The 72089-nt window shown below is 42.0% G+C and overlaps 1 long non-coding RNA gene across 1 annotated transcript; it reads left to right on the forward strand.

Annotated features, from left to right (window-relative positions):
• The first annotated feature begins 12419 nt into the window (after positions 1-12419).
• On the forward strand, positions 12420-26088 carry LOC310758320. The gene is made up of 2 exons (XR_014545710.1): positions 12420-12719; positions 25922-26088. It is a non-coding gene; the product is annotated as an uncharacterized lncRNA (long non-coding RNA).
• Positions 26089-72089: the final 46001 nt, after the last annotated feature.

The raw sequence follows: 72089 nt of genomic DNA on the forward strand, positions 1-72089 counted from the left end.
TTTATATATATGATAACCATTTTCAAATATTTAAAGGGCTATAATAATAATAATAATAATAATAATAATAATAATAATAATACTTATACTCCGCCCATCTGGCCAGGCCTCCCTAGTCACTCTGGGTGGCTTCCAACAGGATATTAAAAACACGATAAAAGATCAAACATTAAACACTTCCCTAAACAGGACTACCTTCAGATGTCTTCTAATATCAGATAGTTGTTTATTTCCTTGACATCTGGTGGGAGGGCGTTCCACAGGGTGGGTGCCACTGCTGAGAAGGTCCTCTGCCTGGAAGAGGGAACAAGCTTGTTTTCTCCTGCTCTGGAGGGCAGAATTTCAACAAATGCCTTCAAGTTACAAGAAAGGAGAATCTGTTTACATCAGGAAAAACTTTCTGACAGTAAGAGTTGTTCGACAGTGGAACAAACTCCCTCGGGAGGTTGTGGACTCTCCTTCCTTGGAGGTTTTCAAGCAGAGGTTGGCTAGCCATCTGCAGGGGATGGTTTAGCAGTCTACCGTTCTATGATCAACAAAATTTATCTTTTATGCTGGTGTCTGCAATCCTAATCACAAATATCTGGAAGTAGGCCCTTTGAATTTAGTGGGACATCTGAGGAGACAAGGTTAGGATTATGCTGTCTGTTTTTTATGTTTATGCATTATGTTGTTGTGCCATTGTGTTTGTTGTAAACCACAGGGGTCATTATTTTGCAGTGAAAAGGCAGCAGATAATACAGATAATAAATGAGCAAATTGTGATAATTATCTGTAGAAATGTCAGTAGCCATTACTATTAAGGCTGAGCCTTGTGGGTGGATGCAGTTCACTTTAAATGCTAAATCTTGTGAGAATTTAGCTCTTTTGTTTTAAGGGCAAGACAGGAATAGTAAGTAATGACCCAGCTAAAAGAATGAAGCCATCATTTCTCAGATAGAAAACAAGCCGGAGGTTGATTGGAACAAGCTAGGGGTATCAAAATACCATGTTGCCAAAAATGCCATCATAATCTCGGAATGGATAAACATAAGGACCACCTCATTCTCTGCTTCTGCCAAGCACTTCACTAAAGAAAAAGAGAGAAGACAAATGCCAGGAAGCTCTTCCTTAACTGCCTCCATGAGAAGGAAATCACAGACCTGGCTTTACCTCCCATGGTGTCTTAAAATCAGCCCCTCAAAACCTGAGGTATCTCTCAGGCATTAGAGAAAGCATTTTTTTAAAGGACTGCAGATGTAATAACAGACAACAAACAAGCACTTGATAAAATAGCAGTTTTGGAAACATGTTGAAGCTGCAGAAAACTCCCGAAAAAATCAAAAAAATTAAAAAGCACACACAGAGACACGAGTATAGAGAAAAAGAAGGCAATGGGCGATCTCCACTCATCTTGATGCAGAAATATGGGCTTGTTAATTACGAGCTTTCTTAGAGTTTGTCCACAACTGAGCCTAATGTGTATCTGAAACTGTTTGCATTCCTATTTAAGTTTGCCCACATGACATCACCCTCAAACAGCTCCTATCCTGCTGGCATTCCCCTGTAAATTTGGGTTTCCTCACTGAAGGGATAATCCAATAAGTTTTGGAAAATGTGACTCCAAACTGCTCCACTCAAAACAGTAGCAGTATTGCCTCATTTTTTTCCTGGGCGTGGATCAGGCATCCATTTTTGCTACTACCTGTTCTGCACACCATAGATCACCCTAATGTCAGTTCTGTTCTGGCAGCAGTGGTGCTTATTTCCAGCAACCTCCACAGCTGCTTGGGTTTTTAAAAAACAGATTTGTGCAAAACAGACACCCCCCCCCCAAGATTTCTCCTTGCTTCTTTCCACCACTATTGATTTCATTGTATATTACTGTATTGATTTCTTCCACAACCATCTTTCTGTTGGGGAGTGGAAAGTGCCTTTTGCTTAGGTGTGGTGTTTGCATTAAATTGGGAATTCCTGGTTAGGTGCAGTTGCGCAATTCCTGGGCAGACACTTTTATCTTTTTTTAAAAAGGCGTGTGCACTGCTCAGCTGATTCCAGTGCACACGCTCCATTTGTGCAAAAATTAACACATACGAATCAACAAATTGAAAGCCAAAAGGGAACACCTACTGTTATGAACAAGAACAAGTGAATTTGGTCTTCAACTGCAAGTATCCATGTCTGTGGACCGATGAGGTCAAATCTGAATGGAGAAAACATGGATTCCACATGAGTTCCAGCTCAAATGTGGACAGGCCCTTAGTGAGAGTCTTGGCAAGAGCCTTATGCTGTCCCAGCATGCTAATTCATTTGTCTTCTTATACAGTGGTACCTCGTGTTAAGTACTTAATTTGTCCTGAAACTGTACTTAACCCGAACCACCACTTTAGCTTATGGGGCCTCCCGCTGCCGCCGCGCCTCTGGAGCACGATTTCTGTTCTCATCCTGAAGCAAAGTTCTTAACCTGAGGTACTATTTCTGGGTTAGTGGAGTCTGTAACCTGAAGCGTATGTAACCTGAAGTGTATGTAACCCGAGGTACCACTGTATTGCCTCCTGGGAACGAAAGCTTCCAAAACTGGGCATCGCTGAAAAGCACTCGGCTCACACCACTTGGAACAAGTGTGAGGGTTTAGATACTGGGGGGGGGGGGGAGGGAGGGACGGCAACCACATAAACAGTTTGCAAGAAATTATCTGGAAAATTGACTTATACAGAACCCGCAGCTCCGTCCTCCCAAAAGCTCTGCTTTATGGGTTGACCTAGTTATATCGTTCAGAGCAATTGACAAGAGTTTTATTGAGGGTAAGGTTAAACAATTTCAGATTCTCTGAACCTTGAGGTTATTTGGGGATGGGGCAATAAAGACAGTAAAGACTGTAATACCATGCAGATAGTCCCTTTCTGGTCTATGAGGTGTCCCATTTTCCTAGAAGGCTGGCGGACTTCTTAAAAACAACCCGCCTGTTTGGTGCACATAGCAGAATCCATCAGACAGCCGGGGTATGAAACTGCATGTAAATTGGCTTTCGGAGCTCGAATGGAAGGCTCCAGACATTCAAGTGTGGAAAATCTGTCATCATGTCTCTCTGCCATTTTACCTGCCGTAACTTTCTCTCCGCATTACAGGAAATGATAGCAATCTTACTGTAATACTTCATTAAAGTCCAGCTGGAATGACATGCAGCAGAGCCCTGTAAAATGATGGCTACACTTACTCAAGCAGTACCCCAGCACAAGGACATAAAATATCGCAGAGAGCCTTCAGAAAAAAAAACCAAAATCCCTCCCTGCACTTCCATTTCTATAAATATGTCTTTTGAAAGCACTAAGGAAAAAAAAAAAGGGGGGGGGGGGAGGATACATTTTCAAAACCAATCCCAAGCAGACGGCAGGAAAAGCAAAAAAAGGAAAAAAGGCAACATAGGAATGACACAGTGCGGCTTCAGACTGTCAGAGCATCAGCTAGAGTTATGTATAGGGCTAGGAGATGCCTGAACCAAAATAAGTCTGGGTAAATAAAAACATAAGTCATTTTTATGATGCTGAGTCATGAAAGCAATAAAAACCCTGTTTAAATTCACAAGGGGTGATTGATAGAACAGCTTCCCCCCTTTCAAACATGTAAGCAATTAAACAAAACTTGATTAACTCTTGTATTGCCTACATTAGATGTTGCTTGGTATACGGATGCTATAAGAGATTGGCTTTATATTGTAATGTCTACTGCCGTTATAGTAACTGTTGATTCAGGACCTAATACGCTCAGATATTTGCTACAATTCTGTATATCCATGTTCTTCATCTTTATATTTCGCATTGAAGTTTTAAACTATTATTTAACTATTATTCTTGCATAGATACTGTATTGGTTTTATTGTATGCTGCTTTGCGATTTTAAAAAGAAAAATGGTTGTAAGGTATTTTCAATAAATAAAACAAAAGATATCCTGAGCTCTTACCATGTTTCCTTCCATCACTGCTTAGTACCCTCCTCTTAGAGTGCTTTCAAAATTTGTCTTCTAACCTAGGCCCATTTGGCACCACAAGTCAAGGAAAACTCATATTGCCTATGAAATTGTTTTCTGCTTATGGGAAGTCAAAACAGGATTCTCCATAGTGTGCAGATATATGTCACTGTATCTTTAAGATGAGGAGACTCTGAATAGCAGGTCTATCCCATTAGTTAGTAAAAAGGTTAAGTTGAGTTGATGTTATTATAGTACATATACGTGTGCTTGCTTATTCATACAATATCTCCTCTAAATTACTATATTGAATTTGGAAACTTCACATTAAAGACAACATGCACAGTGCATTGGCTTTCTTCGTATAAATGATCTCTGACTTACTGGAGTTATCACAATTTTGATGCTTCCTATAAAGTTAATGCTGGCTGAGCAAGAAATAATCCTGATCAGATGATTGAATCTAACCCCACTGGGGGCACTATATTTATTATCTCTTTCTCCCCATGCTCAGAGGACATGCTTTGCATGTAGAAGATCCCAAGTTCAGTCTTGGATATCACCGCTTTTAAAGATCTGAAACTGCAAGTCTGTGAAAGACCGCTGATTCTGGACAGCTGTCACCTAGTCAGAGTAGCTAACACTGGGCTATTCAGAGCAATGTGCTAAACTCAGCCTAAGGCAGTTTCATATGCTCATATGACACAGTGCTTCTAAAGAGAAGCAATTCACTTAAAAAAAAAATATTCGTTGTATACAATAAAGAAGTACAGGAAGGGCTGGCCCTACCATTAGGGAGAATGAGGCAGCTGATTTTGGGTACCATGGAAGGGCAGCAAATTGTTAAGTTTTTAAATTTATTATTATTGCTGCTGCTTCTTTTTTACTTCCAGTATTTTCTAACCCTGGTACTAAAATAAAGTAGACATGGTGCACTTTGACTGGCTATGCACATGTCTCTTGCTGCTGCACCATAGCTTTGGGAGGGACCATAACTTGGTGGTAGAACATGTGCTTTATAGGCAGAAGGTCTCAGGTCCCATTCCTGGCACTTCTAGCTAAAAGGTTAAGGAGTGAAGTAAGGGGAAAGAGCTTTTAATTGAGAGCTTGGAGAGTCCACTCCCAGCCACAGTAGGTAACACTGGATTGGATAAGACTCACCTGGCATCAGCCTGCTTCCTATCTAAGGCTCATTTCTTCAACTGATGACCCAGATATTCAAAACATCCTAATGGATCCATGGGTGTGAATTCTGGCTTTCTCTTTAAAAGACATACATGCAGCAACTGGTGAAGGATTGGGGTCCCAGCTGCATATATTTCCAGCTACATTTTGTGTCTTCGTGACTATTCATTACTTTGGCATCTTTGCCTGAGCTAAAAAGATTGCATGTGAACCAGACCCAATACCTTCTCATTTTGCTTTGTGAACGAGCTGTAGTGGGGATTTGCTTTTCTCTTTCTCTTTGTTCTTGTTGTGCTTTGCATTCCAAGGCCCGTGCCCTGTACTTCCCCATTGATTAATAAACACACCAACACGATTATTTAAAATTGCGAGCTAAAATATGCCCCAGCTTTATTAGTTACAGATGTGAGTGGTTTGGCTTAGGCATTGGGTGAAACCAGACTATATCTTGACTTCCACCCATCTGCATGGAGTCAAACTAAGGGTAAACCACCAGAAGGGGGAGCCCTATGACTTACATCAAATAGGGGCACCCCGAGAGGTCCCTATTGGGGTTGTGGCATCAGACAGAATCCATACACCTGGATCTCTTTAACAGGATACCCTTATTGAGGAGGGGCAGGTGGAGGTTATAACCTCCCCTCCCTTAAACAAAGGCTAACCCAATGCCTAACCACTGTGAAAGTGAGAGAAGGAAGCCCCTGGCCGTGTGGCCATGATTGGTGTGGAGGGGGGCATCAATCTCCTGCCCCCAAGCCGGGACACTATGAGGGCCCAGATGGCTAGCTGCAATGCTGCCCACCCCAAAAGATGAGCGGACTTGTTATACAATTTTTATTTTTCATTTTTCAAAAGACCCAAAACTTTATACCTTAAAACAGAGGTGACTAACCTTTCTTGACCCAAGCACTGTCCTCACCCTTGTTTAGCCCTCCAGGTATTGCATGCCACCAGTAAGTGTGGCCAGCCAACACACTCTCTTTCTCTCTCACACACAGGGCACACACCCCACCTCCTCAGCCAGTCAATGCAAATCATGAGGCAGGTAGGTTACTACCCTCCCCAGGGTTCCATGGATGTTTGATCTGATAAGCTGGGGGTGTGAGCAAGTTGCATCACAAGTGGTTCTCTGGGTGAGATAGAGCCGCTGTGCTAGCTTTCTGACAGGTAAGTCACTGTTGCTTACTAGGTAGAAAAGCAAGACTGGGTGAGCTGGTAGGGAGGTTGGCATGGGGTAAATACAGCAATGGAGCAATTCCAACACTCTTGCCAGTGTTTGCACCACACCAACCTCCCTGCTGCTTCTGTCCAAGCAAGCAACAATATCTCACCTGCCAGGGTTCTATCACCAACAGCTTTGCCCCACCTAATGAGGCACTTCTGATCTGAGTGCTGGACTTGGTGAGGAGTTTACATTTTGCTGCTCACCCTGAAAGTGGGTCCACATAATTATTATTCTCTTTTTGCCAACCTTTCAAAACTGGGTGGGGTTTGTTGGCATCCTTCGGGGGTGGAGATGCCAGACAGCGTTATCAGTTCCTCTGGAGATACAGACAGGAGGATTACGCCCATGGCCTTAGAATCAGCAGCAGACCATTGTGCTGTCGACGGAGCAGAGGCAGCATCTTGAACCGTGTGCCACACTGCAGCCCTCCTCAACAAAGCTTCACAGTAGACAGTCCAGGTCTGATAATTTTCCCCATGCAGCTTAGGACATTGGGTGCTTCCCAATGCATCCTGTAAAGGATCCATTTTCCTGCTCTTTGCTTCAGCCAGGAAAACACCTCGGTTCTGGGCCCATAACCTTTTTGTCAGCATCCTTCGGGGGTCGAGATGCCAGCTGGCTAGCCCCCAGCTGGATCATGCCCTTCCAGCCGTAACGATCCCCCGATCTCTGGTGCAACGTAAATCAGCGACTCAGGCTTCAAAAGCCTGAGCATGCTATATTAGCAGAACGTACTGCACAAACAGAACAGGCGTGAGGCTTGTGGAAACATACTAACAGCTAAAGATTTATTAAGCATAAATCAGGACAAAGAAAACATGTCGTCTCCCTTTCTTCTCCTCAGAGAGACAGAGAAAGGCAAAAGCTATACACAAACAGAAGTTCCCAGCATACAGTGCTGGAATGTAAACAGACATGTGACACGTAACAATCCCATGTCTGCTCCTTAAGGTGGAATGGTTGGCCAGTAAAATGTGCTTGTGGAACCAGATCATGCTCCAAGACCAGGAGTTAGTCATCCCTGTTTTAAAGATAACACATATAATGCAGATGGCTGTCTGGAAACCCAGCAAAAATGGAGAAACCCAAGTCTTCCAAAACATTTAAAAAAAAATCATTGAGAGCTGATATAGAATTTTTATAACACACAGTGCCTATCTACATTCATTTTCCAATAATTTAATCCCAGCCTCAGTACATAAAGCAAATAATTGCCCATTTTCTTCCCAACATCCTTTTAAATATATGAAAACAGTCTTCTCGTGTGCTTTTTTAAAGGCTAAATGCATTCAACCCCACCAGTCCTCCCCTTGTAAACCTTTTCTAGACCCTTTATCCTCCTGAATCCTTTTCATTTTAACAGCATTTTTCTTGATGCATGGTACCCAGAGGTAAACACAGGATTCAGATGAGGCTTTCCCTCTATTGCTGAGAAGAGTGGCATGAAAGCATGTATAGAATTTTTGTATTAAAGCACTTTGAGTTACACCATGCCAGGAGGTAGCTCAGGGTAAGTGCTTTAAATGGCTTTTGAGTGCTTAAAAAAAACCCCAGTAAGTGTGAATGCTTACTGGTGTTAAAGCGCTATAAACCTTTTGCAGTGCTTTAACTGCCCTAGGGTGATTGTATCCCTTGTCTCTGTATAAAAATGCTTTTGTGAGCTGACTGATTGCTGCTGGCAATTTTATATGCTCTCGATAAATGCATGAGGGCCTTTTTGCTGATTGGTTTTAGTCTTTTGTATATTAGCCTTTTTCGCCACTGTTGCTCTCTGTGCTGCACTTGTGTGCTCACCTTTCTCTGTCAACCCTGAAGAAGCACTAAGTACCCGTACCTCTGGACCACCGATGTGCAAAAATTTTATACTTCATGCATGCACACTTATGGCGAGAAAGAATAAAAAGGAAGTGGGTATGGGTGAATGAGGGAAACAGTGCCAGTACCTATCTATTTTTGTAATGTGTTAGGCATCACACAGACCCAGTGCCCTGAAGGAAGAACACTGCTCTGAAATAGAAAGGTGTGGGATGCATCAAAGTAGAAATCACTCTTGCAGGAGAGGTGCATAGAGATGACATTAAGTTCACAAACAGCAAAGTAACTGAGGAAGGACAGTACCTCAAACTTCTTTATAATGCTGGGAAAGCACCTTCAGTTTGAGCTTCCTGGTATGCAGTTGACTCCTCCTTTCTGTAAAATCCCATCAGAATTGACTTTTGCAGTTCACCTCCTTTCCCAATTCTTTGTCATTATTTTTATTTTATCTTGAATTGATCCACTTTCCTCCCGTTACAATCCAGAGCCCCTCTGCTCCTTTCCCCCCAGTTTTGGTACTGATGCTAGGCCAGTTCAGACAACTAACATACCAAGCAGTAAGGGCTTACTATAGATTCACATGATTGCAGTTGGTCATGAAAATGTGCTACATTTTATCCCACTCCTCGCCTTTCATTATAAAGTACACTGAAGGCTGGGAGTCTTATCAAATAGGACCCACTTAGTAAATTGGTTATCTGTATTAATAATCCATGGCATGTGACATTGAATGGGGAAACTATTTCCCCAAGCTATAAAGCCACATGGCTTGAATGATCTTTTAAAGAACAACTTGCTTTCTTCACTTCAGTTGTGTCACAGGCAGTACACTTGGGGGGTGAATGAAATAACTGGGACACACCAAAAGTGTATAAACCTACCCTGATAGCTTTCTCCATCCAGTTTCTCCTGCTGCTCTGGGAGGGCTTCCTCACAAGTCTTAGGTGGATGTGATCAACATTCCTTCCTCTGTAATTAAGCAATTAAATGTCTTCAGCAATGGTGCTGTCTGCCTGCTGCTGCAGCCTTACACCTGCCTCTACATTTTGTTTTCTAACTTTCTTCAGAAATGGCTGGTTGGCTTAGTTTTCATTAGAAGAGAAGAGAAGAGTCGAATCGAGTCTGGGGCCCCTGCTAGCATATGCACCACCAGTGGCTCTGTATACATTATACCTTTAAAGCACATTTTAAGTACAGTGGTACCTCGGGTTAAGTACTTAATTCGTTCCGGAGGTCTGTTCTTAACCTGAAACTGTTCTTAACCTGAAGCACCACTTTAGCTAATGGGGCCTCCTGCTGCCACCGCGCCGCCGGAGCCTGATTTCTGTTCTTATCCTGAAGCAAAGTTCTTAACCTGAATCACTGTTTCTGGGTTAGCAGAGTGTAACCTGAAGCGTATGTAACCTGAATAATAATAAAAAAAAAATAAAAAAATAAAAATTTATTATTTATACCCCGCCCATCTGGCTGGGCCTCCCCAGCCACTCTGGGCGGCTTCCATATAAACCAAAAATACACTAAAATATCACACGTTAAAAACTTCCCTGAACAGGGCTGCCTTAAGATGTCTTCTGAATGTCAGGTAGTTGTTTATCGCTTTGACATCTTGTGGGAGGGCGTTCCACAGGGCGGGAGCCACTACCGAGAAGGCCCTCTGCCTGGTTCCCTGTAGCTTTGCTTCTCGCAATGAGGGAACCGCCAGAAGGCCCTCGGCGCTGGACCTCAGCGTCCGGGCAGAACGATGAGGGTGGAGACGCTCCTTCAGGTATACTGGACCGAGGCCGTTTAGGGCTTTAAAGGTCAGCACCAACACTTTGAATTGTGCTCGGAAACGTACTGGGAGCCAATGTAGGTCTTTCAAGACTGGTGTTATATGGTCTCGGCGGCCGCCCCCAGTCACCAGTCTAGCTGCCGCATTCTGGATTAGTTGTAGTTTCTGAGTCACCTTCAAAGGTAGCCCCACGTAGAGCGCATTGCAGTAGTCCAAGCGGGAGATAACCAGAGAATGCACCACTCTGGCGAGACAGTCCGCAGTCAGATAGGGTCTCAGCCTACGTACCAGATGGAGCTGGTAAACAGCTGCCCTGGACACAGATTTGACCTGTGCCTCCATGGACAGCTGTAAGTCCAAAATGACTCCCAGGCTGCGCACCTGGTCCTTCAGGGGCACAGTTACCCCATTCAGGACCAGGGAATCCTCCACACCTGCCCGCCTCCTGTCCCCCCAAAACAGTACTTCTGTCTTGTCAGGATTCAACCTCAATCTGTTAGCTGCCATCCATCCTCCAACCGCCTCCAGACACTCACACAGGACCTTCACCGCCTTCACTGGTTCTGATTTAAAAGAGAGGTAGAGCTGGGTATCATCTGCATACTGATGAACACCCAGCCCAAACCTCCTGATGATCTCTCCCAGCGGCTGCATGTAAATGTTGAAAAGCATGGGGGAGAGGACAGAAACCTGAGGCACCCCACAAGTGAGAGCCCAGGGGTCTGAACACTCATCCCCCACCACCACTTTCTGAACACGGCCCAGGAGGAAGCGTATGTAACCCGAGGTACAACTGTACATTCTTTTCCTCAAAGAATTCTGGGCACTGTAGTTTGTTAAGGGCTTCTGGGAATTGTAGCTTTGTGATGGGTAAGTGTGTACACAGCCCGGGTATCCTTAAAATGCACACACATTACAAACACATTAAAAGAAACCGCATTCCACAGGAGTTTCCCCTTTAATATTAATCAGTATAGCTCTCCTTTCAAATTCTCTGCAGAAGGAAAATCAGGACAAACTCATAGTAAGAAGACAGCATTGCTCATGAGGCAAAGTACACAGAGCAAAATTGCTAAACTAATGTGTAACTCCAGTGAGATTCCCTAAGATACACACTGCACTGAAGTGTGAAAAATTCACCACAACTGGGAACGGAGCCTTGAGCAATTGATAAACAATGAATGAATGAATGAACTAAGCGAGACACTGTAAATAGAAAAGGCATCTGGAGAAATAGATGCTTTTGGAATTACAAGGAGAAAGAGCACAGGGCAAAGAATTCAAAGAGAAATGTCTTTGATCAGCAACTTTGCCACATAAATGGAAAATTCTTGTTTTTGTTAATATACCAGAATTGCATTTAATCAGCACCTCCAAGGAAGATTTTCTTGTAGGATCAGATACGTCTTGTCTTTCCTTTTCGTGGAGAAAATAGCACATAAAGAACTGATTAGATTTATGACTCCATGTAGTCTTATACTTGAATAACAATGATCTAACCACATATTGATGTAATCAGTAGAACACATTGTTGTGTGGACACCTCTAGCCTTGATGTCTTCCTGATTTCTTGGTTCAGATTGTGATCTCCAAGTTCTAGCCTCAAGTATCCTAGCCTCAAGTGTAGTGGTTAAGAGTGGTAGACTCGTAATCTGGTGAACCGGGTTCGCGTCTCCGCTTCTCCACATGCAGCTGCTGGGTGACCTTGGGCTAATCACACTTCTCTGAAGTCTCTCAGCCTCACTCACCTCACAGAGTGTTTGTTGTGGGGGAGGAAGGGAAAGGAGAATGGTAGCCGCTTTGAGACTCCTTTGGGTAGTGATAAAGCGGGATATCAAATCCAAACTACTCCTCCTCCTCCTCCTCCTCCTCCTCCTCCTCCTCCTTCTTGTATTATCAGTCAAGAACCAGACTCATCAAGTCAATGTGGAGCTTAATAACCCTACTAAAATTCTAAATAGGTTCCATCAACAATGGAAGCTAGAAGGATTCCTTACAATTTCAAGGTTATGAGCTGCATAATTGGAAAAGGTCTTAGGGCTCATACACACTTATCTTTCACCCCCCCCCACTTTCTAGGCACAGGTTAGTGCTTTAAAACTACAAAACACTGTGTCTGAGCACTTCTTTATTGGCCCTGGTGCTTTTCCCATGAAAAATCGCTCTTTAACACTGAATCAGAACAAATGGCAATTCAGGTTTTCTGCAGATTCCCATTTGCTCATAGCTGCAAGAGCTTAACTGGGTGATGCCCCAAATACTACTTCTTTCACACAGGTGACTTTTTAATAACTAAGCACATAGCTGTCTTGCTGATTATCTCACATCTAATGCCCTGGCCTTTTGTAATTGGGGAATGCTAAGCATAGCTATTCTGAAGACCTCCAAATGTCTGAAATGCCTGCTAGAGACAACAGCAGGTATTCTAAGCATTGTTTGTATTCTGTCATTCCCCACAGCCTCAGAGGAGTATGGAATTAGAATCATAGAATCATAGAGTTGGAAGAGACCACAAGGGCCATCGAGTCCAACCCCCTACCAAGCAGGAAACACCATCAGAGCACTCCTGACATATGGTTGTCAAGCCTCTGCTTAAAGACCTCCAAAGAAGGAGACTCCACCACACTCCTTGGCAGCAAATTCCACTGTCGAACAGCTCTTACTGTCAGGAAGTTCTTCCTAATGTTTAGGTGGAATCTTCTTTCTTGTAGTTTGGATCCATTGCTCCGTGTCCGCTTCTCTGGAGCAGCAGAAAACAACCTTTCTCCCTCCTCTATGTGACATCCTTTTATATATTTGAACATGGCTATCATATCACCCCTTAACCTCCTCTTCTCCAGGCTAAACATGCCCAGCTCCCTTAGCCGTTCCTCATAAGGCATCGTTTCCAGGCCTTTGACCATTTTGGTTGCCCTCCTCTGGACACGTTCCAGTTTGTCAGTGTCCTTCTTGAACTGTGGTGCCCAGAACTGGACACAGTACTCTAGGTGAGGTCTGACCAGAGCAGAATACAGTGGCACTATTACTTCCCTTGATCTAGATGCTATACTCCTATTGATGCAGCCCAGAATTGCATTGGCTTTTTTAGCTGCCGCGTCACACTGTTGGCTCATGTCAAGTTTGTGGTCAACCAAGACTCCTAGATCCTTTTCACATGTACTGCTCTCAAGCCAGGTGTCACACATCTTGTATTTGTGCCTCTCATTTTTTTTGCCCAAGTGCAATACTTTACATTTCTCCCTGTTAAAATTCATCTTGTTTCTTTTTGCCCAGTTCTCTAATCTGTCAAGGTCGTTTTGAAGTGTGATCCTGTCCTCTGGGGTGTTAGCCACCCCTCCCAGTTTGGTGTCATCTGCAAATTTGATCAGGATGCCCTTGAGTCCATCATCCAAGTCGTTGATAAAGATATTGAATAAGACCGGGCCCAAGACAGAACCCTGTGGCACCCCACTAGTCACTCTTCTCCAGGATGAAGAGGAACCATTGATGAGCACCCTTTGGGTTCGGTCAGTCAGCCAATTACAAATCCACTGAGTGGTAGCATAGTCAAGACAGCATTTTACCAGCTTCTTTACAAGAATATCATGGGGCACCTTGTCAAATGCCTTGCTGAAATCAAGGTAGGCTACATCCACTGCGTTCCCTTCATTTACCAGGCTTGTAATTCTGTCAAAAAATGAGATCAGGTTAGTCTGACATGACTTATTTTTCAGAAATCCATGCTGACTATTGGTGATCACAGCATTCCTTTCTAGTTGCTCACAGACTGTTTGCTTAATGATCTGCTCCAGAATCTTCCCTGGTATTGATGTCAGACTGACTGGGCGGTAATTATTTGGGTCCTCTCTTTTCCCCTTTTTGAAAATAGGGACAACATTTGCCCTCCTCCAGTCTGCCGGGACTTCGCCTGTTCTCCAGCGAATTAGATACTGAATTCAGAATTAATCAGAATATTGGTTGTAATTTTAAAAAGGAACCGTTTTAGACTTAATGACTTTGATGATAGTTTTAAAAGATGGATAATTGGCTATTTTTTTTCAGGAGACTACACCACTAGACAGGAGAGTTGGTATAGAAAAGATACCTAGGCTCCATATAATCTCCCCAAACAATAAAACATGTACAAGTGAATAAACAAATAATGAGATATGAAAAGAGACTTTGGGCTGCTTTTAATTCCACAACTTTATTTGTTTACATACATTAATAACCCAGCTTTATAATGCATTTTCATTTATATGGTGTTGATGGTTGACTAATGGCTAGTTTTAGTGCTTAATCAGCTCCCCTTGTACATCCACAAGACAATAATATGGTACAGAAATGTGGCTTATACACGATGCAAATATCTACTAATGCTTTTACTTCCAGATGTTCTCATAATTAGCCACAGCACTTACTGCTCATGTCTGTAATATTTTAGTAGCCTGTGAACACTTTATAAGCTATAAACAAAGCCTTAATAAAAAGCTGACTTTACTGATTATAAGAATATATTGAGTTCTGACATATATGAAGTCCATGATTAAGTACAGCTATTTAGTTTTGCACAGAGGCCAAAACCCAATACTCAGATATTCCAAGAAGTACCACTTTTATTTGACTCATTCCCACCTGGTAATTCTTTAGTTTACAGAGACCGGCCGAAGCCTGTAGTAGCCCAAGTCTGTGTGACGCTAATGAGACGTTTTTCAGGGGAATTTCATTGCTTTTTTTAGCAGTTCTCTATAGCCTTGTAGCTTTTGAAAGTACAATATGTTAGCCATTCAGGTTTCTGCATAATTTCTTGCTCTTACCTTTTAACTTCAGTGCCAACCACAGCTAAAAAGAATAGCTCTGCTGAACATCTCAGGATGTTCAATAATAATAATAATAATAATAATAATAATAATAATAATAATAATAATAATTTATACCCCGCCCATCACTAGTGAGTGATCCCTTCCATGGAACTGATTCCAAAGCATCAGCATTTAGTTTTATATTCCCTTCAAACCAAATTTGATAGGCTGAGTTCCAGGGATGGAAAATGGTGTTGTTTGGCTGTTAATTGGCTTTTTCATCCATTTTGTAGTCTTCATGATTTAGTAGAAGGTAAAGAAGTGATAATTATTTGTCCCTGGGGAGATGAAATGCCTTCTCTCTGTCTCTATAGCACATTCCTTGGTGGATTGTTGGTCAAGTGTCATAGGCAACTGTTGTATATTCCCTGAGACACACTTAGTGACAAGCAGTGCAACTCCCCTTCCCATTTCTCCCTTTTGATTATACAAAAACAAAATGACACACTGTTATGTGGCCAGACTTTGGAGCACCTGGAAATACTGTACTTGTAAGGACCTTGTAAGAACAAGCCATTTCTGAAGAAAGTTAGAACAGAAAGTGTAGAGGCAGGTGTAAGACTTCAGCAGCAGGCAGACAGCACCATTGCCGAAGACATTTAATTGCTTAATTACAGAGGAAGGAATGTTGATCACATCCACCTAAGACTTGTGAGGAAGCCCTCCCAGAGCAGCAGGAGAAACTGGATGGAGAAAGCTATCGGGGTAGGTTTAAGCACTTTTCGTGTGTCCAGTTATTTCATTCACTCCCCAAGTGTACTGCCTGTGACACAACTGAAGTGAAGAAAAGCAAGTTGTTCTTTAAAAGATCATTCTAGCCAGAATCAGAATCCTGTGGCAGTCCAATAGCTCTTCTAGCTCAGTACTGTGACTGGCAGCAGTTTTCCAGGATCTCTGCTTGGAAATATAGGCAGTCCTCTTCTCTCCACTCCTTCTCATGGGCCAGCTAGGCATACAACTAAGAATAAACAAGGCTGATAGGACCTGATGAGCTATTAATACTTGTCACCTACATCTTTCTGTAAGCATCCAGGAGCTTTCCATTTGGTGAGTGCGTTGCATTGTTGCCTCCCGATTCCTACCCAGCTGTGTGCCCCACATGATACAAGTCAAGAATGCATTCTTTCTGGCTGTAAAACAAATACACCAAAAACAGCTCAGCTGTGAACACAAAGGTTGATCCATCTTTTGATTTGAAATGTGCTGGAGAAATGGATGATAAGAAGATGCCTGCTCCATTTTTACAGACAGAAACAGGTGGGCCAGGACGAATTCTTTTCTTTGCACGTCTACTTTGCTGCCAGCATTCCCCCACTTCCTTGAAAGACACAAATGTTAGGTTGCTTAGTACCTCCTGAAGCCTCAGCCTAGGACCTCAACAGATGATAAAATCAATGCAAAAGGTCACCATGAAGCTCCTTTGCAGAATCCCTCTTTGCTACTTCTGTACTGTTATTGAATCCCCATCTTCAAGGAAATCTGCCCTCACACAGATTTCCTACCTACTCACCTATTGTACTTATAGTCCACCATTCACCAAAGGGGCCCAGGGTGGGTTACAAAAACATCACAATTAAAATAAGTATGTTGTACAATTAAAACAGTCAAACCACAAAACTGCTTTAAAACATCAGTGTCAAGACACACATATTCTAGCAGGCTTTTAATGTGATTTATTATTATTTATTACTTTTTTAATTTTTTATTTGGTTTTTCTCATTAAAATTTTACAGAGATATACCAAACATAAATAAACAAGATTCCAAGGAATCTCCTGGACTTCCATCCTTCCCTTTGTGGGTCCTATTATTAATCATTTCCCACATCTTTTATGATAATCCAAATTCTTCACCTCTTCCATTACGTCTAGAATTCAACCTTAAACTACAAGTGATATTCCATACCTACTAATGATTTAGCTGTTTACAATGATCTTTAAGATAAGTTATAAATTTTCCCCATTCCTTATTAAAATTTTGGTCTTCCTGATTTCTGACTCTTCCAGTCATTTTAGCTATTTCAGCATAGTCCATTAACTTTATCTGCCATTCTTCTCTGGTAGGAACTTTCTCTTCTTTTCATCTCTGGGTCAGTAACATCCATGCAGCTGTGGTCGCATACATGGTCTTTTCTGCTCCTTTGGGATCTCGGCACCTAGAATTCCTAAAAGGAAGGCTTCAGGCTTTTTAACAAAGATTATTTTAAACATTTTTTCCCAAACTCATTATATATCATTTCCCAAAATCCTTTTACTACCTTACGATTCCACCACATATGATAAAAGGTGCCTTCTTTTTCCTTACATTTCCAGCATACATTTGAGCATGTTTTATACATTTTTGCTAATTGACTAGGAGTTAAATAACATCGGTACATCATTTTCGTATAATTTTCGTTCAACGTATAACATGCTGTGAACTTTAAATCCCAATTCCATAACTTCTCCCAAGCTGTATATTAAAGCCAAAGTCTCTCACTGAGTGTATCATTACTGATTTGACCTGTTCGTCTTTGTATACCATTCTAGTATTAATTTATACGTTTTGGAAATAAATTTTGTTTTATTCTCTAGCAGCTCTTTTTCAAATTTAGAGATTTCAGTACAAAAACCATTCTTTTTGTCCACCTTAAATATATCATTTGGCTTTTAATGTGATTTAAATCAGTGACTTGTATTTATTAATGTTTGTTTGTTGTTATATTTTTTCTTAGATGAAGGCTTTATAGATTATCAGGTATTGGACGGGTGGCTGTGATTTGCACCAAGCCACACCACAAATCAAATGGAGAGCCTGGACAGGCCTGTGAGTCAGAGGTTCCCACCACTGGGCTAGAAAGTCTGAATGTATAATCCTCAAATTCAAATTCCTTCTCCGCCGTGAAGCCCACTGTCATGGAAGGCCTAAAGAAGCCACTAGACGGGAAGCTAGTAAAGAACTTCATTGTTTCTCTTTCTTAAACAAGAACAGAATAGGTACAATTAAGTCCAGTGCCACCTAGTGACTAAACCATTCAATTACATTGTCTGCCTTGGACATGTCACTCTCAGCCTAACATATCTCCAGGACATTGTGGTGGGAATGAGAGAGCCTGGTACATGCTCCTTACTGGAAGATCGGTGTAGAAACATGACAGATAAAATAATGTTTAGCAACAGATGGGCAAACAGAAGGAGAAATGTCAAAAGGTTTAAATTCTCTGCAACAGAAGCCCTTGTTTATAAAGAGGCCTAGACCTGCCAAAACAGATCAGGACCAAATGCCATTTGCTTTAGGCTATGCGCTTACATTCTTGAGCTCCTTTTTAAAAATGTGAAAATGCCATATTTTTTTTGGATAAATAGTACCCATTGTATATTGGGGAAAATAGTCATAGGTCAAGAAATCGAAGCCAGTGAGCACTGGAGAGGAAATAATGGCTACTGGAAGGAAACTTTAATTACATTGGGCACCATTTTTTGGATGGGAAATATCCGTCAGACACCCACCATCCATCATTTCTACTCATCCACCTTCCCGACTAGAAGATTTGAAATGCATGGCCAACGTGCCAAAAGACAAAGCTCTGAATATCCCTGGTGCATTTAGAAAATGAGGAAAGTGCTCTATCATATATCTTTAATGGGCTGCTGGAAACATTTCAAATGGTTAAGTCCTGTTTATAATGCACCATTGCTCAACACTTCCAAGAACTTTGGAGTTTGGAATAAAGTCAGACTGCTACTTTGGGGCAGGAAATGGAAAGAGGGGGCAAATCATTCATGCTTAATCCATGAATTCATTTGGCAACATAGATAGAAAACTGATCTGCACCAAGAGAAGATATAGGTTTAAAACCCGCCTCAGCCATGAAGCTGTCTGGGTGAACCTGGACCAATCATTGTAAGGATAAAATGAGGTATTCCATCAATGCCACCTTCAGTTTTTCTTCTGTAGAAGGGATAAATAAATACAGGTAATAAATCCCTCTTTCAAAATCTTTCCCAGTGACCATTTTAAAAATGAAAACTCTGAAAGTAGAATTGGTGGGAGTATCTCATGAGCATATGTAGTGACACTTTTTAAAAAGTATTTAATTATTCCTGTGCAAAATTAATATGATGCTGTCATTAATATATCTGAATGAAGCACTTCTTTGTGAGGAAATTGGTTAAGGGCAATTTCAGTTTCCCCTCAGGAAAGATTCTAATAGACATTAACTCAAATTTCAGGCACTTTGCAGTGATAAATACAAGAAACATCTGTACAGAGTTCCCAGTATTATAAGCATAGAATACTGATTACTGTAGAAGTATGTTGGTCTATCCCTCCATCAGACTCAGAGGGGAAAAAAACACATCCCTTGCAGGGATTTAAAATTCTGCTAATGTGAGATGGAAAAACCCAAATTTGATCAAATGACTGGAAATGCAGGCAGAGTCACTCTGACTGACAAAACAAATGTGTAGTTGGCTTCGTTTAAATTCAGCTCCAATGAATATTTAATGGCCTCCCATAATGATGCCTTTAATAGTTTTAATATCGCTGTTCTGGGTGGATAGATTTTTGTCATTCTGTCAAAGGGTCAACCAGAAATCAGAATAAAAAAAGATGAAAGCCACAGACTGTCACAAATAGCACATTTCGGAGTTCTGTTATTTCACGAATGACCTTGAAAACCTGCTAGGTACCACATCCACTTTTGCAAGAAGCAAAGAACGACAATGGGAATTTGAAAAAGGGAAAAAAAGTTATGTTTTAATCCCCAGTATGTTGCTTCTGAATTTATTTGTAATGTGGCAGAAACAGTGGATAAATGTAGCTTATTCAATTTACAAAAGGGATTAGAAAATGCCATTCTTTCTCTCTTACATGGAAGTTCCATTAACAGTAAGACTAAAGGAGGAGACTTCAGATGAACCCACTCAGGTATTAAAAGAACAGGTGATTGTAAGGCCAACCTGGTTGCCGAATTCTGCACCAGCTGAAGTCTCTGAAGCATCTTCAGAGGCAGCCCTACATATAATGCAGTAATATAACCTTGAGGTTACCAGAGCATAGACAGCAGAAATTAGGCTATCCCTGTCCAGATAGTGGGTCACCAGCTGAAGCTGATGGTCTTGCCACTGAGGCCACCTGAGCCTCAAGCGACAGCAAAGGATCCTGGACCTGCTCCTTCAGAGGGAGTGTAACACCATAAAGAACACCCATGGAACCACCCACTAACAGGGCCTCAGTTTTATCTGGATTGAGCTCTTATCCAGTCCATTACCGAGGCAAGGCAACAGTCCAGCATACCCACTGCCACATTTGCAGATGTAAAAGAGAATCAGAGCTGTAGAGGTAATACTGAGTGAGATGAGCCAGTGCTCTGGAGCAGCTTCATATCATCCTAACAGGCTATCGAAAGTAAGTTGTTGGAATCCCATTGTGCCTTAACTTCCAGAATGTCAGCAAAAGCTTTGTTGGTAGACAATTTCACCTTTTTTATTTTTTTAAAAAAGACTGCAATCGAAAGGTTAAAAAGCGAAGCAAAATGTAACCTTCCCTACACCCCTCCTTAGCCTCATATAAAGCAATTTAGTACTTCACTAAAGAAGTCCTGACATTTCTAACAAATATTGAATCATGCTAGTGGGAACTGGGGTAAATCAATTGAAAGGATCAAAATTCGACAAGAGTTTATCACAACTGCAGAAGCTGTGTTTTCCCCAACTTTTTGAGTACTAGGCACTTCTGTGGTTACTGAAAGGTTATTCAGCAAGGTGGTGACCTTGTGTGCACCCAATAACATTTTCTCTTGAAGACACTCAGTTATGAGTTCTGCTTCACCTTCAGGGTCCATCTGATTATAGTATCTGGAGCTTGAAAGAAATTCTCTCTCCCACTGTCTCTTTCTGTCTGCTAACACTGAAGGCTGTAATTTTCTTCCTTAAAAAAAAGTTTTGTGTGCACTTGTTCTGCAGACATTTGAGTGGTAAATCCTTGTTGCTTTGGTTTGTGATGTTCTGTGGTCTTGATTCCTTGGATCCATCCTTATGTGTGTTGGAGCCTGTCTTGGGTTTTATGATTTTTTCTCTTTCTAACCTCATGACAAAGTAGAGTCGGGAGGACTAATGGACCACATAATTCAACCACATCTCATGGCAATGTCATCTATCCACTAACCTGTCAGATCAACCCACATAATCCAGAGCATGAAATGTCACTGCAGAACACACTTCCATGGCAACCAACCCAAGTCACACAGTGCATGGGAAGGCAATCTGCCCGGGGGGGGGGGGGAATCCCTTCCCTAACTCCAAATTATTGCAATGTCTGCCTTTGAGCATAAGTAACGTTCATCTGTCAATGGCAACCCAGGGGAAATTCAGTTGAGTACATCACACTATGGCAGTTCCTGAAGCCCAGAAGAAGGAAGGAAAAATCCCAAGATCACAAGAGTGGGATTCATTCATTATTCTGGTAAGAGTGTTTACTCCACAATTGAGGAACTGGAAAGAAAAGAGACACTGTTCTTCAAATGCATACCCAACTTTTCTTGAGTTTATCAGTGTTTTCTAGAGGGACTGTTTCAGAATGTTATAGCTCTATTTTTTAGACGTATTGCACATATTGCATGGGTCTGCTTTGGGCTTTATATCATGGACGTTACCACACCCTCCAACATTCTTTAGATAAAAATAGGTACATTGCTCCCTCCCACCCCCATCTGACCCTCATCGACACCCCTGCTCCATTTTTTGGTTGTTTCCCGCAAAGCATTTCCTATCAGAAGAAGGGACCACTACAGCAATGGGACACAGCATACACGTCCTTCACCGCCCTGAGAAAACAATGCCTATTTTATTTATTTTATTCTGTGGTAGATTTACAAAAAGAAAAACACATGTCAAGAAATAAAATTTGGAAAGCAGAAAGAGTAGACATGGATGCACAAAACATATATATATATATATGTGTGTGTGTGTGTGTGTGTAAAGACCCTTTGTGTTCTGCTCTGCTCCACCTTTCTTCCTGTCCAGGGCAGCCCTGCCCTCTGCTTGCCCCTCAGAGCTGGCACGTCACGCGGGGCTAGGCCTCGGCGGTGACAGCCTCTCCTCCTCCTCACCTGCTCTCCTGCAACCATTACCAGCTGCCCCAGGGAGGAGACCAGCAGCAGTGGCCATGGTACAAACAAACAAACAAACAAACAAACAAACAAACAAACTGCCTCCCTTGCTCTCCTAGCAGACAACCACGATTATAACTTCCCACAAGACAGACAACTGAGAGTTTGGCACACATTATGGTTTTTAGTGTGCATATTTGGCCAGTGTGGTGTAGCGGTTAGGAGTGGTAGACTCGTAATCTGGTGAACTGGGTTTGCATCTCCGCTCCTCCACATGCAGCTGCTGGGTGACCTTGGGCTAGTCACACTTCTCTGAAGTCTCTTAGCCCCACTCACCTCACAGAGTGTTTGTCGTGGGGGAGGAAGGGAAAAGGAGATTGTTAGCCGCTTTGAGACTCCTTAGGGTAGTGATAAAGCAGGATATCAAATCCAAACTCCTCCTCTTCTTCTTTTGTGCAGCAACACCAGTGTAGGAAAGCATCTTGTATGCCGCAGCTCTGCAGCAGACCGTGTGCTATCCAGCACTCTCTTCCTCAGCTAGAACCTTCACAGCTCAGTCTACAGGCAGAGAGGCAGATCTGACTTGCAGCTGGAGGCCAGGGATAAGAGCATAAGAAGAGCCTGCTGGATCAGGCCAGTGGGACGTCTAGTCCAGCATCCTATTCTCACAGTGGCCAACCAGATGCCTTTGGGAAACCTGCAAGCAGGACCCAAACACAAAAGCCCTCTCCCCTCCTGTGCTTTCCAGAAACTGGTAAAGTGCTCTGGATAGCTTGACAACTCAGCCCAATTGCACTGTCAGCCTTTGGCAAAATATCCATATCGGAATTGCATTGCTGCCAAAGAGGATGTCAATCTTCAAGTTTGCCTGAAGGAATCTATTCTGAGGGACAAAAGGAATAACCCCTTCGGAGGGCAATAATTGCTAACAAGATACCATTTAACTACATGGTGAGATCAGAAACCTGGATGTTATGTGATATATTATGATGCTATCATAGTTAGGATGCCTTCCTATCTCTGTTTGTGATGACCAGGGAGATACTGTTGCTAATGGCAACCTACTCAAATATTTTATACTGAGACTCCAAAACTCTCAGCTTCAGAAGCAGAAGAACAACATTTTACTTTGAGCAATACTGCTGCCCTCCAGCAGTCAAATGTAAGGGAACAGTATCTCAAAAAGATAAAATTCATTTGATTTTGAATTTTTCAAATACAGTGGTACATCGGGTTACAGACGCTTAAGGTTACAAACGCTTCAGGTTACAGACTCCACTAATGCAGAAATAGTACCTCGGGTTAAGAACTTTGCTTCAGGATGAGAACAGAAATCGCATGGTGGCAGCGCAGCAGCAGTAGGAGGCCCCATTAGCTAAAGTGGTACCTCAGGTTAACAACAGTTTCAGGTTATGAATGGACCTCCAGAAAGAATTAAGTTCTTAACCCGAGGTACTACTGTATTATCGAACTGATTGAGCAGAACCATAGCTATCTGTAACTTCAGAGTGTGCCTCTGCTGTGATACTTCAGAGATGCAGCTAGTTACCACTTATGTTTATGGAATATAATAATAACTGAGTATTCAAATCTCATAGATGCCTCTTGGCCATTTATATTGATGTTGCTTTTATTTTTCATTTTCCTATCATGAGCTTAATCTTGCCTCTTTTATTTAATTCTTAAAAGTTTTTCTCAAAGCTACAGATAGGATCCACAGCTGCCCTTCCACAAATTGAAGGCCTTCTTCTGTTTGCTAAGATCCAGCAGAAGCTCCTGCAGGAGGAGGGGAAGGATGTAATTTCTATCAATTTGTGGCCTGCACTACCTTTATATTCAGCCCATGACCTCCTATACACACCTGAGAAGAAGTCCTGTTAATGGATATTTGATGTTCCTTCTAACTCTCTGATTATATGATTATGTTGCGAACCACCCTGTGATCTTTGGATGAAGGGTGGTATACAGATTTTGATGACGATGATAATGATGTTATGGAGTGGGCTCATATCCCATGGCATTCGGTCCTTTTAAAAGCCTGTTGTGAGAACATGATGCTTCCCTATCTCTATGGGAAGCATCACCAAGGGAGGAAAGACGGAAGGAAAATAGGGGGAAATCCCTTCCTGATCCCAAATAGGGAAATCAGTTAGACCCTGAAGCCCTGGTTTAGATGGAGTTGGACAGAAGAATGCAACAGCATCTCATGCTCCTCTCTGTATTGCAATAGCAACAGAAACGTTTGTCTCATCCACATAATGTAGAGTGTTTCACATCCAAATGTACATCACAGTGCACCCAGATGCAAATCTATATCCTGTCTGTCTGATGCAAGAAAACTTGTGTTCAGGTGCTGCTTTCTTGTGAATAGCTTCCTTGTTAGATTCAGACAACCACGTTGGCAAACCCACTTCCCTATTGCTCCATATTGGGGAGCTCCTCAAGGGTGTGAGTCTCAGTGACAGAGGAAAGCTATGTCACACTAACAGTGTAGAATCACATTCAGTTGTAGGTGTTATTCAGGTGTTACCTTACGCTTGCTCATGTGTAGATATGTATAGTGGTACCTCGGGTTACAGACGCGTCAGGTTACAGATGCTTCAGGTTACAGATGCCACTAACCCAGAAATAGTACCTCGGGTTAAGAACTTTGCTTCAGGATGAGAACAGAAATCGTGTGGTGGCCCCATTGGCTAAAGTGGTACCTCAGGTGGAGAACAGTTTCAGGTTAAGAACGGACCTCCAGAACGAATTAAGTTCTTAACCCGAGCTACCACTGTATCTGCTGTCACAAAACAAATGGACTAGATAGGGAAATTCAGTCAATCCCTTCAGATGTTTATTGGGACTGAGCTGCAGTCCACCTAAAATGCTGATGTCTCAAAGTAAGCATCCAAGGAAGACCCATAAGCTAACAAAATATCTCTAGTTCTCATTTCTGTTTGAATACAAATGTAAGCAACCTCCTTTTATTCTCTTTTGTTATGTGCATTGGTCCTCTAGCTCTCCGACAAAGGCTCTGAGGTTTAATTTGCTCAAAATAAATTCCAAACAACATATTAATATACTATGTGGTATACTCATAAATGATTCTAAAAAAGTAAAGCACAGTCGGAAAACAAATGAGGAAAATGAAGGTCCCGGGCAGAGAACAAAGTGACTATAGTACTTTACATTTATTGATTCTGTTCATTTCGTAGTTCATTTCCAGTGTGTAGTAATTCTAAACCATGCTGGGGATTAGCACAAGTTTATGAAGCCTCAAGTGTCTGAACTGCTGGGCCATTCTCTTGGCTTCCCTCTTATTATTGACTGCACAAACAAGCAAACACTAAATCCCAATGCAATTTTCATACCTTTCAAAAGTTGGGTGAAAGGAGACTACATCAGTTCTTTGAATAATAAAGGTAAAGGTAAAGGTACCCCTGCCCGTATGGGCCAGTCGTGTCTGACTCTAGGGTTGTGTGCCCATCTCACTTAAGAGGCCGGGGCCAGCGCTGTCCGCAGACACTTCCGGGTCACGTGGCCAGCGTGACAAGCTGCATCTGGCGAGCCAGCGCAGCACACGGAACGCCGTTTACCTTCCCGCTGGTAAGCGGTCCCTATTTATCTACTTGCACCCAGGGGTGCTTTCGAACTGCTAGGTTGGCAGGCGCTGGGACTGAGCAACGGGAGCACACCCCGCTGCGGGGATTCGAACCGCTGACCTGACGATTGGCAAGTCCTAGGCGCTGAGGTTTTACCCACAGCGCTACCCGCGTCCCTTCTTTGAATAATAGAAGGATGTTAATAGGTGGGGGAAAATATTTGCCAGCCCTGAATTTATCAATCAGATCAGCAATAAGAAACCTTGGGCCTGTGGTCCTAAATAGGCCATTTTGGATGAGCCACACCCACCTAATGTCATATGATGTCAGATTGGCTGGTGTTACACACACACACACACACACACACACACACACACACACACATATTGGCCTTCCAGCCAAAAGTGGTTCTCCACCCCAGAGTTTGATCCTGAATGTTATGATCCAGATAGAGTTGGATAGAACAGTGTTTTTCAACCACTGTTCCGCGGCACACTAGTGTGCCGCGAGATGTTGCCTGGTGTGCCGTGGGAAAAATTGAAAAATTCGAAAGATTTAAAAATAAAGTATTTTATAATTTTTCATATTTCTGTTTACTTACTATTTCATAATAAAGTAATTATAAAATACTTTCTTTGTGTTTATTTGATTCCTATTCAAGAGAATTACTTTATATATAGTCAATATAGGCACAGAGTTAATTTTTTTAACATTTTCTAATGGTGGTGTGCCTCGTGATTTTTTTCATGAAACAAGTGTGCCTTTGCCCAAAAAAGGTTGAAAAACACTGGGATAGAAGAATACAGAGGCATCTCAAGATAGTAGTTTGGAATGAATGTATGTTCCTTTGGGCTCTGCAGTGTCAATTGAAATCTATGTCCCAGCCACATGGAGAAGAGTGGCTTGCCTCAAAATGCACATCGCAATGCGTCCGGAGGCAAATCCACATCCTTTTGGTGTGCATGGTTGCAAGGAACCTCAGATGCGGCCTGTCACTGTCTAAACTTAGATGGTAAGTAAGCTTTGGAACAAGGATCCGCCTTTGGTTTATAATACTCAGTGAAGCTCTATCTACACTTGTAGAACTACACAAGAATAATTATAAAAACAATTTTGGATCATATAATCAGCATCCTTAATGGGGTGGACTGAGACAATAATAATTTCCAAGTAAAACTAACTCAGATTAACGCATGTGAATTAATGTGCTGTAACTCATTAGAATTATTGAGGCGTTCCTCCAGGCCTATTTAAAAAGAATGGCTCATGTAATGTGAAAGGAAGACCTGCTTTCCTCTGTTTTTAAACAATACCCATCCCATTTGCCCCAAATGGCACTTCCCCCAAACAATGTGATGATTGGCGGCTAACAGATTGAGGTGGAATCCTGACAAGACAGAAGTACTGTTTTGTGGGGACAGGGGGTGAGTGGGTGTGGCGGACTCCCTGGTCCTGAATGGGGTAACTGTGCGCCTGAAGAACCAGGTGCGCAGCCTGGGAGTCATTCTGGACTCACAGCTGTCCATGGAGGCGCAGGTCAATTCTGTGTCCAGAGCAGCTGTCTACCAGCTCCACCTGGTACGCAAGCTGAGACCCTACCTGCCTGCAGACTCTTGCCAGAGTGGTGCATGCTCTAGTTATCTCCCGCTTGGACTACTACAATGCGCTCTACGTGGGGCTACCTTTAAAGGTGACTCGGGAACTACAACTAATCCAGAATGCAGCAGCTAGACTGGTGACTGGGAGTGGCTGCCGAGACCATATAACACCGGTCCTTAAAGACCTACGTTGGCTCCCAGTACGTTTCTGAGCACAATTCAAAGTGTTGGTGCTGACCTTTAAAGTCCTAAACAGCCTCGGCCCAATATACCTGAAGGAGCATTTCCTCCGCCATCGTTCAGCCCAGACAATGAGGTCCAGTGCTGAGGGTCTTCTGGTAGTTCCCTCCCTGCGGGAAGTGAAGTTACAGGGAACCAGGCAGAGAGCCTTCTCGGTAGTGGTGCCCACTCTGTGGAACGCCCTACCATCATGTCAAGGAAAGAAACAACTATCTGACTTTTTCAAGACATCTGAAGTTTTATTCTGTTTTTAGTGTTGTGTTGGGAGCCACCCAGAGTGGATGGGGTATTATTATTATTATTATTATTTAATAATAATAATAATAATAATAATAATAATAATTCAGAGAAAGAGGGAAACACCCTCATTTCAATGACTTAAAAGCTGTGCTTGGTAACGTGCTGGTTTTACTGCATTCCTCTCCCTTAAACAATCCCACCTACCCTGTACTTCAATTAAAGGCCCAGGACATTGAAATGAAATGTGTCCTTTAGTTATAGAAGAAGGAAAAAAAATCTGTTGGCTTCATGATTTTGAATCCTTAGTGGAGGCATCAAACATTGTAATATTTTTGTGCTAGGCAGAAAGGTTATTAAAGTGAAATTAGTAATGCCAATGAATAAGTACAGAAGGAGGATCCCTTTGAAGAGATTCTTGAAAGCATTTAATGTGTGAATATCTTAGGAAGCCTTGCATTTGTGAGAGCTGAAAGAAAATTCAATTACATTCATGTTCTGGAATTTAAATGCTGAATAATGGCATGCATTAATTTTGAATCTGACAAGTAAGAAGGACTTATATGCAAAGCATAGATTTTCATGGGACATTAACATGCAAATAATATGTATATATATATATATAAATTGTTTAAATCTTGTTTTCAAATATGGTAATAAAAGTATGTTGCAATGCTTGGTGAACTCAGACTCAACTCAAGCAAGGAAACTTATGTTTAGAGGCCATTGATAAGAATAAAAAAATGTCTACTGGTAATTTTGGCCAGCTGTTGACCTGTTTTATGAGCTTTTATATTATGGCCATTATAGATGGGATTGAGGTTGCCACATTGGAACATGGAAATCCTAGCAGTGCCTTTCAATTTTCATAGGCAGTAGGGAAACATGCAGCCATGTTGTCTTCCACAGATCTCTCAAAGATCAACCTCACCTCCCTTCTCATCTGATCTACAGTAAACCAGAAGGTATAAGAACGTTGGTTGAAAGAAGGCAGAGGGCTTTCTCTGCTGCCATGCCCAGAATTTAGAACTTGCTGCTCGGGGAGTTCCATTTTTCCACTTCCCCTTTGACATTCCATCGCAGTGTCAACACCAAAGACCAGGACCCTTTTTAGCCAGAACTCGCTGGAACTCAGTTCCGACACCTCTCAGGTGGGTGCCATTGCCATTCTAAGAGAACGAGGGAGGTGTTCACTGTGAGTTCTAGCACCTCTTTTTCTAGAAAAATAGCACTGCTTTGGCTCTTTAATATTTTAAATGTAGTACTTGGCATTTATCAAACTATAAAATGAAAAGTAGAGAGTTTCACAATATTTTTGGGTACGCATAGTAGAAAATGCAAGACCTTTTAGGTTACAACTGAAAAGGAACACAATGCTACTATTGAATGAGGGTGAAACAGTTGAACTGAAGCAAAATCTACTCTATGTTCGGTCCTAATGATTCAGCAACTTTTGCTGCTGAATTGTGCAATACAATGACATTGTCTCCAGAAGAGGATTATCAAGCATGACCAACGGCAGGACAGTTTAGGACTTCAAAACTGCACAAGTTGCTAAACTATGAGCTTATGTTGTAAACTGGCCTCCTTATTTATATGTGATGGAACAAACTGGAGCCTGGGATTTGTAGTGTGGCAAATAAATGACTCCAGTCTTCCTGTATGTATCATTTAACAGTCACTTCCTGAAAGTACTAAACATCTTAAAACCAAGGACTGGAAGGCAATACTGATGAGTGTTCATTCTCTGGGATGGGATGGAAAATGACAGCGCTAATAATATTTCTTTCATGGCTCAGATCATCATCATTATAGCATAAAATGTGTTTTGATAAACCTTAGTGTGCCATAGATATGAGATGAATGCAACTGAAGGCATATTGTGTCTGGTACCAGTGGTGCATGTAAAAGACCTTGCTGTACAGGAAAAGCTTAGTAAGAGTTTATGGTGCTTAAGCTTGCATCCTGTATGCATGAGTAAAGAAGGGGCGGGGGACAGGACTTGCCATTTGCACATGCTGAAGTACCCTGAATACCCCCCCCCCCGCTTTACAAGTGGAGATAACAACAGGCCAGCCTTCACTAACCTGGTGCCCTCCAGGTGTTTTTGACTACAACTCCCATAAACCTCAATCAGCTTGTGCTGGCTGGGGCTGCTGGGAGTTGTAGTCTAAAACATCTGGGTGGCACTCAGTGGGTGAAAGCTGCAATCGGTAGACCCTTTACAGTGGTACCTCGGGTTAAGAACTTAATTCATTCCGGAGGTCTGTTCTTAACCTGAAACTGTTCTTAACCTGAGGTACCACTTTAGTTAATGGGGCCTCCCGTCGCCGCTGTGCCGCCGCTGCACGATTTCTATTCTCATCCTGAAGCAAAGTTCTTAACCTGAGGTACTATTTCTGGGTTAGCAGAGTCTGTAACCTGAAGCGTCTGTAACCCAAAGTACCACTGTACTCATAAGCCCTTTTATACGGTCAGCTGAGATTAAAATTCCAGCTAGCAGCCACAGCAAGCAGCATGGCTCTGAACTGTACTCTGTCAGGGAATCCTGTTAATAGGGCAGGCCATCTGACCCTTTCTCCATATTATCATGACTATTATTATTATTATTATTATTATTATTATTATTATTATCATCATCATCTCACTCTTCACCCTAAGGTCCCAAGGTGGGTTACATTAAAACACAACATTAAAACAATTTACAATCACAAAAATAAGGTGGGTCCTAAAAATATCGGAGGACTCTGTAGTCATGGTAGGAGGAGATAGCGAGTGAAAGTCACACTTCCTTAGCCAGTTCTCAGGATTAAAAAAAATGCTTATAATAAAAAAGGTTGAAATAGCCTCTTCTGCTTTCTGGGACCCATCAAGTACTGCTGAAAATTGAGGAATCAGGATAATTGGGGAATGGAGGACGGATAGATCTACAGTAAGGTAAAGGTAAAGGTACCCCTGCCCATACGGGCCAGTCTTGCCAGACTCTAGGGTTGTGCGCTCATCTCACTCTATAGGCCGGGAGCCAGCGCTGTCCGCAGACACTTCCGGGTCACGTGGCCAGCGTGACACGCTGCATCTGGCGAGCCAGCGCAGCACACGGAACACCGTTTACCTTCCCGCTGGTAAGCGGTCCCTATTTATCTACTTGCGCCCGGGGGTGCTTTCGAACTGCTAGGTTGGCAGGCGCTGGTACCGAACGACGGGAGCGCACCCCGCTGCGGGGATTCAAACCGCCGACCACGCGATCGGCAAGTCCTAGGCGCTGAGGTTTTACCCACAGCGCCACCCGCGTCCCAGTACAGATCTACAGTAGATGGCATCATTGTAGTGGATGGTATCTCCTACATATGTGGGCAGCAGATCGCCAAACCAAATGATTCTGAACTCCAGAGGTCTAACTAATGTCAGTGTGTGTGTGTGTTTGTATGTGTACACACACACACACACACACACACACACACACACACTCAAACTGACTGACTCACTCACTATGCACAGCCATAATCTTTCCTACAACATAGTCATGCACAAATATCATAAATAGGATTGTCTTCAGAAAGATTTCTGCAGGGGAAAAATGACTTTAGATTTCCAGAGTGATTTGAATCATATACACCTCCAAGAATATAGAGAGATGAAGATAAGGCGAAGTGAGGATTCATTTCCCTAAAGTAATCTTTAGATTATTTAACCAGCAGCCATTTCTTTTCTTCACATGCCATTATTGTTACACCTGGGGAATCCTTCTAGCTCAAAAGCTTATCTGCAACGTGTTGTCTTGTGCAGAATCGCAAGTGTTTCGTCAAGTGATGCGCAGAGAGGAATCCCAGAACAACTATTTGTCTTTCTTTCTCAGCAGTGTTCATGGTGGGGCCTCCTTAAGGGGAAAAGAGACAGTTACTTGAAGGAGGCAAAAGCTCTTTCCTCAAATTAAGCCACACTTGATTGGACTGGAAGGTGACCCACTTATTCTTCCCCATCAGATTGTTCCCACTTGTGCTCAGTGAGGATGCAGGTGATGGATCTGTTATTCAAGGCAAGGAGGTTCAGATCACCTCATCTAAGCACAGAAAGCACTTTGTTTTTGCATAGTACTGCATGCCAGATTGGTAGTAAACTTGGCATCATTACTGTGGTCTGGAAGAGGGGCTGGGTGCAGGTTCCCTTCTTTCTTTAGTTTCCAGAATACATGAAAGTTCAGTGGGGCTTTGAAAACTTCACTTGGTGTCTAACTCCGAGTGTTCAGAGCCATTAGTGCAGCAACAGCGCTCACCATTTTCTCAAATGGCACTGCATTTGACCACACTTTAGCAAGAAGAAATCAATCCATTAAAAACCGTGTGGAAATGTGCCTCATTACTGTTAATTTATTTAATGCTCAGCATTACAACTCTAATCACAATGAAATCCTCTGGTATTAATCTCGTTGTCACACAATATGTACAGTATTTGCATGAGAATTCCACTCAAGCTTCCCGTTAATTAGCACGCCATATAAATGTCACCATTTTAATTTGCCTTATGTTAAATGCAGCAGATTTCCACTTCCTAGAAGAATTTATCAAAATAAATATGGCTGAAACATTAATTTTAGCAATAAATAACATTTCACAGTTGCATATTTATAAGGCTATCATGATAAAATTTAAATTGGCTTCCATTAGCAAAAGTAAGCCTATGCAACAAATGAACATTCACAGTGGTTGCATCAAACATCAGTGCTCCGCCTCCAGTGATGTTTTATTGCTACATAAATCATTCCTTAATTTCCAAACCCCACCCACACAACAAAATCAGACACTGCATTCTTTCTTCTAAAGAAAGAGATACAGAAATACTTCTGTTAGGGTTGTGTGAGCACCTGCTTGATTGGCCCAGAAATCAATTGGACTTTTGACTGTACTTGATATGAGGTATTTATTTTTAACAATTGCCTTCTTAAAATCAGATCACTTGGATTGAAGGGAATCTAGGTAAGTATCTGAACACACCTGGAGTGTCTTCGAAGCCACTTGTGTGAACATCTTGCAGAATAAGTCAAAACTTTCTCTTCTGTTTTCAGCTATCCATGGTTTGTCATAAAACCAGGACAACTGTGGTTAGTGGCTTAAATTACATTTTGTCCTAACAAGGCAACTTCCACCCCAAATTAATGACTCTGGCTGTTTCAGGTAAACCATAGATATAACTAACCCTAGTTTCCAGTCTGGATATATCAGCAAACTGGATTTAGTTGAAAATGTAAGTGGAGGAGGAGAGAGAAGAGAGAAATCCATGAGCCTGAGACTCATCCATGTAACACTAAACTATGGCTATCAACAGCTCAGAAGTGGATCTAGGGGAACATGACCAGTTTGGCCACACTGGGCATGGATGCTTGGGGGCAGCACCAGGCACACCACAGCTATGACTTAGAATGGGCCCCCTCAATTTTCACGTTTGGCTTGGTCCCCTGACTCCTCAGATGTCGTGCAGCATTATGTTGCCCCCCCCCCAGTCCTCTGCAGAAGCTGGCGCTTCCACTCCAGATAATGTACACCTATGTACAGAATCTTAAAACTGTTGAATTTACCTCACGAGTGGAGTATTGCTTGGTGCACATCTATTGCTCCTACTCGTTTTATCAGTAATGCCATGAAAAGACAAATGGCAAGACATGGTACCATGCTGTGAAAAAGATTGTAAAGGAAATATGCGAATGAAAAGATGCTAATAACTTGACAGGCCAGGAGAGAACGGCATGTCCTTTCATGTCTGTTATGGATTTTCTCAGAAGATGACATATGTGCTCCAGAAGTGAACTGAATTAATTCATGGTTTGACATAACACTCAAATTATATTTGTAAAATGTATATCCAGCCTTTATTCGCTAAGTGTTCACTGGGTGGATATCAACAATTAGAATATGGCACAAAATCAATCAAAAACCTTAAGACCAGCAAGACAATATGCAAGTTACCTCATTGATTCCTTTTCAAGACAAAACAGGTGGTTCTGCATGACTGGATACATTACCCTCAAAGAGCTAGAGGAAGAGGAGTGTTTTAAGTTGGTGCTGAAAGCTAATTAATATCAGTTCCAGTTGCACCTCAGGGGGAAGTATACTCCATGGCTGGGGTGATACCACTAAGAAGGCCCTGTCCAGATACTGAGTCTCACAGGCTCCCCTTGGTGATGAAACTATAAGAAAGGTCTGCCTGGAAGGACTTCCATAATGGACAGGACCTTTACAGAGAGAGGAGTTCCACCAGATAACTGGGCTCTATACCTCATTGGCCTCCATTTTATGTCTTGATGGCCTCACAATCTTTCACTAATAAGTAATGAGTGAAACACATTGCCTTTTCTTGCATCAAAGTATTGCAAAAATTAGTATATTAGGGAGAGATTTTTGCTAATAAATCTTACAGAGGTGGAAATGCGGAGAACCAAACTTAAAATGGTAATTGTAAGAAGTTGAGAGAAACTGAAACATATTTGCCTGCCCATATTCTTCATATATGACACTGACCCCACCTTGAAAAATTTCTCGTCAAATGAAGCACTGAGTAAGCAGAAATGAGATCAGCAAAGATGGAAGCAGGACAATGTGCTGATGAAACACCTGGATTTGATCTGTGGAGGAACATTAGCCTCAGGAAGCCTTTTGGACTCCATGGTTAGGCCTTCCTGAGTCTGCATACCACACTCTATTTAGGGTGCTCAGGCGAAAATGAGAACAAGACTCCTGCAGATATTATTATTATTTATAAATCTGAATACCACCCTTCATCTGTAGATTTCAGAGTGGTTCACAACATAGTTGCATAGAAGAGGGGGCTTCAACAGGTGTAGCTTGTCATACAAACTACACTGGCTGAAATCCTCTCTTTTACAGAAGTATTACATGCTGCAGGAGCCTGTCTTCTATCTCACCTGGCTACCTTGACTCTATGGAATCAGTCTAGTATACAATGCTTTTGGGATATTTTTTTAGGATTTTAAATTTGATGATAAGTACAGTGTTGGGGTGGGGTGGGGGCCCGGCATCTCTCCCACCGCTCACTACCAACACATGCCCTGAGGTATTTCTTTGTTCCTGGCTTTTATGGTTATATCATTGCTATAACCATTTGAAGTCCATTAAAAAAGCACGGACTTGAGAAACCAACGTTTTCTTCTTGTTGTCGGTGTGAAAATATCCCAACAGTGTACTGTTATGAGGGTAATTAAGATCCATTTCCTATATCTCTGCATTTCCATATCCACTCTTTCCAGTGACTGGGCAGGTTTATTTTGACAGTTTCTTGTTCGCAATAAACTGAAATACTTTTCGGAGCTCTCTCTGTAAGATACGGAGAAAATTACTTGTGTTACATTCATAAATCCTCGCCAAATATGCCAAATAGATTGATTGTGCCATTGTTCCCTCCTTCATTTAAACCTTGCTGAAATAGCTCCAAACCTTAATAGATTTTATCAGTTGACTGAGAAAAATATTACAATCTATTAATTGAGTCTGCGTTTACTGAACAGTAAAATAACCAGTCAGGTTCATTTCTATGCTATCTGATCATTCCTCTTCCAAATGTATTAGTTAGCACTGTGCTGAAACCTGCCTTTCTCTTTCCGAAAAATTTTCTTTCCCCATCAAAGAGGCTGCTGCTCTTCATTTGTAGGGCAGAATTTCATTGGGTGCAGGATGGAGCTTATCCGTCCACTGTTTCAAACAGTGGGGTAAGTGGTTTTTGCCGCCTCAGCTTCCTCATCTGAAATAGCCCCATGGGAGGAATTCTCTCATGACTTATTCCCTGGACCTTAATGGAAGACGGGGAGGCTGGTTAACTAGTGTCTGGTGGGGAAAGGACGTAGCTTAGCAGCAGAGAGTGTCCTTTGCAAGTTGAATGTTCCATTTTAGATTTTCCACATTTCCGGAAAGATCCAGAAAAGACTGAAACCCCGGAGAGCTGTCACCAGTCAGTGCTGCCAGTACTGAGCTAGATGGACTAATGATCTAACTCAATATAAGGCAGTTCCCATGTCCCTATACAGTATGCTTGCTGATTTTGTTTTAATGGTAAATCCTTCCTTTTAACCTCTTCCCCTTTTTAAGTAAAAAGGCCCCACACAGACAAAGCAACAACAATGAACAGTTGCCAGGAGCATGGCAGACGGCCTCTTTGGCTTCCTTTGGATGAAGGAAAGCCTACCTGAGGACATTATAAAGTTTTCATGAAGGGCACCTTGGAAAGCTGCAGAGTGCAGACCAGCAGGCAACCACTTGAGTATTCCCCTATCCCAGGGTTGGTCAATGCAGTGTCCTCTAGATGTTGTGGGGCTAGCACTCAATTGGCCAATTGGCCATGCCAATACTACAATACTAGGTTGTCTACCTCTGCCCTACCTTAACATATTGGAGGGAGGAGGACACCATACATGAACAACAAATCAAATGAGGAAACAGGTTGCAAAGTTTCATATTCAGCATAGCAAACATGATCCTGCAGAAAGAATAGGCACCACCTCATTCATTCAAAGAAATATGACCTGACCCAACTGTCAGGTAGTAATCAAAGGGTGGTTGATCATGGTGTCTGCAGAACCATACCTACAAACCATAACTGATTCTCTGCACCAACCCTTCTGATTGATAAATTATTTCAGATTTATGATGCCCGCGGGAACTCAGTTTCTCTTAAAAAGTGTGAGTGTTCCCAGCGTTCCCTGCTTTGGGTATAATACATTGGGCTACTCTATTTTAGGCTGCTGGTGGAAAATTACATGTTTGAATATCCACCAATATTTTGTTCAAAAACCCTTCCTGCATCTACAAATCAAGTATGTCAGGCAAAAGGGGACTCAGCTACATTAGTAAAGAAAAAGCATTTTATATGTGTTATAACTCTGTGACACCATTTTGAAGTTTACAAAGCGTTTTCCTGAAATGCTTTTTTGATGTGATCCAGCCAGGGTACCAGCCTAGCCTTTCCCATGAAAAACCAATAGTTTGGGGTATCACCCAGAAAATGCAGCCCTGCACTTGCATTTTGAAAGGGTACAATCCAGGAAATATTGCAGCAGGAACCTGTTCTGGTTGTGTGCTAATGAGGATTTTAATTAGGGATGTCAGAAGTGTCCCAAAAGGTGCACTCTGAAATGTAAAGCGCCAATCCAGACATCTGCAAACATCTCCAAACATTTGTGCAATGAGCAGAGTCTTCTACCCAGTGAGAATGGAAGCAAATATCACAGTTTTCATTCCAGGAATGCTGGGACTTATTGTCCCAGAACCCTCCATGGCAGGAAAGGTTGCCCAGGAATCTACCAGGGAGTGGGGTGGCCCTTGCTGCCTCTCCTATTTTCTGTAGTGGGTAAAGTTTGTTGTCTTTTGCAGGGAGGAGAAGGGGAAGGCAGAAGTAGTAGGAGCTTTCTGTATGTACTTTGATGAACCATGTGTAGTTGAACAGCCCCTTTTGGGGTAATGCCAGTTGTCAAAATATCATGTGGGCCTAAATAGCTCTTGTATCCAGTGATTGACAGGTGGGTGGTCCCACTCTCCAGTCCAACTTGACCTGTGTAATCTGGCTTGCCAGCTGAATCTAGTTCTCTATCACTGGAGCAGAGGATAAATAAACACAAACAGCCTACAAAGAAATTGTAGCCTATTTATGTGTTTTGTTTACGACACGGACATGCTTACTGCTTTGGCAATGGAGGCATATTTTGTATTACCATTCTCTAGTGGAGAAGGCAAAATATTGGCCAATGCTGATTGGGCTTGGCTGAGGTTTCTTTTGGCTAAGGGAGTGCCAGGTCACAGATCTGCTCCTGGCCATTTTTATACGGTCTTTGTTTTATTTAAATGCAAATAGGGATAATCCCTTCTCATAAATATGGCTCTGAAATCCAGATGTCTGCAGAGAAGATCCTTCCTTCACCTTTGTCTTGATAATTGTGCCATGTGTATTGTTGTACCTCCTTTCAAGGCTGAGGTCGGTGAAGTGAGAGGTGCACCTGGATTTCAGTAATGGGAAAATAAATAGCAGCCTTAACCCTAGAAATTTGCTGGCATTTGAAATCGAAATGTTTAATTCAGAAATCTTGCCATCAGAGGCATGCATGCTGTTGAACTTTTGCTTTTGTTGCATATTCTTTTTATTTTCTCTCTGGGCAAACTTTCATGGACATCTGTGGCATCATGATGCCTGATTTGGTATAATCCTAACAATGTGCAGTGCTGAGGATTGGACCTTGCTGTTAATTTGCACTAGTGAGGAAGAGAAACTTTGAGATTGGTGGCTGCACAGGAGCTTTTTCCTCTCACAGAGAATGAAAAATGAGGGACATCAAAGCATGACTAAGCAAAGAAACGAGTCACTCTTGACAACAGATATAGGCATTACTTCTGAGTTCATAATTCTGAAGGCATAATTTCCGCGTCAGTCATTCAGGATCTGTTTCTCAGCTTTCTAGCATGATGTCTGGGCAAGAAGCATCTCTCCTTCATGGGGAAGATGCAGGGATCATATGAAGGACAGCATTCCTTTTGGACGTGAACCCAGAAAACCAAATCTGCAAGTCACTTGCAAAGCAGCTTTCAAAGCATCAGCACAATGTCCAAACCCACTCAAAATATGATGTTTTGTATTCCATTTCGGAGTGGCATTTTTCATGCCCTACTGAAAGCAAGATGACTCTGTCTCTTCTCTTATTGTTCATTTTATATTGATTGGTTGGTTTTATATTGTTTATGAATAGTTTCATTCACATTTTGTACCACTCTGTAATCCTCTGTACAGTAGCCTGAATCTTCTCATGACAAGTGGTTATGAAATATTGTTTAATAAAACCAATCATGTAAGTTGCTCTTACAGCAGAAGAAGACCCCTGCCTCCCCAAACTGCAGATTTTGCTGTCATTCCTAGTATAGAGGAATCAATGAAAAAGGAATGTCATTGATTCCCCTGTGTGTGCAATTAAAGTGGAACCTATTGGCAAATATGGTGGTCTTGCACGTGTACAAATTTTGGAATGAGGTGATGAAGGAAATTTCAGTGGTGCCTTTAAGACCCCAAACTGTGTCTTTTATCAATGTTTGATGGGTGGAGTATGGACTTAAGATGTAAACCGCTTATAATTTTTATTTTAGTAGCTACTCATCTGACCATATCACATGGCTGGAAGAAAAGAAAAATTCAATATTAGTTTCATTAAAGTTATGTTTATTATCATTTCTGAGAAACTGACTTATGAATCAAGAGTATCTCAAAGTGCAGCTAAACCTGTGGATTTTGCCTCCATTTGGTGGCCATTTGTTATTTGGATGACAGGCCGATCAAAAGAACGGCAAATTCCAATGAAATATGGCTTTATTTTGTATTTATAACATTTGCTTTGTATTCTCTCTGTATCAGGTCCTTTTTTGTTATAATGTCTAATTTGCTGTGTGGTCTCTTGCGAATGTACTTGATTTTATGAGGTAAAGACTGTGAACCCAGTTTTTGTGTACAGTTCCCCCCTTCTTCATTTTATTTCATATTTCTTACTGGATTGTTATTTTAATTTCCTAGTAAAATGTTGAAAATTAAGAAAGAAATGTAGTATAACTATGGGAGGAATGGCAAGGAGGCAGGAAATATTTTGGGGGGACAAAAATAGGGTGTTGCTCTACCTCTGCAGGGAGGCCAATCTCATATCGTGAAAACACAGCTGAATGAAGAGTTTTGTCCTCAGAATATTCCTAAATAAAGATATATAGGTGAACCATAAAAGGAGGCATTCAGAATGTAGATGATGATGTTCTGGCTATTGCCATGCTATTGCTAGAAGGAAGGCAAGCATATCATTGGTGTGATATAAGTCAGTTTTGACTTATTGCCAGTTCATCTCCATCAACAAATATAGAAAAGCACAGAAGAAGAAAACAAGATAAAATTTGAAATAGGAAACTTAGGTGATCTTTTCAAATCTGAAAAAAAAGGTTCTAAAAATGAATGTGTTCAATCAGCTTTCAAGAGAGATTATTAAAAATGTTCTTGGAAAAAATTTCCATTGACATTTTGGCAGAGCATCAGTGATGCAGGAAATAAGTTGTGCCTTGGGAATGGATGATGTAATTTATTCCTCTTGAGAATGGAATATTGTCTCTGTTTAGCAGCCCAAACCACAGCTCAGGCTAAAGCTCTTGCTTGGTCTTCATAAACTTAAATCACAGCATTTTGGTTTAATTGGCTTGCAGATTACATTGAAAATAACTGTGCACTCATAAGTGTATCATTTTTAAATTATTGCTCAATTTTAATGCATGACATCTTTTGGGGGCAAGCCAGGATATGTACACTAGATCAAGGAGAATGCAATGGGCAAACAGGCAGGAGACAGTTAAACCAGGGAGTTTGCATCCACATGATACATTTAAAGAAGAAGAAGAAGAAGAAGAAGAAGAAGAAGAAGAAGAAGAAGAAGAGGAGGAGTTTGGATTTGATATCCCGCTTTATCACTTCCTGAAGGAGTCTCAAAGTGGCTAACATTCTCCTTTCCCTTCCTCCCCCACAACAAACACTCTGTGAGGTGAGTGGGGCTGAGAGACTTCAGAGAAGTATGACTAGCCCAAGGTCACCCAGCAGCTGCATGTGGAGGAGCAGAGACGCGAACCTGGTTCCCCAGATTACGAATCTACCGCTCTTAACCACTACACCACACTGGCTCTCAAAGCACATTCAGTGCACATTTAAAGCACATCACTTCCCCCAAAGTATCTTGGAAGCTGTAGTTTATTAAGGGTGCTGAGAATGGTAGCTCTGAGAGGGGTGAACTACAGCTCCCAGGATTCTTTGGAGGAATGTGCTTTAAATGGATGTCGTGGAATCCCCAAGGTGGTTGTCACCAATGGAGGCAAAGGCACTTAAAAAGTCCAATATGGAGGCCAAATGGCCGAAATATTGGGAAATACTGGAACAAGAAGGAGATAAATTGAAATTGCAGAGTTTTGAGAAATTAAAAGATAAGGTGCGAGATTGGCTGCACTATTTTCAAATAAGAGAAGCCTATAACATGGATAAAAAAATAGGTTTCCAGGTGGAAAAATCAAAATTGGAAACTGAGTTGTTAGAACCCAAAACTAAAATACTTTCAAGAATGTATAACTTGCTGCTAAAATGGAATACGCAGGATGAAACAGTTAAATCTGCTATGATTAAATGGGCACAAGATGTTGGTCATAACATCATGTTTGCTGACTGGGAACGGTTGTGGACCACAGGTATGAAATTTACGGCATGTAATGCCCTAAGAGAGAATATTATGAAAATGATATACAGGTGGTACATGACACCAGTCAAGCTTGCAAAAATCTACCATTTGCCTGACAATAAATGTTGGAAGTGTAAAGAAAGTGAAGGAACATTCTTTCACCTTTGGTGGACATGCCCAAAGATTAAGGCTTTCTGGGAGATGATATATAACGAAATGAAAAAAATCTTTAGATATACATTCCTTAAGAAGCCAGAGGCCTTTCTCTTGGGCATGGTGGGCCAACTGGTGCCAAAGAAAGATAGAAATTTCTTTATGTACGCAACAACAGCAGCAAGAATTCTCATCGCAAAGTATTGGAAGACACAAGAGCTACCCACCCTGGAAGAATGGCAGATGAAGCTGATAGACTATATGGAATTGGCGGAAATGACTGACAGAATCCGAGACCTGGGAGAAGAGTTGGTGGAAGAAGACTGGAAGAAATTCAAAGACTATCTTCAGAAATATTATAAAATTAATGAGTGTTAAAAATGTGCTTGGATGGGCAATAAGTGGTAATTAGTGATAAAAGTTATTAAGATTATGCAAAAAAGGTATTGATAATTGGTTGAAAAATAGGGATATAGTATATGTTATGGCACAAAGTTTAAACATTTGATAAAGGGTAAGAATTTGCTGAATTAAATATTTGAATGGGAATACAAAAAGGGGAAGGTGCGAGGAGGTCAAGAACATAAGCATATGAAATTGAGGTTATTGGAAAAATGGAATGGTTTTATTTTTTCTTTGTTCAAATGTAATTTTTCTTAATTAGTTGTGTTTTTCTTTCTGTATTTTTTTCTTTTTTTTCTCTTTTGTGTGTTTCTTTTTTCTGTAATTTATGGTTTTTTATTCTGTGAATTTCTATTTTTCTTTTTTGTAAAACTTTAATAAAAATCTTTAAAAAAATAAATTAAATGGATGTCGTGGAAATGACCAGAGAGGAGAGTGAGAGTCAGAGGTCCTTATGGCATGTGCTGAACTGTATCTATGCCATAGAATTTTATAGTGGACCATCAAGGACGATCAATACATAATATGTGAGCTCCATCTTCTACTTGGAACAATACACTGGCACCCACAGATAAGTGGGAGTATTAAGTATTGTAAAACTTAAACACAAGCTGTCTTAATTCACTTCAAGTCACCCCAGTAGCATGGATTCTAGACCATGGCTACAACAAAATTAAAACACACAGAGCAGTAATTTAACAGCATCTTGCTGGTGCCACTGCTATGTAAGAAAGGCTCTAGGATGTGGGCAAGGTGCTTGGATCAGTCAGGGTGACCACTAGCAGGGAGGGGACAGCTGGCTGGGCCAGGGAGGTGATTAAGGCCTCCTTATGAGAGGAGCTGGTCCCTGCCTGCTTGAAAGAGGCAGTTATGGAAGCTCTGGCTCGATGACCCGATCTGCAGTAAGAGGATGGTTTCTGGCCTCTTCAGCTGTTTCAGCTTTTGTAGCTGGAGTCACTCAGGGCCCTGCCCTCCCAGGCCAGGTGGGAAAAGGCCTGCAAGGCAGAGAGTAGGTCAGGCTTCCTCAAACTTGGCCCTCCAGATGTTTTGAGACCACAATTGCCACCATCTCTGACCACTGGTACTGCTAGCTAGGGATCATGGGAGTTGTAGGCCAAAAACATCTGGAGGGCCGAGGCTGAGGAAGGCCTGGAGCAGGTCTTCCAGGACTCACAGCCAAGATGGTCTCTGGTCTCTTATAAAAAATGTCAACAACTGTAACAAGTTCTTCTGAAGGTGTCAGGTGAATGGCCACAGTCTGATCAAGATCTGCTTTTGTTGTTCTCATTTTGACAGCCATGGCAAAGCCTTGAAGCATTTCATCAAACCCCATCACTTGCCTATGCAGAGCTTTTCCTAGTTAGTAGCTTCTGCTGTTAGAATTAAAACCAACTGAGTATCCGTAGAAATGAATGCATTGGTGCCCGTTCCAAACTCATTTGTTTCTATTGCATTCACTCCATAACAAAAATGAATGCAGCAAATAGGCTTCCACATCCTTAACTAGAATGCACACCCCTAACAAAATGACAAAGTGTCACAATGCTAAATTGTGGTTGCCAAAAATGAGGAAAGACTGACTTCTCGGGTGGCACTCAGCCAGAACTCTATTCTGAAGCTCTCCTTCCTCTGCTGTGAGATGGTTTCATCCAATATGCTGCTGCCAGAGACTGACTCAATTAATTTTCAGACTGAGTTAAAAACTCATCCTTCTTGCATTGACTTGCTCCTGTAGTGGCAAAAACTATAAACTAGGCTTAAAAAAATTCACTAGCTCGGTGGCTTTGGCCCCATCATCTTGTATAGCTGGCTGAGGTGCAAGTCATCACTAGAGAGACCAAAACCCAATCACTCTGTCAGCCATTCCTGGAATGAGGCTTCAAGCTCAAGGCCAGATTCTTCAAACAAACTACATATTTTGCCACAGATTTTGGCTCACTACACATTACCATTTACTCTGGCTCCAGTGTGCTCTCACCACCTTCTTTAGAATCCAAATACACAGGACATTACTTAGAATGCAGAACTTTATTGAAGTTTCTTGAGAACATGGCAGTTTGATGTGTTGCACTCCTCAAACCAGCTTCAGTGTGAAAGGAAAACATAAGCCACATTCACTTTGCAGTTAAGCTGAGGTGTATACATTTGAGACGCTGTTGAATATGAGCAGCTGTCAGTGGGGAAACCAAACAGGAAAAGCACATCTGAAGACATCCTTGCCCCCCTCTCTGCTGAGTACAACAATGTGCAAATGCGACTTGAAATGCAGTAAGGGGAAATGACCATGCTTCGTTTTAAGCCACTGATGTGTCCATATCCTTTGCTACATGTTGTTTCCATTACATGAACACTTAGCACATAGCACTTTATTCTGTTTACCTGAAGTTTCCCTACCTGATAATTTCCCTGTTTTATGTTATCTTTCATAGGACATAAAAGCCCCTTCTAGAAATCTAGAGGGAGGTGAGTGTTCATTTCCATGTTGTTGTTATTGTTTTAACCCATTAGCAATCCAATTGACTTGGGAAATCTTGGGAGTTTTGCATTGTAATTTCATTTGATGAAATTTGAGGCAGCATCCTGGCATGCAGTTCTTTCCCACTGTTTAAAATTTAGCATGGCATGATGGTATATTGATAAAAAAAGGCTACAGTTCCATAACACAAGAGGTACTGCAGTGTAAAGGGAACATTAGAAATCAGGACAGAAGCACTAACATTCTAACCAGTAAAACTAACACAGTAAACCACATGTCTGAAGGCAGCCCTACTTTTCTTAGGCTCATCATACTGCTTCAGTATATCAAATAAGGTGGCTACAGGGTTAACTGCAGGCAAGATTACCATGTCCATTGATCATGCAGAACAACACTTCCCCACTAAAGACAGAAATATAGCCCTTTGTTCAGAGTTGAACTCAGTCTGCACTCCCTTGGTCAGCAAAAAGTACTGTTGAATATAACAGGAAAGTTGTTCAGATCTCCATCTCCTTGATCTGATGTAACAGAGCAGGCTTTACACTTCTTTAAACTCTGGCCTTAGAAGTCTCTTAGGAAAGATTCACAGAGTTTGTTCTTGCCTCATTGCCACTCTTGGTAGTGTATTTTTAGGGCTGCCCTCTGGCATGTTGAGAAAAGACTTGGGCCAGGTGAGAAGGACAAGAACAAACAGAGTTAATTTTGTTATAAATATACAGCTAGGCCAGAAGGCTCTGTCCACTAGAATATAGCCATCTGTCCCTCAGCGCTCCTGCAGTTTCTGCTTCTCAGACACCACTAGGAGGCAAATGACTCTCCAGTATTAAACTTCAAATATGGAGACAGTTTTGGTGTACGCTTTAAGCACACCAGTTTTGTTCATCTCCGCAGTAATCCTGTGAGGGAGATTTGACAAAGATACAGAGAAATGTAGAAGTCTACCCAGTGGCATTCATAGTTTCCTGTCCCATTACAGATGTTAATTTACACTGCAGTGCTGGTTGTCTTATTGCCAATTACTTCTGTAGTGAATGGCAACCATGATTATTTTTCAAATACTTAAGCTGTAATTAAATTTTTACAAGTTCACAACTGTGATTCCCCCCCCCCATTTCAATAGTACTTTAACCTACCAACTCTGCGTAATATATTTCACATGGGTATGCATTGGCTCTGTTAGGGGACTAAATAGTGAACTAAATTAGGGTGCTGTGAACCCCCCTCCCCACAGTCATATCAGTGCCGCCACAAAGTCTTGTGTTGCTCTCCTGTTTTTGTATTTCTGTACTGTACATTTCTATCTTTCCCTATATATCTCAATTTCTCTAAGTCCACAGGCCTTGCAAGGTTAGAGAGACCTCTGTTTATGGAGAAAAGTGAAACTCTTTGGTTCCCCCACAAGTCCTTGGTCCTATTTGACTGCAATTTGGCAGCCCTCGTATATGTACTTTCCAATGGAAGATGACCCATCTAATGATGTGGACTCCACCCCATAAACTTTTTTTTCCTTGAAAAAGTCAGGCTCCTTTGGGAAGGAGAACAGCAAAGAAAGAAAGAAAGAAAGAAAGAAAGAAAGAAAGAAAGAAAGAAAGAAAGAAAGCCATGCTTTCGAACTGCTAGGCTGGCAGGAGCAGGGACCGAACAACGGGAGCTCACCCTGTCGCGGGGATTCAAACCGCCGACCTTCTGATCGGCAAGTCCTAGGCTCTGTGGTTTAACCCACAGCACCACCCGCGTCCCAAATCTGTCTTTATCATGCAACAAAACTTTACTTTTCATGGCTGAGTCCATATTTAATTGTAAAACCCCCAAATCCAGCATGTTGCCCCACTGTCCCTCATGCCTAAACAGTCTATTGATTGACTGGGCATGTAATCCGCGTGCAGGTTTCATTTGTTCCACGCTGCTACCTCGTACTTATGAAACACGACGAGGAGTTAGGAAAACAAAACAAATGATACAGTCCAGTATACAACTGTATGTAATCTTGTAACTTTTATACATAGTGAAAGATATTTTTATTGTAGTGGTTCAGTTACCTTTTGGTTTATGAGACCATAAACTGCACCTTTGAATAAATGCCATGGCTGGAGCCCAGGAGAGAGAGGATGCAACTCGGAGCACTTGCAAACACTTTACTGCCTCATAAACCCCAAACCAAATGAAGTTCTTGTAATGTTACATTTTGCATATGAAATGCAGCATACATCTTCCTTCCTCCTTGTGAGTTTTACTCCTTTGCCACTCAATGGGCCTCCTCTTTGCTTGTACCCCATCCTTTTCTCCAATGCAGGTCTATGCACAGACATTTTGCTCAATAGCACTATAAGCTCAGTGAGTATTAAACTTACAAGTAATGCACAAACATTTCCGATAGGACTTGTAGCTCAGTCGTAGAGCATCTGCTCTGAAAGCAAAAGGTCCCTGGTTTGACTCTCCGCATTTTCAGGGAGGACTTTGAAGGATTCCTGGCCTGAAGCCGTGGGCAGCTGCTGCCAGTCAGTGGAGACAGTATTGAGCTACATGGACCAAAATAAGGCAGCAGCTTATGCCCTCAGTTTTGCTATGGAAACTGTCAGTTCACCAGAGAAATGGAAGGATTACCTCCAGCAAGCCACCCACTTTAATATAGATGATCATCATAAGTGGCTTTTTCTTTTTTAAAAAAGACTATGAGAGTATAAGGTTTTTGGCATGTTGTTTCAAACAGGAAAAGGGAGCGATGTCTTGAAGCTGAGTGAAAGAAAACTTTCTTATTCCTTACAGTAAGCTCTCCTGAGTTACAGCATGGCAGCTAGCTAGAAATGGTGGGGATTGGAGCCATTTAAAACCTTGCAATATATTGCAGGGTGTACATTTGCCCCCAAGTGAAGGAGACAGTGTTCTAATGGCCTCTTAATCTTTCAGTTTTATGACTGTTCATGGTGCCCCATTAATTACTTCAGAGTGTGTGACCTGACAGACCTTTAAAGCATAAAAGTATTTCATGCCTCCTGCCAGATCTGTTGCCATTTCTCTTACGGTCGGCAACTATTGTGCTGCCGTTGCACAAGGAGTCTGCAACGTTGTGGGCAATGCCTAGCTAACTCACGTTGAAAAAAGAGAGTTCTTGATAAGAAGTCACAAGGACATTGACTAGCATTTTTGATGACCTGGGCTTCGATCTGAAGGACTTTGTGAGAGGTTTCTGCAGTGTACTGGGATTTCAAATCTTCCTGTAGCATGCCAAGGTGAAAGCCAAATGTAAACATTATGGTGGGCATGCTGCTTTTACAATTAATTAAGTTTTCTTTTTTCTTTTTAAAAAGTCATGTTATTTTAGCACATGCATTCCAAAGCGTTCCACTCCCAAGGAGAACTGGATCAGCTGGTGAGCCAGATTACACAGGTCAAGTTGGACCGGAGCGTGGGACCACCCACCTGTCAATCACTGGATACCACCAAGAGACCCATTTGGGCCCGCATCATATTCTGACATTTTGCTGAATGTGTAGGTTGGCCCTGAAATTTGGCCTAATGTGTCACAAGACAGGTATTCACAATTATAATTCATGTTGGGTACCTGTTCTGTGCCAATTAGTAATTTTAGCACTGAAAATCCTCATCAACTGGCTATAGCTGCAGCACGCTTTGACTTTAATATCACAGCTTTATGTTTAAATGCTCCTCAGAGATATACATAAAAGTGTTATATAAAAGAGTAACTTGTGGTTTCAGGGTTTTGTTCTTTTTGCAAACAAATGCCAATTAGCATACTAAATGAACTTCACTGAATGCTCCAGGAACATTTTTTACATGTGTTGAGAACAGTTTGAACAAATCTGTTTTCTTCTGTTTTCTGGCAATATATTGTTTATCTATTTAAAATGGACTATTTGATTTATATTGTGCTCTGTCCATTCCAGAGTTTTAAAAATAAAGCTAGCTATGATGAAAATTAAAAAAGCATATACACACACACCTTGTTTAAAACATAATACTTAATTACTTTACAAATTAGTATGCTTATTCACACTTACTAAATGTTTGCCTCAACAACATTATTTCTTTTTTACTTCCTCTTCACTACCTTCCTTATCTTTCTTGGTGCCCACTCTGGCAAGCAGGGTCTATCTAATCTCCATCCACCCCATCATTCCTTTCACCTTCTCTTCAATTCTCTACAGCAGGTGGGGAATCTCAGTCCGTACCCATCATCAGATGACTTGTTTCATTCTTCCCTAGCTAAAGCTTCTGAACCTTGAAAGGCAGCCCCATATAGAATGCATTGCAATAGTCTAATCTGGAAGTCACTAAATCATGAATGGCAGTGCCTGATCTCCACCTTCCAAAAGTGAATGCAGCTGATGAATGCTGGCACTTTGGAGCAATGCTGGGCCCAGTACTATCTGGAGGCTAGACACCTGGTCCTGACAGGAGAGTGATGCCACTTGGAACAGGCGATATTTGCACTCCATTATTCTGTTGCCTGAGCATACAATGTCTGCAGAAGCTCAACAGGCTAGCTCTCAGTTTCTTCATGTGATTCATCCTAGACATCTCTCTCTTTTTTACTGTGTCCATGGCGTGCCTTCATGATAAAGTCAAAGATATTGCAACTGAGTGCTCCCTCCAACCTGCTTTCTGAAATATGAATGAAGCTCAGTCAGCTAAATGTCACAGGTGTACTTTGATCGCGTTTTACACACTATTGAAATGCAGGGCCATGATTGTGTGCAATGAAGGAAACCAAAGCATACAAAGAAAGAACTGCTGGAATTAAGTATATTAACTTCGGATGCAAATGAATCTGAAATACATGGATAATCCCTTTGTTTTCAGCCCAGTGATTCCAAAAAATGAGAAATACGCCTTAATCCATTGTTGGCATCTGGAGAAGCACCCGAAAATAATGAGAGATTGTTAGCAGCACCCAGCTCTTTTCTAGAAGGCATTTATCTACATTCCGTTTTAGGCTGGCACAGTGATGAAACACTTGACCTAGGACAAACCTCTTTCACAAAGCACTCAAAAGGCAATCTTGGCTAATACGAAGGTCGCCTGAGACATCGTCAATTGTGTTGAATCGCTGTGGCTGTGACTTCCCCAATCCTCATTTCCAGTAAGCGGCAATTTGTCAGGTCAGATTATCTTTTCTCTGTGTAATGTTCTGTGTACTTGGTCTTCTTAGAGCTCTAGAAATCACAATGAATCTGCTTCAGAGAACATTTGCCCTTTGATGTCTGTTTACATTCTCTGTGTCAAGCTAACGGTGTACACTAATTCGCCACACACCTCTCTGTCTCATGGGAGACAAGGCCACTGTCACAGGGGATTAACCGCTGAGTTAATGTGCTGTCTGCTTAAATGACAACTGAGAGACATTTGACACCAGCTGTGTTTTGGAGGTTAGACAGCAAATGGATGTAGCACATTTTGTTCTTACGTTAGGTCAACCCTGGGTTGTTAACAGTCTGCCGCAAAGAGAAGTAATGCAATGAGTCTGTTGACATTATTAACCCAGATTATGGTCCACTCAGTCATGTCAAATACCACATCAAATCATGTATGGAGATATGACAAATGGCCAAGCTGTGGTCAGGCTTAAGAATGGCCTGTAGAGGTTCTGTGTAGTCTAATTTAGGCCACACAGAATCTGTTTAAAAAGAAGCTGGATAGAGTTTTTGCAGTCTAAATTACATTACACAGAATGTCTGTTCAGCTTCTGGTCAATGCTAGGAATGTTCAAGGCAAAAGAGCCAGGTAGGAGTATAATGGAAGTTCCTGATGTTTAGCTTCTCAGGACATCCTGATTATTGAACATTCATCTTGATTTGCTTGCACAAAGCTTACACAGAAGTTAGACTGTGTCCACCGGTTACTGACCATTCATTCCAATTTTTTTGCAGGGAGGTAAGATGACAAGGAACATTCATCTTGATTTGCCTGCATGATGGTTATACTTCTTTTTGTCAATCATTTACTCATCCCACGCTTTTCAGCCTATTTCCCCATCACTTTCCTAACTGTAAAAAAGCCATTTATTTATTTATTTTAAAAAAGTGGTTTTGTTGCATCAGGGCAACAGTTAAGGTTATGGGGCACCCAAGAAAAGCAATTTGACACTCAAGGCCTTTGTACGCTACAGGTTTTTAACTCTTGATTATAAAAATAAAATTCTTCTGCCCATTTCCCTGTTGATGGAATTCACAAAGTGGGATCTTAATCACCATCTGACGTTTGTGGCTGATGATGAGGATGAGGATGTACTGTCTAGGCCAGGCTTTTTCATGTGTTGCTAGTACTCATTGTTTTTCTGGCACCACACATTACTTCATGCTACTTGCAACTAATTGCTCAATGGGCTATGCCTTTGGGCAGGAGTAATTTTGCCTGAAACATAGTAGCTCACGGGGAGCCAACATGGTGCCCTCCAGATATTATCTAAACAAGTTTTTATAAAAAGCTGTGCAAACTCTTTGATGGATTTTGTCCATACAGTCACAACAGCAGAGGGTATTTGAGGGGGGAAAACAAGTTAGCTGACTTATTTGGCTCTTAGCATAAAGTTATCAAGGGGCCATAGTGAAGGAATACATGCAAGAAAAAGATAGCACTTGCAAAGCTTATTCACTAAGCTTCTTGCTGTGAATCAGTCATACTGGAAAATATTTCTGTTAAAAGAAAAATTTTATTCCTGTTCTCTCTGATTACACATGCATCCATTGTCATGTGACTAGATGCAACTGATTCCAGGAACTGATGGTGCTGCTCAGAAAATGTGTGGCAAATAATTATGTGTGCCTTAATTACTGAAAGTCATTGCTAATGCTGTTTGTTAAGCAGCAGGTCTAAACTTAATAAACAGTCCCAGGACCATAATTAAATGGCATTAGCAGGTTGCGGGGAAGGAGTCTGTAGTCTGCCATGCATGTATTTCCTGTTGCTTGGATGAGAATACCTTTGTTGGAGTGCATTGTCTGCAACTGTTTCCATCAACCTTGGAGACTCTTTTGCCTTTGTGTGAAGAATAATAATAAAAAAATCATTGGCTACAGTTATAAGATTACAAGCCATATGTATAGCAATAAAAGAAGAGCGAATATGAGACTGTAGACTCCTGATCAGTCACAAATGTCAAAGATACAAATGAATAATGGGGGCTTTGCTACACAGGGATTTCTCTGCTGCAAAGCTGTGCAGAATATTCAAAGTGAATTGCCAAATAGAATTGATTCAAAAGGCTGGAATCCAGATAATAAAGTCCCATATGATTTCATGAGTGCACAAGCAGAGTCCTCATGGGCATTCCGCAAACAAATTGAATGAGCTAGCCAGATGAGCTGGGTACATGACTAACAGCTGTATCCAGGAAGGTTATGCCGAATCACTTTTCCCATGGCAGGCTCATGCCTCTGAATGCAGCTGGCAAGGCATTGCAAGTGGGGTTTATTGGAATATGGGCCTGTGGTAACTAAGGCCCAGGATAAGACCTCAACTGGCACATTAAGGACAGGTTTGCATCTTTGATTCATACGTCCAAGACTGCTCAGAAGTAAAAATGGGTGTTCGGCTCCCTTTTGCCATTGTCCCAAGACTAACCTCCTGTCATGTCTCAGTCTGCTTGGGCTGTACTGTGTCACCTTCCTGGTCTCCTGCCATCTGAAATACGCTGTAGATCTGCATCACTTGTAATCCCCTAAATGTGGTACCACTCTAGCTCTGTTTAGACATGATGACTGTCACATCAAGAGAAGACCAAAGGCATGGCAATGCCCCCTCTGCCTCATTTAGGGATGGAGAGAAATTTGATTCATTTCACATTTAAGGGTGAGCCTACGTCATTCACAGTTTCCAAAACAATATGTGAACAGAAACACAGCGATCCTTTGAAATCCGCACCTCTCTGGATTTTCCAGTGTCATTCTGCAGCCAAGCAATGCACACACTAGGGTCAAATATGCATCAACATGCATGTAAGGTAATAGATGCATGTATTAGTGGAAATAATACACAAAATGTATTATATTAGGGGAAATGGCTTTGCAAAAACGTGTACTTTAGGATAAATTCACACTAAAATGCTGATTTATTTTCACGAGATCTTTTTTTTTTAAAATAAGGAAGTTGACAAACTGATGCAGAATTGTGGGGAACTGAACCAAAGATTGGAAGTATGAGAAATGAAGAGAAACCAATTGAGTTTCTCCCATCCCTACTTGTCTCACTATCCAGAGCTCCTGCAGCTTCCATGCTATGAGGGTCAAACCTCTGCAGCAGTTCTACTGATGGAGAGTCCCGGTGTGAGTCAATGTGAGTAAAACATAGGAACACTTTAAAAAACAATTTTAATAAGCACCTCACAGGATCAATTTCTGCCATAAGCTGGAATTTAATAGCCAAAGACTCCTCCAGTCCAGCATCCTGTTTTTACAGGGGCAACCAGATGCCTATAAGTATGCAAGCAGAACCTAAGTACACCAGTGTTTCCCCCCCCCTTGTGATATTTGGTAAACTATTATTCTTACCACCCCCCTCCCAAACCTGACTGCCTTATGAGGTCTTCTAGCTTCTCAGACCCCAATTTACCTTCCAGAATACAGACGGGTTAAATTATGATATGGCAACCCTAGAGCTTAGCCTGAAAATGAGGACCGTGCAGTTAGTTATGTGGGGTGTGTGTAAATTATAGTTGAACTTCAGTACATAATAAGGTTAGTCAAAATGCCTTTAGTCACAACATTGGTCACCAGTATTTCACTTTGACATTTTAATCAGGAAACTTTACATGGATGGCTTGATGAAACCTTCTTCTTACAAGCACACTGCCTTCATTGGAATGAGCACTTACTCTCTGGGGCAGCGGAAGATAGGATATAGATGGATGAGCCTGCGGACAGACATATTGTTGATAGGTTTCCAGATCATTGTACTTTAATAGAATGGAGTGCTTTCTCTTGTTTCCAGAATTAGGAGAGGGAAGGCATTTGAGGGCCTTATAAAGAAGCTTTTAAGATCTCATTCCATACTCAGTTACCCTGCTATTGAATGGGTGGCATCAATAAATTGACAGTCCTGACACAACAGTGGCTCACTGTCCTAAAAGGCTCAAGTAAATAAGAAAGATGTGCTGTGAGTCTGATGGAGGAGATCCATAGCATCTGCCACTAGATGATCTATCTATCCTTATTCATACATGGTTTCCATCACCCTTTGCTGGTAAAATACAGGAGAAAGAAAACAAAGACTGCTTGCCTCATCTTAGCACACTGTAGGGACAGCCATATGAAGTTTGCAAATCTGTGAGTATTACTGCACATAACAGGGAAAGATGGGAGGACAATATGGATATTGTTACACACCTCATGTTGCAAGTCCACCAGAAATTATATTGGTTAACTGCAGACTAGGAAGGTGCTGGTTCAATTCCAGGTGGCTCTGACACAATGCCATTGTGCTGACCTCCAAAATCCCCTAGTCAGCGACATCTGCATGCAGCTTTTGGGAGAATGGATGCAGTTAATTAGCCACTGTCTCTTGAACAGCCTTCCCCTATCGCCCACACCCCAAAAACAAGGTAGACCGTGCTCTAATGGCAGAAATAAAGAGGCAAGCAAGTACTGAAATCCTGTCAACACAGAGCTAAATAGTGCCCTTTTGGTTCTACCCCCCTCAAAACAAACACACAGGACGAAGCCCCGGCATGATATCATCACAGGACATCTTGCATCAGGGCACTGAGTCCTGCAGGTGAATTTCTAAAGGATGGCCTCCTTGGTGGGAAAATCATAGCCCTGGAGTTTCCAGCTGTGTAAAATTGCACCTTGCAAACCTTTCAAAACATATGATAGTCGCAGCACGAAGAAACTAAAAGAGGGCACAAAGGCTTTAAACTGTATTAGCAAAACCATGCTGTAATCGGTCCTTGGCAGGAAAGAATAAGCCTGCTATTTGGCTTCCTAGCATGCAAAGCACAGCACCACCAGTAGAACAACAGGGAGTAATATATATTTTTTTCTCATAGCAGGGATTAACATTTTAGAACGTTACAAGGATTTAGAAGGTGGTTGGTTTTTTTTTGTCTCCCAACAATGCTTTCTTTGGCAATTGTTAAGCATGATGAAACTGGATATCGCAGGCATCTCCTGAAGTATATTTTGGGTCATGCCCTGACTTCTTGAAACTTGCTGTTGGATTATGCATGGAGCAGATGGAGCAGGCCTTCTGGGGGAAAAGGATCAATGCCTGGGGTAGAAAAGGCTAAGGATCAATTCCAGTGATGTGATTTTCATCAGGTACTAAAACCTATGGGCTTGATGATGAGACAGTCACCTTTTCTTTACATGTGGGCTGTGTCTCTGCTGGTTAGAGCACAGCTGGCCAACTAGAGTCCAGAGACCACATCTTTTGTGTGTGGGGGATATCGGTGGGGCATAGCTATTTGCTCCTGCTCAGCAACCAGTGGACTACCAATCCCAACTCAAGGTGTCCATGCTAGCATACAAAACACTAAATGGTTTGGGACCCAAGCATCTGGCAAAAGAGACCCTGTTGGTTAGGGTAAAAAAAAGTTCTTGAGCTTTTTTTGTGCGATAACCCAAAAACTTGTTGAGCTCTCCCCCTGGCCGGCCGGCGCCGAACCCAAGTCCCCTGTGTCTGCCAGAGCCCAAAACAGAGCCAAAGCCACACGCGCCACAGCTCAAGACAGAGACAGAACCTGGGTCGCCAGCTTTGCATATTTATGTACCATAGAACAACAATTCCCCACCTTTCCCTCCCATGGACAACTTGTACATTTCTGACAGTCTGGATGGAACACTGAATATTTCTTCTGCTTCTTCCAGCAATTGCAATGCACTGCGCTAAATGCCTTATGGCTTTAAATTGAATCAAGACTGAACTTCTTAATTCTAGCCTCCCCTTAACTTTGCTGCCAGTCCTCTCCACTCCTTTCAACTGCTTCCTCCCCACCATCATGTCTGGTTTGCCCTGCTCATTCACAGCTGATGCTCCTACTGTCCCTCACAGACAGGCCACAGACCATCTGAATGAAGCTTGTGAACCACTGGTGGCCTGCAGACCACAGCTTGGGAACATCTGCTGTCAAAGAATGCAAGCCAAAAATTGAGTAGAAAATGAAATAATCAAAGGGCTCCCAGATGGTACATGATATTCACATTTGCAAATATGTTTGTCACATCCACCTTGAAGTTTTTACGTGTAAAACATATTAGGTCAGAGATGGCGGAATTCTTGGCGCTCCAGATGTTGGAGGACTCCAACTTCCAACAGCCCCAGTCAGAATAGCCATTTCTCAGGTATGATGGAAACTGCAAAGCAAGCCACATATCTGGAGTGACATAGGTTGTCTTCCCTCATGTTAAGGTGTACATCTAAATAGCTCATGTCTGAAGGAGTTCTAAGACTTGGAAAAGAAATGTTTGTACTTGCTGAAGGCTCGTGAGAGGTTTGAACTCAGTTGCCAACCACTTACAATGCCCTGAGGGAAGATTTTTTTTTAAGTATTGGTACATAGGCGGGATCAATTTAACATGCATGTAGCAACGTCCATTTCTATTGTTCGATGAAGAAATGAATTATAGCTGAAGGTGGAATGGCTGTCAAAAAATCAAGTTTACAATACTTCATAGTTGCGCGGGGGGGGGGGGGGAGATCAGATAGCTCACCTTTCTGCTGGAAGGCAAAACTTTTTTCTCCCTTGGGAAAGCTGTCACTGGAAATCATACGCTACATTGTTCATTCTCTGTACCAAATTATTGTTTTCAGGGAATATCTCTAGCTGGAAGGAGGTTTGAGACAGTTTCTGTTAACATTTCAGATTTGGCAATTTGTCTGTCTTTCTTGATCTTACTTAACGTGTACTTAACTTGAGAGGGTTTAAACTCCCAATCCAGCCCTAAATACAGGATTGGAAACATTATTTCAGTGCTTGTGATCCCTGTAAGCTTTGGAGGTGGGGCATTCACACAGCCTCTTTTTTCATCCGTTTAGGCTGACTTTCAGCCAGCCAGCTTTTTGAGAGGCTGCAACTGAGTGGCAAAGTGGGGTTGTGCTGAGCGTTCCCATGAATAGGGGTGTAACAAGGTTTACATTTTCATTCCACTGTGTTGGTCCATGCAGGGCTGTTTCTGTTGCATTGCAGTCTGGCTTTTGATAAAAGCCATGTTATTTGTTTTACGGCAGAATACTGCACAATTAATTATGGTATAAATTACATTATCGGTATGTTATTCCACACTATGTTGTTCATTTCAATGCAAAGGAAATACTATGCAACTTGGAGGTGGGGGGAGTCATCAACTACTTATTGTTTGTGGGCTGAAAACAACAACAACAACTGATTGTATTTGCTGGATAGATTTTTGTTCCACACATGTGATGGATAAGCAAAGACCTGCAATTTCCATTTTTGTTTCCATCAGAATTCTCAGCCTCCCTACACATGAACATATCAAAGAGAACTGTTGAAGTATTATTCATTGATTTTATTTATTAGAAGGGATTTTTACTCCTTCAGCCTCCCAAAAAAAGGCTCTCAGGCAGTTTACAAAGATCAGTGGTGAGACCGTCTCTGCTCTCAGGGTTACAGCCTAAAAGGAATAACACAGACACAGAGAAGCAAAAGGATTGGGAAAGAAGAAGGAAAAACCAAACCCAGGCACTAGTTCTTAGCTGTAAAGTTCTTATAATGACCAGCTGAAACAGAATGCAGTTCAAGGACAGAAGCCAAAAGCTGCTGGTCTCTCATCGGAGCCAATGAAGTGGCCCTGCTTCCCTTCTTTCTCTCTCCTATATAACCTGATGGAAAGACTGTTGAGGGAGGGAAGGTCCAGTTGAGCTGGTCCTTCTGTCTCTCTGCTACTGGCTGATGGCATTTTGTGTGTGTGTGTGTGTGGGGGGGATTCTTGTGTGTGTGTGTGTGTGTGTGTGGATCTTGTGGAAATAATAATAATAATAATAATAATAATAATAATAATAATAATAGTAATTTATTTATACTCCGCCCATCTGGCTGGGTTTCTCCATCCACTCTGGGCGGCTTCCAACAAAATATTAAAATACAGTGGTCTGTTAAACATTAAAAGCTTCCCTAAACAGGGCTGCCTTCAGATGTCTTCTAAAAGTCTGGTAGTTGTTCTTCTCTTTGACATCTGGTGGGCGGGCATTCCACAGGGCGGGTGCCACTACCAGGCGTAGTGCAGATTGGTGAAATGTAGGCTTTGTTACTACAAAAGTAGGCAGTACTTCTGGAATGATGGGTCAAGAGCAGAGAACTTGATGGCTAAGACTTGACGTTCCAAGAACACAGAGGAGCACCTGAAACACTTTCGTATACACATAGGGACACCACATGTTTGAATGTCCTTCCAAGTAAACAAAAGGAACAAAGCTCATTGTCAATTAAAATATAGCACTTCATACGGAAGGGTTGCAACCTAGTTTTCTCCTAGATGTGCTATTTTTCTAGGTGAAGACTTCCATCTACCCCCCTCCACCATGGAGGAACTTTCAACCATGGAGGAACTTTCAACCATGAGACACCCCTCCCCACCTAGGTCTGTGAAACCTCCAGGCTCAGAAACAATATGTGTCTTAAGACCAGTTACTGGGGAACTTTTGCCTTCCAGCCAGAAGCCTCTTATTGGCTACTGTGGAATCAGGTGTTTTGGTACCCACCCCAAGCACCATGGCCAAATCTCTTATGTATGAACAGGAAGAAAGCTTTATTTAAGGCTAGCAACACTACAGGCTACAGGTATAGAATGCTAAAGGAACAGCTAGAGAGTTGGCTGGATGAAGGCTGCAAAGATGCATCTCCCTCCAGCTTTTAAAGGCAAGACACAGTTTGCGAGACTCTCTTTACGAGACTGGTTTGCTTGGAAGCACTGGCTTCTCTGAGGGGTGTGGTTCTGCTCCCAACAGTGAAGTTATTGTCACATTCTTGGCAATGGGATGGAGGTCAGTCCTGCAAGCTGCTCTTTCTCCAGCTGCCCAGCCTCTCCTTCATTGCTGCCTTCTCCACGGCCTCTACAGGCCAAGCGCTTTTGTCCTTTCATTTGGGCTGCTGCCCACCAAGGATGTTCTCTGTTCTTTCTTCCTCCATTCTTTCCTCCTCTTCTGACAACTCATTTGACAGCAACTGCCACCCAAGACAGTCAGGATCATTGAGCCTTGAAACCCAGAATGCTGGGCTAAGATGAACCTGCAATGTTCACCTGATTCAAGTGTTTGTTGTTGTTGTTTAGTCGTCTAGTCGTGTCCGACTCTTCGTGACCCCATGGACCAGAGCACACCAGGCACTTCTGTCTTCCACTGCCTCCCACAGTTTGGTCAGACTCATGCTGGTAGCTTCGAGAACACTGTCCAACCATCTCGTCCTCTGTCGTCCCCTTCTCCTTGTACCCTCCATCTTCCCCAACATCAGGGTCTTTTTCAGGGAGTCTTCTCTTCTCATGAGGTGGCCAAAGTATTGGAGCCTCAGCTTCATGATCTGTCCTTCCAGTGAGCACTCAGGGCTGATTTCCTTAAGAATTGATAGGTTTGATCTTCTTGCAGTCCATGGGACTCTCAAGAGTCTCTTCCAACACCATAATTCAAAAGCATCAATTCTTCGGCGATTAGCCTTCTTTATGGTCCAGCTTTCACTTCCATACATGATTCGAGTGTTAATGTCTCTTATCCCAGTTTAATGGATTTTTAGTTTCATTTCCTCACATGTTTAAGTTTCCACTTTCTTATCTCCTACTTCTTTGAAACAGTTTGAAATTCAGTTTAGGAGTTTTAACTCCTCAAAGAATCAGAGCTGTTTGTACTTAAGAGTATTCGCACAGTTTGACTCATTGCCCTGAGCAAAGATGGATTGGTGGCGGCAGCGGCGGTGGCAGCAGCAGCAGCAGCTAGATGTATACAACACACACAGAGGACCATTTTAGGGCTTTAGCAAAGCAGCACTGCATTCAAAAATCACAAGCCAGATGTCAGCAGAATTTTTTAAAGTCTGCATTGCCCTCTGGCTCTGTTTCTAGCTCGTTAGCTAAACCCACGTGCCTCCCTTGGTAGGGACTCTGTCAATACCCTCCACAGAGCCAAATTAACCATTATGCTAAGTGAGCTGCAAGATAAGCCACCAGTCAAATTATCTGGAAACTCCCTAGTGTGAGGAGTGTCCCTATCCTGTTATTCCGTGCCATTTTTCTAGGGAAAGAGGTGCCGGAACTCACCATGAACACCTTCTCTTAGAATGACAATGGCACTGACCTGAGAGGTGCTGGAACTGAGTTCTGGCTGGAAAAAAAAGTCCTGCAGTGTTGTCATATCCCCTGTGGATCTGAACAGGGCAGCTGTTCAGAACATGGGACGGCATAAGTGATGGAGTATGTGGGTAGCAGAGCAGCTGCTTTGCTGGAAAGCTAGTATAGCACAAGGTGGCTAAAAGTGGGAGGTGCGAGCTGGGAAATTGCACATCAGCCTCCACCTCACTAGGTGGCCTTTTGTAAACCTGCTATCTTTAAGTCTTATGAGGACAATAATTATGGCACACTTTGTAGGATCACTGCAGCAAGTTTATAATAGCCCATCTCAAATGTTCAAAATACTTCACAAGCATCTTTGTGAGGTATGGGTTCTTTAAAATGGGTTCTAGCAATGTGAAGGGTGGAATCCAGTTGGTGCTCTTCATCCAGCAAATGCTCCCATTAGCAGCAGAGGTAGGTTTTTGCTGATTTTTATTTTCCCTCTTGTAGCACTTCCCTTTGAATTGGTTCTAGAGAGTGGCAGGACCATCCAGAACAGGGTGGAATATAGGGTGTGTATGGGTGTGCAGGGAAAAGGGTGACCAGCAAATTGCTTCCCTGCCTCTTTTGTTAGCAGATGCCCCTACTTGGTCCAAAGCCCTTCTGTGACCACAAAGATTCTGCTCTAAGTATTATCTTCACAATGGCAGCTTCCAGGAATGAGATGGATTCTCATTCAGTTCCCCATTGAGAAATGCCTCTGACCTCCCAGTGATCTGGGCATGATTAAATCTACTAGTTATGTCTTTTGGAGCCTGAGGCCACTGGCAGTTTATCAGACGTCCTGTTGCACAAGCAGAAACCCTCGTGCAGACAGGACACATTACTCAGCGGTCCTCTGGATACAACTTAGAATTTTTAAAGTGATTTTCATGGTGCTGATGTTTTCTTCTGTCACAGTGGAACTGGTTGGCTTATTAACTCTTAAAATAACAATTTAAAGTGTCAAATCTTATCTTCTTAACATTGACAAGTTTTTCAAATACACACTGGAATCTGAAGGTGATATTACCATTATGGCAGTTTCTTGGGGTCAAGGATGTTTGAATTCCCTCTCTCTCTCACCATCTTCTGAATCTTGTTTGTTTCTGCTGTCTATGGTCTTGAAGAAAGCTATGGTATCTTTGTTGCCGTTTCATCTTTCTTCATCCTTAGATCACAAGGAAGACCACTGCTTCTCTCTGTCATTTTGTAAATTAAACCACAAAAGATTTGGAGGGGGCAGATTTCCAAAGCCATCACAATATCTTCACTGTAACTTTTTGATTACAGCAAAACATTACAACGAACTGCCAATTCGTCCTCTTCTGAGAAGAGCAAAAAGAGATGCTTTTTGGTTTCTTGAAGACTACACCTAATGCAGGATGAAACCTTAGAAACCGTGAGAGAGAAAAAAAGAAAAGAAGAGGAAAAGGAACCGATAATTTCAGGCAATAAGAAGTACTATTCTGCCACAAATACCATTATGACGCTGAAAGTCATCACCCAAATGCATTTATGATCTCTTTGTCATCGGCTTCTTCAAAACAAATTTTCATGGTGCCATGATTTGCACATTACCCTTTGAAGTTTTGAAAAATAGTTTCTGGAATTTAAATTCACAAACCATGCTGTAAGTGCAATTGGTTCAGCTAGAGGATGCTTTAGTAGGCTACAGGTGCTCTTCCTGGATGGATGGAGGCAGTTGGCCGTCTGCTTTGGCCCTTGCCATGCATCACAGACATCCACTGATAGCCCATTGATGCACAGTCTGCTGTGACTTATGGTTATATTCAATGTACACAGCAGGCGACGAAGGTAGGTTGTTTGTTAGCATGATTTTCCAGACCACTGCTTGAAGAATTTTAGCAGCCGTCCACTCAGCTCCCCGGTGTGCAGTTTGGAATGAATAAAACTCTGCTTTATGATGTTTACAAGAGTCTCTTTCCCCCATTGCTGATGAGTCATGGAAAAGAACGAATTCCTAGGGCTCTTGGACAGGTGCATAGGATGCATATCACATTTGTTGTAGAGTTTAAAATTAACAGCAAGTTGTTTGCTTCCCTCTTCCATTGCCATGCAGATTTGCAAATGGGGAAGTAGTATAAATCCTGGGCCCTCTTTCCAGCTGCTTCCACAGCCATGTGGTTGGATAGAGGCAAATTCTTGGCAACTGTTCAGGCCTTCATGGGGTTTTTTATGACCCTTCTTTTTTTTTTAATGTGCCTTGTCTCATTATCTTATGAACTTTTCATAATGGTTGTCACTAGCAAAACCTCATTAACTTGCTGCTCTTCCTTTGTGTATCAGATGTTCGGTTGTTTCTCTTTATGCCTACCCTTCAGATGACCGGCTGGTATACTTTTCATGCTCTCTATAATGACAAGCTGAACTTTCATGCTTACTGGTCATCTCCAGAGTCTTATTCCAGCCTGAACATTAACTCACACTGTTAATCACAATGCTCTCTTTTTTATTATTGCCGCGACAAGTCTAGAATTGCTACTGTCTTATCCAACTTTATTTTGTATAGCTAATTTGTAAGTCAGCCGTGGAAAGGCTAGCCCTAAATCTCAGAAGTTAATTAGTAGGTAGAAGAAAAGCCTGTATTCCACTGGTATAAATGAACGGCAATGAACTTGGATGAATGAGCATACATAGTGGCACATCTGCAGGCCTCTCTAGATCACAGTCATTAAGTGTCAAGGGGCATCTCTCACATCTGCAGATATTACTGGGCTTTTCTCCCACTGAGCCACATTATAAGCTGGTTCTGAAAATTTTCTCTGGATGCACATGTGTGTGTCAAAGCATGTTGCAGTGTAATGCAGCAGACAGAAAATGGAGTGAATGAAGGAACAGAATCATTGTAGAGTTGGAAGGGACCCCAAGGGTCATCTAGTCCAAGCTCCTGCAATGCAGGGATCAAACAAAAGCATCCAAACCAGGCATAGGCAAACTCAGCCCTCCAGATATTTTGGGACTACAAGTCCCATCATCCCTGACCACTGGTCCTGTTAGCTAGGGATGATGGCAGTTGTAGTCCCAAAACATCTGGAGGGCTGAATTTGTCTATGCCTGATCCAAACTCTACTTAACCTTCAAGGAAGGAGAGTTCGCAGTAAGAGTTCCATTCTCGTGGAGCTCCATTCTACTCTCAAATCGCCTTCCTTGTAACTTGAATCCATTGGTTTGAACCCTACCTTCCAGAGCAGGAGAAAACAAGCTTGCTCCATCATCTTGGCTGCCCTCCTCTGCACACTTTCCAGCTTGTCAATATCCTTCTTAAATTGCGGCACCCAGAACTGGACACAGTATTTCTTTCTATTCCAAGGCAGAATAGGTAAAGGTAAAGGGACCCCTGACCGTTAGGTCCAGTCGTGGATGACTCTGGGGTGCGGCGCTCATCTCGCTTTACTGGCCAAGGGAGCTGGCGTACAGCTTCCGGGTCATGTGGCCAGCATGACTGAGCTGCTTCTGGTGAACCAGAGCAGCGCACGGAAACGCTGTTTACCTTCCTGCCGGAGTGGTACCTATTTATCTACTTGCACTTTGACGGGCTTTCGAGCTGCTAGGTTGGCAGGAGCAGGGACCGAGCAACAGGAGCTCACCCTGTTGCGGGGATTCGAACTGCCAGCCTTCTGATCGGCAAGCCCTAGGCTCTGTGGTTTAGACCACAGCGCCACCCATGTCCCTTAAGGCAGAATAGACAGGTACTATTATTTCCCTTGATCAACACAATACTTCTGTTGATGCAGCCTGGAATAGCATTAGATTTTTTTTTTGCTGCTACATCACACTGTTGACTCATGTTAAGTTTGTGGTCCACTAAGACCCTTAGATCCTTTCCACATGTACTACTGGTAAGCCAGGTGTCCTCCAGCTTATAATTGTGTAGCTGGTACTTCCTACTGAAGGAAGTGGAACCTTACATTTGTCCCCGCTGAGATTTATTTTGTTTGTTTGGGTCCAGTTCTCCAATCTGTTAAGGTCATTTTGAATCCTGATTCTGTCTTCTGCGGCATTAGCTCCCCCTCCTAGTTTGGTGTCATCTGCAAATTGGATGAGCATCCTCTCAATTCCTTCCTCCAAGTCATTTATAAAGATGTTGGACAACAACAGGCACAGGACAGAACCCTGTGGCACCCCAGGTGTCACTTTTTTCAAGGCTGATGAAGAACCATTAGTGAGAACTCTTTGGGTTCTGTCAGTCAACCAGCTATAAATCCACCTAACGGTTACCTCGTTCAGCCCATATTTTACCTCTCAAAAATATCATTGGGGACTTTGTCAAAAGCCTTATTGAAATCAAGATACCCCACATCCATATAATTCTCCTGTTCTACCAAGCTTTATAACAAAGAAATGAGATTTGTCTGGCATGACTTGTTATTGAGAAACCCATGCTGAGATTGAGTAAATACAGCATCCTTTTCTAAGTGCTTACAGTCTGACTTTTTAATTATCTGTTCTAGGACCTGTTCAAGGACCAAATTCTACAGGATTCTAGTTCAAGCTTGAATTTTGGGCTTTTAGCTTTCTATCACAGTTTCCACTTAGCAGGTGCTAATCTTGCTGAAACCCTTTTGTTGCAGCTGATGTATTTTGTATAGTAGCGTCTTGCTGAGGTAAATGGTAGTTTATGCTTGGAATACAGCCACACCGCCTCAACTGTACCGCAACTGAACTGTTCCTGCATGACAAATCCAAGGTGGCAGGATTACAACAGTATTACAAATGCACACGAAGATCCAAGATTGCAGAATCCATAAGGGAAAATGTGGTGTGGTTGTTGAGGATATGACTGAGATATATCTGAGGTACTCCTGAGGTTGGTTTAGCAAATAAATAGCCATTTAGGGTGAAGATAAAGACACAAAAGCGTCAGAACATTCAGGCATCGATTCCTGAGTTGTGGTACCCTCAGATTTCAGGAATCTGCAGATTGTAGTGTGCTCTGCAGCACGACTGCAGACATGCTTGACACAAAATCTGTATGCAAGGTGCTAGAGCCATTTTCTTAATAAATCTTGTGCATTTGATGATGCTTAAGAGTTATATCTATCCTGGGGAGTGATAACTGCTACATATTAACTTAGCAAAAGCCATTGTCTCTAGTCTCTGGAGCCACAAATACTCTTAATTAGCCTAATTTAGCCTTACTTGTGTTTGCATGGCTACTTACCATAAGATACAGATAAGGGAGCAATTTATAGCCTTGTTATGAAGCCCATGGGAGAAACCATAGTTGGTATCTACCATTAAGCTTCATGCCTTAAATCTCCAAGCGTTGGAGCTGACTTCTTGGCTGTGGCTAGTAACAGAGATTTACAATTTAATGGTTGATATTACATCGCAAGGAATTATTTGAATATTAGATGCTTCTAATCTTGCACTGGTCTCAGCTTTATCTGACAATTTACCCATTACAAAAGGGTTCAGTGTAAGTCACTTGATTCAGCTCTCCTCAGGAATGCATTCTGTAGCTGAGCTGGATTTCTTTCTCTCTCCGGAAAATGGAGGGAGGCAGTGAAGAGAAACAGAATGTAAATACAAAAATCAATTTAATTTAACAAAAAACCATCAGTGGGGGGCATGTGAAAACCCACCTTTTTTGCAGGGGTGAATCAATTTTTTAAAATTCAGTTGGGGTGGGGGTTTGCCCTCAGAAGAATAGGCAGGAGTAATGAAAAATAACTACTGCTTCTATTGATCATTTAACTGTAGGTGGCTGTAAAAGACAAACAAAGCAAAGGGCTTAAAATAATGGCTGTGTATACTCTCTGCTGAGAACCAACCCAAGATGTCACACGAGGACTGTGGCCCAGGTCAGATTTGGGTGGGGTGTTTGACGGGAGGCTGACTTGACGACATGCACCAATACAGTAATACAGAGCCAGCTATGTTCATACAAACCCTTGCTCATGTTTGGCAGTGCTTTTCAGAATGGGATTGAAATGGCTCAGCAGGAATGCCAGTGGGGCGTGCTTCACTTGCTAAGTATAAGATGCTGTCACTGGCAGGTGTAGCTTCCTGCCTAGTACAGCGTTGTCTGTCAGTCAAATTGGGGTTCCAGTCATACTGAATTCCTACACTGAATTAAACAGATTTTTATATATGTATATAGTTTTAATTCTGTCAATGTTCTATTGTTTTTAGTGATTCCCCCAACATTTTTAGCAATTCTTGTTTTTATCTGTAAGCTGCCTTGAGTCCTGTCAGGGAAAAAGGTGCAGGGTATAAATGAATATATAAATATAATAATATAATAATACTGAATAAATGTTAGGAATAAATGTTTGGGTGGTTCCATGGGTTCCCTGTCAACTTGAAATATGCAGGAAGGAGACATATATGAATTTGCAACAGCATATCCAAGATATTACAACTATTTTACATTGACTATTCTTATGTCAGTTCTCATTTTCAAATAATAAATGTACGAATGTACAAATCCAGGCCTTCTAGCTGTCAGGTTACTTCAGAGACTGCCTTATCCCCTATATACCCACTAGGTTGCTACAGGCTGAAAAAGAGTTTGTCCTGCAAGTTCCAAAGATCTCAGGAGCCCACTGTGTAGTAACTCAGACCAGGGCTTTTAGCATGGCTGCCCCTATTCTGACTGCACCACGGGGGCCTGTGATGGGATACCCACTTGCGCATTATATGTGAGGAAGGGATGTGTACTTGGTAAGGTGCTGTCGCAGTCATGTTGGCATGGTTGTCGTATATTGATTGGGGTCTTCCATGTATACCGTAACTAATATGGCATCACCACCACCAAGCAACCTCATGATTGGTGAGTGGTGGTGGAGTTACCAGTGATGTTGTGGGAATGATGTTCCAATGTTGAAACATAAGCTCCTTTCCCCCTGTAGCTGTTGTTGTACATGTGACTCTGCTGCTGGCTGACAATGGAGCTGTTACATTATGCCAGCCTTCTTATCTGGGCCATAGTATTGGCTTGCACCACACAACCCACTGAGCTTACAGAACTGGTTTTGCAATTCCTTGGATAGCCACCCTGTTCCTTACCTGTGTTCAACCAAATGTTTCTGTCTGTGATTTCACTAGACAATTCAAATCAGTCAAACTCATGGATCATTACAAGAAGTTAACGGAAAGAGAATGGACTTACTGAAACTTCTGAAGGACCCACAAGAAGCTTTAGACCTGCACCTGTGCTTGTCTAAAGCATGTTACACCTCTAATTGGAATGGCGGTCCATTTGTTCTGCTTAAGATGCCATGTTCTCAAAGCGAAGCTGGTATTCAGAAGCGTGACGTGAATTATTTGGCAGTTTAGTGTGAAGTCTGCCCATTAGCTTGATGTAGTGCACATCACTATTTGCATAGCTTTGCCATGTCAGTTTGTTTCAGCCCATTACGTTTGTTCAGGCTTAACAGCAAAGGTTTGTGGGATTGTGGAAGCAATATTAGCCATTAGCATAAAGCTGAAGCTGGAAACATTATTCAAGGGGGAAAAAATTAAAAAGAAGGAATAGCTTCTCCAAGGTAGATCCTTGTGCAAATCTCATTTGATACATTACAGGCCACAGATCACAAAATCTGATGCGTCCCTTAGGGCCAGTTGGCATGGTAATTTGGAAATGGAGACTGCTTGCCTTTTGAAAAGTCCAGACGACTTACAGGTGATTAAGTCGTAAAGTGCTTGCATGGCACTTGGACCATGTAAAGCACAGTAAAGCAGAACAGAGTCTTAAGATAGATTCTGGAATTTTATGTGTCTGTGCTTTTTTTTTTTTTTACATCGCCCTCTAATTATACAATAGTTTCAAACACAGGCAGGCAGTTCATGTTTCACTGTGAAACAAAGGATATAGCTGGCCGGGTTCCTTAGTGTGAGTATCACCCCCCCTTGGTTTGTGGATTAGGGTTAGTCTACTTAGGTAGGTGAACTTAAAGCATAGCTGTCAAGTGTCCCTTATTTGAAGGGAGAGTCCCTTATTCCAGCGCCATGTCCCACTGCTGTCCCTTATTGATGGATGTCCCTTAAATGTCCCTTAAATTTCAAAGGAAGAAGCTCCTCTCCCTCCCTCCCTGCCGGCCAGGGAGGAGGGAGGCTCCAACTGTTGCTTGGCTGTGTTGCTCACCCAATAAGAAGTCTAAGAATGACTGGGGGGTGCAGCTTGCATGCCTTGTGTGTGGCTAGTTAATGCAAGCTAAGGGGTTTTTTGAATGCTGGACGCCATTTTGTTGCACGTGCTGCTGCAAGCTTTGCAGTGCAAAGCCAGGCCGGGGAGCCATCTTAAGTTGAGGCTGCATAGGCCTTGTGGTGCATGTGATTCAGATTATATTCAGTTGAACCTCTGGTTACAAAGTTGGTTGGACAGTGTTCTCGAAGCTACCAGCATGAGTTTGACCAGACTGCAGGAGGGCAGGAAGACTGGAGTGCCTGGAACAGGTGAGGCTGCAGGTCCCTTATTTTGGCTGCTGGTCCCTTATTTTCAAGGCTGCTGGTCCCTTATTTTCAAATCTGTAAGTTGACAGCTATGACTTAAAGTAGCTCACAATAAAGACATCTTAACAGATCAACAGTGTCTGCAGCTTATGTCGGAATCCACCAATGCCAGAAGTGACCACTAGGACAGAGTACAGATCTCTGAGGCTCTTCCTCCATTGTCCATGTCCCTGTTTTTCCATTGTTGCTATACAGTATACTCACAAAACAAGTTACACTTGGAATCAACAGCTTAACAAATGTAATTGTCTGTCATCCCTGACACATCACTGCCTTCAGAGTGGGGGGATTGTGTGGCAGAAGTTGCCCTGTCCTTCTACGCTGGACCTTGGCACCAGCTCTGCTCCTAGATTTGATTTAGAGGGAAGAGTGCTTGACAGGAGGGGCTGCTTTCTATAGCACTATCAAGAGCAAGACAGTTCGAGCCACCACCAACACCAGCTTAGCTTTAATAACTGAAACTTGTGCTTGAGTTACTTTCCCCCTCCTTCCTCCTGTTCCCTTTCTCCCGTGTGTCAGACTGTGAGCCTGAGGGCAGGGACAGTCTTTAAAGTGATATTTGTAAGCCATTTTGAGAGTCCCAGGCCTGAATCAGATGCTCCATCTACGAACAGCTTTAAGTACCATGCGGCCTGAAAAGGGCTAGCCTGATTCCATACCAGCTTATAAACCCAGCTTCTCTGTATTCAGTGAAGCTCCCTTTCAAGTAAGCTTCTTTCTTTCTAGAGAGCAGCTCCTCCATACCAAGTGATTCCGGGAAGTTCCCCGTTCTGACTCCTGACTTGAGTAGCAAAGAGGACATAATTGCAGCATCTTTCCTAGAAGCAAGCGAACACAATAGCCGCAATGAGGCCGGCACTTAATGCCTCCAGCATCCTGCTGTGTTAGATCCCTAAAGCACCCTTCATGTCTTCACGCTCAAGCACAGCATTTCATCAAAGTGACTTTTAAGATGATGCTGTGAAGTTTTAACAAAATATTATTATTTAGGAAAGTGACAGAGAGCATTTGAGTTGATTTATTTGTGGCAGTAATGTCCAAAATGCCAGCTCACTGCATGCTTTTTCCTTAAGCAAATGTCCCCTGTCAGTCTATTGTTGAATGACTTTGTGTTTGCACTGAGAAGCTAATCCATCACTTTTGGCAAAGGAAAGTGCACAGAATAATAACAAAAAGGGAAAGCCTTAGAAACAATTAGATATCTAGGAATAGGGATATTCACAGTGTCTATATGCAGAAATATTCAGGCTAGGCACGTACAAAACGCAAGTGTTTAAAAGTTATTATATATATATAGAGAGAGAGAGAGAAAGCAACTTCATTTTGATTGAACGAACTAACATCTAGATGTAAGATTATATATCTCCAGACAAAGGCAACTGCAGCCAGTCATACCCTTAGTAAGTTGAGTGGTAACACAACAATATTAGTTCTAATGGGTTTTAGGTGTGGCTACAGAGAGGCCCACAGAACATGCAATGGTGTCTGTAACTGTTTTTGGATTGCAGCTCATTCCTAACAGTGAACTGAACTGCATGGAAAAATGGAGGAGACTGCAGCCATGGAAACCAAGGAAGGAGCATATTTCCTCCAGGCTGCTGAAAAATTATTCAACTTTTTTTCTGGATGTTGATTATACAGTTTAGATGGCTCTGCTTTAATTCTACCTGTTATGTACTGAAGTTCTCACCCTGGGCCAGCAGGGGGATACTGTAGATAGTTATGCAAATGAAGGATCGAAAGTGACGTTCAGTGATTGGATAGTTTTAGAAAGTTGTTACAGTAACGTGGTACTGGAGCTCTATATAAGCAGGCTGACTGAGCCCTTCAGTTTAGTTCTGTTCTGGCCTGTGAATAAACAAGAGCTGAGTGAAGAATCGCTGTGTCGTCTGATATGTTCACCCACAACTTAACACTACCTATGTCTTTCTTTAGTTTCAAAATTTGCACACCTTTATTAAGTTAATATCAGAATTAGGAGATAGCAGCACCATGTTTTGTTTTATTTCGAACACATATCGCCCAAGTGTTCTGTGTAACTGGACTGTTTCATTTCTTCCCGTGATATAGTTAGAATGGGGTGGGCTGGACTGGCGAGAGTACCACTTAATTCCTCTAGAGTAGTAGTTCCCAACCTTTTTTGGGCCATGCCCCACCTAAGCATCTCTAAAATCCTGATGCCCCCCCCCGTGACATATAATTCTTATTATTCAAAAAGTAAACTCCTATTCACGTGGAGGAAGCCTAAAAGGCCATTAACTGTTAATAACTCATTCTCAAATTTCCCCCCTTAAAAATAAACCCCCCTGCCTGTGGGGCGTGTGCCCCATGTTGGGAACTACAGCTCTAGAGGAATTAAGTTTCTGCTCAAGTTTCTAGCCCCTAACATGGGAACACTCTCTTTAATGCTTTGGGCTTGGGAAGGCTATCTTACGTTGCTTTGACCAAATGCTTTCTTGCATTTCATCGTTCTTTTATTAGATCTTTTGTTGCATTCATATGTTGTTCATGGCTTTAGGGGCCTGTGGGCTGAAACAACAACAACAACAACAACAATTTTACTTTTGCAATTTTATTTCTGCCTGTGGGATCAACATGGATTCTGCTTTGGTCATTGTATAATTTATCAGTGATGCAGGGCACATGGGTAAGGAATGCAAGAGTTAGCCAAGTGCTATATAACCAGAGAAAATGGCTCTACTGTTGTGGAAGTGATGCCTTAGGGACCACTGTGCAATTAGTCCTGGTAAGGCTGGGGAGTGTTACTGATCGATCATATGGACATGTTCTCTGGGAGCCAGGAGAAGGGTCAGATCAACAGGGGGAGGGCAGCAAGTTGAGGCCTCGCTTGGTAATGAGCTTAGGCAATGGTGTTAAATCCTAATATCTGAAAAGCAGCCGTGGGGCAGGACGTAGGGCAGAAGCAGGACCAGGAATATTACAGGAGGTCCAGAGCTGGAACAGGAAAGCCAAAGTAAGAAACATGGTATGGAAACAGCAGAAAGTAAACTGGAGTGCCTAATCTGCTACCGCAGATGGAATGAAATTTATGCATTCTGTTTTAATAAGGGAAATATACTATCCTCTAAAACAGGTGGTTAACCTGTGACCTTCCTGACTGTTAGCCACACAGGCTGGGGCTGATGGGAATTGGAGTCCAATAATATCTGGGGTGCTGCTCCTGCTTTAAAAGTTCCCAAGGAACCACTACAAGGAAACCACTTTCATGTTAGAATGGAAGTTGTGTGTATGTAATCATTTTGGCTACACATGGCTAGGGATGGCAGAGAAATTCAATTTTTGTAACTGCCAGTGAGCACATGGACCTCATTCACTCCTCCTGGACCAATGTGTCGATTGGAATGTAATTAGCCTTTGGATTTTTTGCTTCACTGAATTTTGCAATACAGTTTTCATCTCAATGAACTACTAAAATGTGTTAAATGTATAATTAAGAAAACACATTTTAAAATGCACATTCAATATATATTTTTCATGCAATCTATAAAATTGCAGATGATTGTTGAAATGGGATGAAACAAAATTTACATGGACTCACTATCTATCCATTGCTAGCAGTATATTCATTGGAGAACATATTAAATTTTGTGATGGAAGGATCTGTCAATTTAGGTTTTCTCCATTTCTCATTTTCCAATATTAAATTAAGTTCTTCACATTTATGTAGCAATTTGTGTTTGCTTTTTAAAATACTCACAAAAATTCATCAGCATTTTACTGTAAATTTCTCCCAATAAACACAATTGCGTATGTTGTTTTGCCTAATGTGCACGTTTTTGCAAGCATTTTACTCAGTATAATGTATTTGCATATGATCTTCACTAATACATTCATTTTTTATGCACAGTGTATGCATTTTTGTAAACATTTGTTGGAGAACTGCCTCACAAAATATGTGAATTTTGCAGGATAGCTGTGTTTCAGTTCTCTCATTGTTTCAGAAAGCGAGAATTTGACCATTTGCCTTTAAATGCAAACTGACTCAAATCTCTCTCTCCTCCCTCCCCAGTCTCTAGTGTTCACACAGTGGCCTTGAAGCATGTGTGATCATTACCATTTGCACATGGTTCTGATCCTTTTCTTTCTCACACATTCTTTCCATGTGGGAAATTTGAAATGGCTCTGAGACTATGTCTACATGTCTAACCCTCTGAGAGAAACTGTTTGTTAGCTTCAATTACTTTGACATCAACAGAAAGAAAATATTTTTTCCCCTTCTACCAAATTCAGGACATGCCTAATGAAACATGGCACACATCTGTGTCCACAATAGTGACGCCACATCACCTCAAATTATGCTGATCTTATCCTCTGGGCAACATGCAGAAATAAATTAAAAATAAAGAAGACTGCAGGAACAATACCAAGAAGATTTTATCAGTGCTTAAGTAGGGTTAAACGAAGAATGAAATATACAGGTGACAGCTTCCCAAGGCAGGTTTCGATTCAAACATGAGCTTCTATTAGTCCCAGAAGTAAAGATCTTCTAAAGAGAAATTTGCCATAGAAGGAAGGATGA

The sequence above is a fragment of the Podarcis filfolensis genome, assembly GCF_964270895.1.
Source record: "Podarcis filfolensis genome assembly, chromosome: 3".
Lineage (NCBI taxonomy): Eukaryota > Metazoa > Chordata > Lepidosauria > Squamata > Lacertidae > Podarcis > Podarcis filfolensis.